This window comes from Dipodomys merriami, unplaced genomic scaffold (assembly GCF_024711535.1).
Source record: "Dipodomys merriami isolate MVZ:Mamm:240054 unplaced genomic scaffold, mDipMer1.0.p SCAF_6, whole genome shotgun sequence".
NCBI lineage: Eukaryota > Metazoa > Chordata > Mammalia > Rodentia > Heteromyidae > Dipodomys > Dipodomys merriami.
Genome location: NW_027206179.1, coordinates 2086751 through 2158839, shown reverse-complemented (window position 1 = coordinate 2158839; position 72089 = coordinate 2086751). Strand labels below are relative to the sequence as shown.

The 72089-nt window shown below is 41.8% G+C and overlaps 2 protein-coding genes across 2 annotated transcripts; both read left to right on the top strand.

The window, feature by feature from the left end:
• Positions 1–16779: 16779 nt before the first annotated feature.
• Positions 16780–29825, top strand: LOC138813614 (vomeronasal type-2 receptor 116-like). Its single transcript, XM_070002014.1, has 9 exons — positions 16780–17020; positions 17485–17555; positions 17694–17860; positions 23302–23590; positions 23967–24795; positions 24878–24885; positions 26172–26378; positions 27404–27527; positions 28909–29825. The coding sequence occupies exons 1-9, from the start codon at positions 16780–16782 to the stop codon at positions 29823–29825; spliced, it is 2853 nt and encodes a 950-aa protein (XP_069858115.1).
• Positions 29826–37892: 8067 nt separating this feature from the next.
• On the top strand, positions 37893–51080 carry LOC138813613 (vomeronasal type-2 receptor 116-like). The gene is made up of 7 exons (XM_070002013.1): positions 37893–38143; positions 38794–39042; positions 44506–44794; positions 45172–45981; positions 47380–47607; positions 48632–48755; positions 50164–51080. The coding sequence occupies exons 1-7, from the start codon at positions 37893–37895 to the stop codon at positions 51078–51080; spliced, it is 2868 nt and encodes a 955-aa protein (XP_069858114.1).
• The last annotated feature ends 21009 nt before the right edge of the window (positions 51081–72089 follow it).

Genomic DNA, 72089 nt, shown 5'->3' with positions numbered 1-72089 from the left:
AAAACACAAGATACAGTTGCCCTGTCATGCTCTCCATGACAAGACTTGAAGAACACAGCATCTGTGATAAGGAAGTGCTATGTCTCCTGTCCTCATCCTCACTTTGTGTGATATAAGCTCTCAACTTTTCAATAGTATAAATCCAAAATATCACTCTGGAGGAAGATGGCTGAGGAGAAGGTGGAGGCTAAATAAGGTCTTTCATAGAAAGCAGTTTTAGTGTTCCAGTGAACAGTCCTTGGCTAGAGAATCACACCAAGTGTGCCATCACAGTACAGAAAGTTTGGTCAGAGAGGAAAAATCCAGGCAGCTTGGTCAAGAAGACAGATCTGAACACTTACCAGTAGCCACAGCGGGGGGGGGGGGGGGGGGGGGGGGCGGTGGCTGTGGCGGTGGCGGTGGCGGCGGCAGTTACCACTGCCATCATATCAACAGAGACGATCCAGGACAAAGGTGCCAGACACGGTGTGTGCGCGGATTCTATTCACCAGCAGCAAGAACTGACAAGTAGCAGAAATGTTCATACTGTTATTTGCAGACCAGGGACAGCCCAGGAACAGTGTCTGGCATGAGTAGAAACAAGATAACCTCAATCCTTCTCATGGAGCAGCAGTGGGAAGTTAGGCCCTCCCCAAACACCAGAGAATATGTCCATCTTTGTTACTGACAAATGCCCTGCCAGAGCAGCTAGCTCCAACTCAGGCCTTGAAAGAAAACCATAGGAGCCATTCAACAGGTCAGAGGAACCTGACCTGACTTACCAGGTTCAGCTCAACTCAGAGAGAGGAAGCTCCACTTCGGGAGGAGCAACTTTCTTCACTGGGTAAACAGAGGCAGAGGCTGCCCCTCTCCACTGCAGCGTAGACAGCAGAAGGGGTAAAACACAAAGAATTGAAACTCAGTAAACATAAACCTTGAGAATGGCTCCAGGCTGGGCTCTATGTGTGTCTTCGGAGCTAGCCCCTCAGGGAAAAGCTACTGATTGCTGACAGGCCTCAACCCTACCCAGAACCTAGCTTCAGCACAGCAACTCCAAGTTAGAGGAAACAGACATCTCTAGCTTTTCTGATACTCAAAGCAGAACTCCCTCCCACTCAACTAGACTGGGAGGAGGATCACAAAGTCCTGGGGGAGGCACACCTTCTTTCTGCTTGCTCTAACAAACTTAAGAAACCAATCAAGCCACAGGAAAACCAAACACCACAAGCAGACCAGAGACTCCACCAAAAGACTGGTTACAGACAGAGGGTTAATAAAAGATCTCCCCCTCCACCAAAAACAATCAAAGAACTCTTTTTTCTACTTAGTTTTTTAATTTTTGAAAAAGTTTGTTTTTTAATAATTTTTTCTTTCATAATTTTTATTTCAGGTGTGTGTGTGTGTGAAATCTCTTGTAACCATTGAGTCCTTTATTCTTTCTTTTATTGAGTGATTAATTGCTATTCTGCTGATCCCCAAATATATACCTGTCATCGATTCTTAGACCTTATCCCTCATTGTGTACATATTTAATCCAGGAATTTATTACTTAATTCACAACTTCTTAGGCTTAACTTCTTTAATACTAGTATTATTTCTATATAATTATATAATTTTTAAGTATTCCTTTTTTAAAATTTTTTTTTCATTTTTCCTTCTTATCTCCCTCCTCCTCCCATCCTATCCCTTTCTTCACCAATATCATTTCTTTATTCTTCCATAATTTTAAGTATTTCAATTTTTAAATTTAAATTTTTGTTTTTCTTATTTCTTTTTTTTTTCTTTTTACCTCTCTTCTTTCATTAAGTCCTATCCATTCCCTCTCTGGGATTAGGATTTGGTTAAATTCCCTCTTTCCTTTTACCTCACCACATTCCTCTAATCCTATTTTTCCTCACAATTCTCCCTAAACCTATTAAGGTCTGGTCATCTGAATCCTTCTTTGATGTCCTTAGCCCATTAATCCATTGTTGTTTGATGATCAATAGATTGTATCTGTTGAACTAGATTGTATCTGCAGCCATTTTAATGTGTAACTACAGGACTCTGGTTGATGCTTGCCTTAAAATAGTGTTCTAGCACAAAATTGGTGTTAATTTCTTACCAAATGGACAGAACAAGCCGGAGAAAGACAAGAAAAATGGCTCATGATAATGAGGTGACAGAACATTTAATGAAAAATCCAGAAGAGAATTCCCAAAAAGCTCTACAAACACTACTGGTAAACATGGTGAATGAAAGGTATGAAAATGTGTAGAGGATTCAGTGTGACCATGATAGGGAGCAAGATGAGGGCAACCAAAGATTAATATGGGAACTTCATGCGCATGATCAGGTTAACCAAAAATTAATACAGGAATCTCATGAGCATGAAGAAGCTAATCAAAGATTAATACAGGAATTGCATGGCAGGCTGAGAACAACCAAAGAAAAAGACAGGAATTGCATGAACAGGCTGAGAACAGTCAAAGAAAAATACACGAATTATATGAGCATGAGGAAGCTAATCAAAGAGTAAGACAGGAATTGTGTGAGCAGGATAAGAATAGACAAAGATCAATAGAGGTATACATGGAATCCATAAACAGACAGCTGAAGGAATCCAGACAGACCACAAAGGGAATGCTAAATGGAGCCCAACAGAAGTCCAAGGAAACCATAACCAATCAACTAAGTGATTTGAGAATAAACACTGAACACTAAGTTAAGGAAATAAAGAAGTTCATACAATATCTAAAACAAACCTCCAACAAGGAATTTGAAGCCATCAAAGCCAAACCATTAGAAGGAAAGGAAATAAAAAACAAAGTAGAAAGTCTTGACAGTAGGTTAGACCATGCAGAAGATGGAATTTCAGAGATTGGAGACAGCCAAGATATTATAGAGAGAGAGCATACAATTATCCAAGACACTTAATATAATTTTTTCCAAACCTTTCCATTTCCTAACAAATGGGGAAATGTCATTCTTTCTGATGGAGGCATAGAATTCCATTGTGTATATATACCACATTTTCTTGATCCATTCATCTGCTGAGCGACATCTGGGTTGGTTCCATATCTTAGCTATGGTAAATAATGCTGTAATAAACATTGTTATGCTGGTAGCTTTAGTGTGGCCTTGTTTGTAAACATTTGGGTAAATTCCCAAAAGTGGTATTGCTGGCTCATAGGGGAGATCTATGTGAAGTCTTTTGAGGAACCTCCATACTGCTTTCCAAAGTGGTTGAACAAGTTTACATTCCCACCAATAATGAAGTAAGGTTCCTTTCTGTCCACATCCCCTCCAGCATCTGTTGTTGTTAGAGTTCTTGATTTTTGCCGTTCTAACTGGGGTGAGGTGATATCTCAATGTTGTTTTGATTTGCATTTCTTTTATGGCTAGGGATGTTGAACATTTCTTCATGTGTCTATTGGCCATCCTTCTTTCTTCTTCAGAGAAGTTTATCTTTAAGTCATTAGCCCACTTATTTATTGGGCAGTTGTTTCTTTGAGGATTTGTTGTTGGGGGGTTTAATTTTTTTGAGTTCCAAGTATATTTTAGATATGAGACCCTTGTCCGTTGTATGGCTAGTAAAGATCTTCTCCCAATCCGTGCGCTTTCTATTGATCTTGCTAGCTATGTCATTTGTCCTGCAAAAGCTCTGCAACTTTATGCAATCCCATTTGTCCAACCTTTCTTTGATTTGTTGTGTTTCCGGGTCTCTATTCAAAAAATTTTGGCCTGAGCCAAGGAGACCTCGGGTTTCTCCTATTCCATCCTGTAATGTTTTCAGAGTGTCTGCTTTGAGTTCAAGGTCTTTGATCCATTTGGAGTTGATTCTGGTGCAGGGTGATATATAAGGATCTAGCTTTAGTTTTCTACATGTAGTTTCCCTTATTTGCAATATCTAGTATAGGTATGAGTCAAGCGGAAAAGGCCAGATAATGTGATGTTAGGAAAATGAACCCTTAAATATGTATTTTAATGTTTTCGTTTCTTTCATGCATGTGTTTCTAATGCATTAATAAGATTATTTCTTTGTTGCTTTGTATGTCCTTCCCCCACAGTGTAACCCCCGCTTTCACTATATTTGATGTCAGTATATCATGTGGAGGAGATGGGGACAAACAAGTCGTTTAAGGATTCAGGTGGACCTGTTGCAACAATGAGAAGTACAAAATGTCATGTCAAAACCAGCTTTACAATTTCGGTGTGGGGGGGGGAGGGGGGTATAATTGGGTGGGGGAGGGGGGTAAAATTGGGTGGGGGGAGGGGGGAGGCAGGGAAGGGAAGTGAAGGGTAAACAAAGGAGGAGGCTGCAATGCTTGGTAAGAAATGTATGCATTATCCTGCCCATGTAATTGTAGCCCCTCTGTACAGTATGTTCTCAAATAAAATAAAATACAATTTAAAAAAAAAAAAGAATACAAGGTACAGAAATCAACTAGCTTTATAGATCTATTTCTCTTTCTATATATTTTTCATTTATTTCAGTTCTAATCATTATTGTCTTCCTTCTACTAGCTTTGGGCTTAGTTTATTTTTTGTTTCTTGCAGTGTGAAATTAATTTGTTCAATATTCTTTTTTTAATGAAGGCATTGATTTCCGTAACCTTCCCTCCTAGTGTCTTTTGCTATATCTTACACATTTTGGAGTATTTCGTTTCCATTTTCTTTTGTCTCAAGGCACTTTAACTTACACTTTTATGTCTTCTATGGCTCACTGGTTGTTCAACACTGTGTTGCCTATTTTCTGGGTATTTGTGAATTATTCCCCAATCTTTCCTGTTGGTAATTTCTAGTTTTGTACCATTGTGAATTATCCCCCAATCTTTCCCGTTGGTAATTTCTAGTTTTGTACCATTGTATACTTGTAACTATTTTAATCTTAAATGTGTTAATACTTTCTTCTTTTGTGGCCCAGCCTACCCAGGAGGAGGATATTTGGGGGGAAGGCATTGGAATGGTGTCTGTCGGGGCCATTTGTCCCACTTCAGTACCCAAGTTCACGGTTTTCTGCCTCCACGATCTCTCCATCCTTGAAAGTGGCTAACTGAACTGATGCTGTGTTATGAACTATTTCTCCTTTAAGATATTTGCCTTACATATTGAGGTGATCCAATATTAGGTGCATATATATCTACAAATGTTATTATCTTCTTGATGAATTGACCCCTTATCCTCATACAGAAATTATCTATCATGACAGGTTTTATTAAGCATTTATTGTCCAAATATAGACACTTCTGCCGCCTTTTTTTTGGCTGTCATTTGTATGGAATATCTTTCTTCCAGCCTTACACTTTTAGCCTATGTGTTTCCTTCAGGCTAATATGAGTCTCTTGTAGACAACGTATCGCTGAGTTTGTTTGCTTGTTAATCTGCTCAATCAGTGCTTCTTTAATTGGATAGTTTAATCCATTTACAAAGTAATCACTAAGAATAAGGACTCACTGTTGTCATTTTGTTCATTATTTTGTTTCAATTTCTTTGGTCTTTTTCCCCCCTCTTGCTGCCTTCTTTGTTGATGCTACTTATTCTTCTCTCCTTTTCCCTTTTCCTATTTTTTTTCTGCCAATAGCAGCTAGGCAAGAGGCTGTCAGCCAAATGTTTAATAAGTGCCATTACATGCCCAACAATGGAATAAGCTATAGAATGATGAATGTAAACAAAAGAAAAGCTCTACATCTACAAACATAAAAGGTGCAAAGAATTACAATAAAGTTTAAAAACTAAAAGTTAAAAAAAAAAAAAACAATTATCCAAGACAAATCCAAGCAATGTGATAGATTGATTCAATATTTGGTAGACACCATCAGAAGTCTGAGAATAATAGATGTAGAGGAGCAACTAGCAACTAGAGCAACATGATCTACTTAATGGTCTATTTTACAGGATCTCATCAGGGAACTTTCCAACATGCAAAAAGATAGGCCTGTTCAGATACAAGAAGCTTTTTTTTTTAATATTATTTTATTTTATTTGAGAACATACTGTACAGAGGGGCTACAATTACATGGGCAGGATAATGCATACATTCAGATACAAGAAGCTTTTAGAACCCCAAATACACCAGACCTGAACAGGACATCCCACCATCACATTATAATCTGCACAGGATCAATTCAGCTTAAGGAAACGATTCTTAAAGCTGTCAAGGTGAAAAGATCAATCACATATAAATGGAAACCTATTAGAAGCACCTCAGATTTCTTAGCAGAGACAATTAAAGCAAGAAGAGGCTAGAATGATGTATACCACACCCTAGAGACAAACAACTATCAACCAAGAATACTGTACCCAGCTAAACTCTCCTTCATAATGAAGGTCAAATGAAAACCTTCCATAGCAAAGAAAAACTCAAACAATAGATCCCCAACAAACCAGCCCTACAAAAGATACTTAAAGATATCCTACACATAGAAAACCAACAAGACCACAATAAAGGAGGGGGGACCAAGGTGATGGGGCAGTAGGGAAACACCACAGCTCTCCCCAACCAAAAAGAGAGTTCGAGTTCCAACGCTTAATTTCCCCAACAGACGGACAACAAAAAGATGAACACTCAGAGAAAAACAGGAGGTAGAAAATAACAAAAAAGAAAGAGGAAAAGAAGAATTTCAGAACAGAGAAGAGCGAAGACCCCTACCCCAGCAGCGCGTCAAGCCGCAGCCTGCCGGCCTGGCAGGGGCTGCCAGAGCCCCAGAGACACAGGGGGCCACCTGCAGATCACCCGCACAGAAGCTGCCTGAGGTATCGGTTTGCAGACCGCTGATCACCACAAATAGAGAAACCTACCAGCCCAGAGTCTCCACGAAGATCCTACCCCCACCTCCACCCCTCACTTTCCATCCAAGCAGAGAGGCTTCATCCCACCAAAGCCAGTGGGCACCTGCAGTGCGACAAAGGGAGCTGTCTGCAGACAACCCGTGCATAAGCCACCTGAGGTACCCGTGTCAGACCCGCCGATAGTGACGACCCGGCGGGGGCCTCCGGGATCCCAGTGGCACAGGGGGCTGCCTGCAAATCACCCGTGCAGAAGCCACCTGAGGTACTGGTGTCAGACCCGCCAATCGCGACAAGGGGCCGCCGGGGTCCCAATGGCACAGGGGGCTGCCTGCAGACCACCCGCGCAGAAGCCGCCTGAGACATCAGACCCACTGATTGCAAAGATCCGGCGGGGGCCGCCGGAGTCCCAGAGGCACAGGGGGCTGCATGCAGATCACCTGCACAGAGGCCACCTCAGCGTGGACACTGTGGACCCAACAGCTTTGATAGAGGCAGAGGCAGAAAAGAATCACACAGAGCCACCACGGCCCAGCCCAGAACCACCCCACCTGAACTCGGATTGCAACAGTAACTGACGGCCTACACCACACAGAAACAACTAGCTCCAGGGTGAGTACCCCACAGGGAACAGTGTATCCCTCAAGGGAGACGAGCTGGAGAGAATACCCAGACCCTGACCCAGATTCCCTATTGCAACACCCGGACCACAGGAACCACTAAAACTGGGAACTGTTTGAGAGCTCCACCAGCCCGTGGAGCACACTCCGCTGGCCAGGCCAGAGCAAGAGTGCCCCTGGAAGGGAGCTTAAATGCCCAATCCAGGAACAGCGCCCCTGGGTCAAGACTACCAACAGTAGAAGAAATTTGAACTGTGTCCCCCAGGCTGCATAACCTAGGTGGTATACACATCAGCACAGGCCTAACGAGCACGCCCCAGTCCTGAGGGGCAAATTTATTGCCCTCAGTGCCCACATCAAGAGAATGGAGACAGACCAAGTAAATAATCTCATGTTGCAATTAAAACAGCTAGAAAAACAAGAAAAAATGGAACCTAAAGTTACTAGATGAAGCCAGATAACCAAATTAAGAGCAGAGATTAACCAATTAGAAATTCAGAAAATTATAGCCAAAATAAACCAAACAAAAAGCTGGTTCTTTGAAAAAATAAACAAAATTGATGGCCTGTTGGCACGATTAATTAAAAAAAGAAGAGAGGATGCGACGGACCAGCTCGGCCGGAGCACTGGGACCGACGGGACAGGGATCTCGGGATAGGTGGGCAAAGGAGTCGGCGAAGTGACAAACAGACACAAACTCAAAAGAGTTGCATCTGAGAGTATCTTTATTGAGGAGAATTAACATTTTTATACAGTGTGTGATTGTGACATAGATTCTTTGTTTATTTAAGCACGTAATCAATTTTTTAAAGGCAAAGCATTGATGAATTACATGAAAATTAATGACTATCCCACCAACTGTTTAAGCTAAGTGGTGCGAAACAAGTCTAGCATATTGTTTAATAAAATACGTCATCTATTCAGCCTTTTTTATGTTTAATAATTAACAAACCTAAGACAGGGCTGTACTTACATTATACTCTTTTTAATTTTATCCAACTAATTTCATCTTTATAAGCTCCTGTATAAGGAAATGGTTCTTGGTTGGTTCAGGAAATATGTTACTAACTTTATATTTTGTGTGAAAACACCATCTATTCCCTATAATATAGGTTGGACTAAACTTAATCATAACTGTTGGGAGAATCTTTCTTTTTCTTTTATAATCAGAGGTCCCTTCTTTTTAGAACTCTCTAAACTACTGAGATAACTCTTTCTAACTTAGTTTAGTTCATTGATTTTGTCTATTAAACATATCTAGAAATTTTAAGTCTTTATATTAATTATTCATGAGCTGTAAAACCGCTTGTGAAGTTGTAGGAATTTCTGGAGGCAACTTCACATCAGATGATAGATTGATTGGGGGATTGCCCACATTTAATCTTTGGCCTTAGTCTTTATTACTTAGAGAAGCCATCTCTATTGTACTGGAAAAATACAACATGCTCTGTTCACGGATCAATGGAAAAATAGCCAAAATGAGAATAAAGACAACGAATGTACAGCCAAGAAGAATATAGTAAGAATAAAGGTAGAGGCTATAAAGGTGCAGCCAAGTGTATGGGAAGCCTTGAACCAACACCCCCTTCCTGGGGACATGCTTCCTTGAAGCTCTTTGTCCAACACAATCTCTCACGCAGACTCCGCAGAAGGTGGGGTGGCACCCACTGGTCACAGAAAGATGTCCACTCAGCTGGAAATACCAGGAACCACTGGAAATGAAGAAACTTAAGTGTTTGACCTTGTTTCTCTGGCCAGAGACTATTCATTGAACTTGCAGTCCCTTATTTTGTTGTCGAGGTCAAATCAGAAGCCATCTGTCCACCACAGGCAGCTTTATGGAAGCGCTCCGCCCACCTGCGCTGGCTTCTCTTTGCTGAACCCAGCTAAGGACTCCTTGCAGACACATATTCATGGCTGCTTTGCCTGCTGTGATCTCTGCTCCTTTCCAAACGCTTGCTTCGGCAGCTTCCTCTCCATTGTGCCTCTCGGACTGGGTTCCCATAGTGGTTGGATACTGAGCTGCTTGTTAGAGGAGGAAACAAGAGTTGTACACAATGGCAGGCCTGAATTGGCCTGGAGGCAGGACAGACGCTCTCCCAGGTGGGACTTGTCAGGGCACAGGGCAGGCATCCTGCCACTGGGCCCTGGGTCACTGTGGTGAGCAGCAGTCACACTGGAACTTCTCTTTCTCAGAGAACAACGGGTTAATTCTGACCAGATTGTCTTTTTTAGGGAATCCAGTTCTCCACCAACTCCTGGGGGATGCCTGGGGCTTGAGTCTATGTCAGGCTCCACTCCTGTCCAGAACCTTTCATTCCAAATGTTTTAACCAAGTGTACGTGGCGTGGCAAGAGGAAACCCATATTAACAGGATTAGGGATGCCACGAGATAAATCACAACTCCTACCCAAAATATCCAAACAATTCTAACGGACTTCTTTCAAAAGTTATACTCTCTAAAGGAAGAAAATCTGACAGAAATGGATGCATTTTTAGAGAAATACAAGTTGCCCAAACTGAGCAAAGAAGAAGTAAACCAATTAAATAAGCCAATATCCTACAACCAGATACAGGAAGTTATCAAAAGTCTTCCAACAAAAAAAAGCCCAGGAAACATTACCAGATGGAATAGGAGAAACCCTAGGTCTCCTTTGCTCAGGCCAAAATTTTCTGAATAAAGATCCGGAAACACAAAAAAATCAAAGAAAGGTTGGACAAATGGGACTGCATAAAGTTGCAGAGCTTCTGCATGGCAAAGGACATAGCTAGCAAGATCAATAGAAAGCCCACGGATTGGGAGAAGATCTTCACTAGCCATATAACAGACAAGGGTCTCATTTCTAAAATATACTTGGAACTCAAAAAATTAAATCCCCCAACAACAAATCCTCAAAGAAACAACTGCCCAATAAATAAGTGGGCTAAGGACTTAAAGAGAAACTTCTCTGAAGAAGAAAGAAGGATGGCCAATAGACATATGAAGAAATGCTCAACATCCCTAGCCATAAAAGAAATGCAAATCAAAACAACATTGAGATACCACCTCACTCCAGTTAGAATGGCAAAAATCAAGAACTCTAACAACAACAGATGCTGGAGGGGATGTGGACAGAAGAGAACCTTACTTCATTGTTGGTGGGAATGTAAACTTGTTCAAACACTTTGGAAAGCAGTATGGAGGTTCCTCAAAAGACTTCACACAGAGCTCCCCTATGACCCAGCAATCCCACTTTTGGGCATTTACCCAAATGTTTACAAACAAGACCACACTAAAGCTACCAGCACAACTATGTTTATTGCAGCATTATTTAACATAGCTAAGATATGGAACCAACCCAGATGCCCCTCAGTAGATGAATGGATCAAGAAAATGTGATATATATACACAATGGAATTCTACGCCTCCATCAGAAAGAATGACATTTCCCCATTTGTTAGGAAATGGAAAGGTTTGGAAAAAATTATATTAAGTGAAGTAAGCCAGGCCCAAAGAAGCATAGGTCCCATGGTTTCCCTTATTTGCAATATCTAGTATAGGTATGAGTCAAGCGGAAAAGGTCAGATAATGTGATGTTAGGAAAATGAACCCTTAAATATGTATTTTAATGTTTTCGTTTCTTTCATGCATGTGTTTCTAACGCATTTATAAGATTATTTCTCTGTTGCTTTGTATGTCCCTCCCCCACAGTGTAACCCCCGCTTTCACTATATTTGATGTCAGTATAACATGTGGAGGAGATGGGGACAAACAAGTCATTTAAGGATTCAGGTGGACCTGTTGCAACAATGAGAAGTACAAAATGTCATGTCAAAACCAGCTTTACAATGTCGGTGTGGGGGGGGAGGGGGGTATAATTGGGTGGGGGGAGGGGGGAGGCTGGAAAGGGAGGTGAAGGGTAAACAAAGGAGGAGGCTGCAATGCTTGGTAAGAAATGTATGAATTATCCTGCCCATGTAATTGTAGCCCCTCTGTACAGTATGTTCTCAAATAAAATTAAATTAAATTAAAAAAAAATAAGTGGGCTGAGGACTTAAAGAGAAACTTCTCTGAAGAAGAAAGAAGAATGGCCAATAGACATATGAAGAAATGCTCAACATCCCTAGCCATAAAAGAAATGCAAATCAAAACAACATTGAGATACCACCTCACTCCAGTTAGAATGGCAAAAATCAAGAACTCTAACAACAACAGATGCTGGAGGGGATGTGGACAGAAGGGAACCTTACTTCATTGTTGGTGGGAATGTAAACTTGTTCAAACACTTTGGAAAGCAGTATGGAGGTTCCTCAAAAGACTTCACACAGAGCTCCCCTATGACCCAGCAATCCCACTTTTGGGCATTTACCCAAATGTTTACAAACAAGACCACACTAAAGCTACCAGCACAACTATGTTTATTGCAGCATTATTTAACATAGCTAAGATATGGAACCAGCCCAGATACCCCTCAGTAGAGGAATGGATCAAGAAAATGTGGTATATATACACAATGGAATTCTATGCCTCCATCAGAAAGAATGGCATTGCCCCATTTGTTAAGAAATGGAAAAACTTGGAAAAAATTATATTAAGTGAAGTAAGCCAGGCCCAAAGAAACATAGGTCCCATGGTTTCCCTTATTTGCAATATCTAGCATATGTATGTCAAGCGGAAAAGGTCAGATAATGTGAATCCTTAGATATGTATTTTAATGCTTTTTTTCTTTCATGCATTTGTTTCTAACGCATTTATAAGATTATCTCTTTGTAGCTTTATATGTCCCTCCCCCACAGTATAACCCCTGCTTTCACTATATTTGATGTCTATAACTTGTAGAGGAGATGGGGAAAAACAAGTCTTTTAAGGATACAGGTAAACCTGTTACAACAATGAGAAGTACAAGTTGTCATGTCGAAAACAAGCTTTACAATGTTGGTGTGGGGGAGGGCAAGGGGGGGAAAATCGGGGAGGATTGGGTGGGAGGGTGAGGGGAGGCTGGGAAGGAATGTCAAGGGTAAACAAAGGAGGAGGCTGCAATGCTTGCTTAGGTATGTACGCATTAACCTGCCCATGTAATTGTAACCCCTCTGTACAGTGTGTTCACAAAAAATTAAAATTAAAATTAAAATTAAAAAAGCCCTGGACCAGATGGATTCACAGCAGAATTCTATAAGACCTTTAAAGAAGAACTAATACCCATACTCCTCAAGCTCTTCAGAGAAACAGAGAAGGAGGGAACTATCCCAGACTCATTCTACGAAGCCAATATCACACTCATCCCCAAACCAGGCAAAGACCCAACCAAAAAGGAGAAGTACAGGCCAATTTCCTTCATGAACACAGATGCAAAGATTATTAACAAGATTCTAGCTAACAGAATCCAGAAACACATAAAAAAAAATCATACACTATGACCAGAGATGCAGGGATGGTTTAACATACGAAAGTCAATAAATGTAATCCAACACATCAAGGTTGGATTACAAGGTCAAGGATCGCATGATTATCGCCACAGATGCAGAAAAAGCCTTTGATAAAATTCAACATTCATTCATGCTAAAAGCTCTGGAGAAAATAGGAATAGAAGGAACATTTCTTAAAACAATAAAAGTCATTTATGACAGACCAATAGCCAATATTATACTTAATGGGGAAAACCTACAACCAATTCTCCTAAAATCAGGAACAAGGCAAGGATGCCCACTGTCTCCACTCCTCTTCAATATAGTCCTGGAACCCTTAGCCAGGGCAATAAGGCAAGAAAAAGACATTAAACGGATCCGCATAGGGAAAAAGAAGTTAAAATATCCCTTTTTGCAGACGACATGATACTATACCTTCACGATCCAAAAACTCCATCCCCAAACTCTTAGAAATCATAAATCACATTGGCAAAGTATCAGGATACAAAATAAACCCACAAAAATCAGTTGCCTTCCTGTACACTGACAATGAACAAGAAGAGAGGGAATTAAAGGGAGCAACCCCATTCGCAATAACCTCCCAAAAAATAAAATATTTAGGAATTAACCTAACCAAAGATGTAAAAGAACTATTTAATGAAAACTGTAAAAAGTTAAAGAAATTGCAGAAGACACTAGGAAATGGAAAGACCTCCCATGCTCTTGGATAGGCTGACTTAATATAGTAAAGATGAAAATACTTCCAAAATTAATATACAAATTCAATGCAATTCCTATTAAAATCCCAATGACGTACATCACTGAAATACAGAAAACAGTCCAAAAATTCATATGGAACAACAAAAGACCTAGAATAGCCAAAACAATTCTAGGGGATAAAGACAATATGGGAGGGCTATCCATGCCAAACTTCAAACTCTACTACAGAGCTATAATAACAAAGACAGCATGGTACTGGCACAAAAACAGACCTGAAGACCAATGGAACAGAATAGAAGATCCAGAAATAAATCCACAGGCCTACAGCCAGCTGATATTCGACAAAGGAGCCAAAGACATACAATGGAAGAAACACAGCCTCTTCAACCGCTGGTGCTGGGAAAACTGGGCAGCCACATGCAGAAAACTAAAAGTGGACCCTAGCCTATCACCATGCACCAAAATCAACTCAAAATGGAATAAAGACCTTAACATTAAACATGAATCTGTGAAACTACTGCAGGACAGAGTAGGAGAGACCCTTGAACTAATAGGCACAGGAAGGAACTTCCTGAACAGAGTCCCAGGATCTCAACAAATTGGAAAGAGACTCAACAAATGGGACTACCTTAAAATAAAAAGCTTCTGCACAGCTAAATCTATCACAACCAAGCTTAAAAGACAACCAACTAATTGGGAAAAATATTTACCAGCAATATATCAGACAAGGGGTTAACATCCTGTATATACAGGGAACTCAAGAAACTAATCCCTCCCAAACCTAACAAACCAATTACTAAATGGGCAAGGGAACTAAAGAGGGACTTCTCAAATGAAGAAATAAAAATGGCAAAGAAACACATGAGGAAATGTTTATCATCCCTGGTGGTGAAGGAAATGCAAATAAAGACAACCCTGAGATACAACCTTACCCCAGTCAGAATGTCCCACATCCACAAATCAGCCAACAACAAATGCTGGAGGGGATGTGGAGAAAGAGGAACCCTATTACACTGCTGGTGGGGATGTACACTTATACAACCACTTTGGAAAGCAGTCTGGAGGTCCATAGAAAGCTAAAGATTTACCTCCCTTACGACCCAGTCATACCACTTCTAGGCATCTACCCTGAACAACAGGAACCAATATACAAGGACACGGGCATGTCCATGTTTATTGCAGCACTGTTCACAATAGCTAGGATATGGAAACAACTCAGATGCCCCACCACAGATGAATGGATCCAAAAATTGTGATATCTATACACAATGGAATATTATGCAGCCATTAGAAATGACAAAATAATGTCATTTGCAGGGAAATGGATGGAGCTAGAAGGAATCATGTTGAGCGAGGTAAGCCGAGAGCAAAGAGACAAACGGTACATGGTCTCCCTGATAAGTGGATGCGAAATCCAAAATGTTAGGTGATATGACAAAACTAACAGGACTTAAGAAACAAAGAACTCCCACTCATCTGGTCGAACCACTACTAAATATCCCCATGCTGCTGATCACATGTATGGTGTATAATATGTGAACACCGTTATATGTTATAGACTATGATAGACAATTTGCTCCAGGAAAGTTAGAATGAACTTGTGATTTTAAATGAGCATCATTATTCCACAATACTGTGAAATTTGGGAAATTATGTAATCACTTAATCACAATCAAAAAAAAAAAGAACCTCGGGGAAGGTAGGGAGGGAAGGGATTGTAGGGGGAAAAGAATGGAGGGGGTAACAATGTTCAATAGGAAGTGTACGCATTACCTCACTCATGTAACTGTAACCCTCTGTATAGTATCTTTACAATTAAAAAAAAAAACAGAAAAATGAGATAAAATATAAAAAGAAAAGAAATTTAATAATAACAGACGCTATTGGAGATGTTGCCAAAATGAATGTTATAACACCATTGGTAACATAATATGACAAAAGGTATAATATTACATGCACATTACACACACACAAATATTGGTGTTTGTTATGTCTATGTTTACATATGATGAGTGTTTATCATAACACTACTTAGAAGCTGAGTTGTAGAACCAGGCTCCATTCCAATCAACACATGAATGGAAAAAGTGAATTGAGTAATACAGACATAAAGGAGTCTTGAGCATGCAATTATATGTTTGAGCCAGAAATACGGGAGAAAGTGGAGATCATCGTGCTCAGGTAATCACCCTGACAAATGCAGCAGTAGTATGTACTGGACACCATGTGAAAAATGAAGCATACAGTATGTGGATGGGGCAGGGAGGGAAAAATTGGGTAACATTATCAAAACATAAATGTACTCATTACCTGACTTACATAATGGTAACTCGTCTGTACAACACATTTACAATACAGACAGACAGATAGACAGACAGACAGAGAGACAGACAGATAGAGAGAGATGCATTAACACCCAACAAAGATCCCTAAGTTTTCTCTCATTTTTGAAATGTAGGGAGAAGAAGGCTTAGAGTACTACACTAGATATGAATGACAATGAAGTAGAAATTGTTAGCTTCGCCAACAAGAAAACCTCATACATGGTTCAGGCAGAAAAGGCAAACTGCCTACCCACAGAAGATGGAAGAGCATGGAAAAGACAGAGGAAAAGGAAAAAGAGGAAAAGAGAAAGAGAGAGAAGGGGACTTGTGCTGAGCCAGGACCACAAGGGATGTGGAAATGACCACAGAGTCTGGGGAACTTCTCACTGTCCTATGGAGGTGTGACAAGGGTGGTTCAGGAAGTGACCTCCGTGGATGAGAAGTGACCACAGAGTGTGGGGTCCTTTACTGAATTACAGTCAGGTGATTGACAGGTGACTACTGGTTTCAGGAAGGGGAAGGGGAAGTAGGGAGGGCCTGTTCTCTTGGGCATATTCAACAGAAATAGAGTAATAGATGAAGAGAACAGGATAAATGTTTCTCGTGTAAGCCAGCCACAAGTGGCTCATACTGGTAATCCTGGGTATAGAAGCAACAAAGATTTTTAACTCAGATCCCAAGTCAGGCTAGGCCCCAGCACTGATGCTCTTACAAGGTCTTCCTGACTACCATCACCAAATAGCATTTGCATCCTTACTTTTCCAACTTACATTTGCCAAGCCCTTCCTCATAAATATATGCAGCCAGATCACCAAACCAGCCACCATGGTGAACTCTGTGCAGAGCAGGACCCTATGCTGTGACCTTGATTTCACTTCTATTATGAGGAACTAATAGAGAAGACAGATAGGGAGACATGGACAGAGCTGGCACCACACAGTTGTACAAGTGGTAACAAGAATTCCCAGAGCACTCTGGACATGATGGGAACACAGCAGAGCAAGACCCATCCATACACCCACAGCTACCAGGATCCTCAGTGGGCAAGCCTGCTATGTTCCCAGAAAGTCACAGATCATAGAACATCTCTGTCTAACAGTGGAACACCACAATATATTGATAGGTGCAGTCTGATGATCAACGACATGCAAGCACTGAAGAAGTTCAAGGTTCAGAGTGCAAATGTCCAATTGGATATGTGCATTGACATTGCAGTATCGATCTGTAATGGTTCAATTCAGGGAGACTATTGGTAACTCCAGCAGTAAATAAATGCATTAACCACTTCTGGATATTTATGCATGTGCAGTTGGTATGGAAAGCTGAATGGTTCATTTCAGCAAACTTCTGTGGCTCACTTGGCCCTGGATTTTGAGGCTGCCCATCCTTGTTTGAAGGTGCTCCAATAACTCTGATTGGGCCTTTTCTGGCCATGGCACTCTATGACCATTTGACCTTCACATGGCATCTTCTGGTGTCATCCATTCCCATCATCCCTAGTGACCCTTGATTGGTTGTGCTTTTTTCTGTTCAACTTTTTGCTTTCAAACTAATTTGTGAACAACTCAACAAGAAAGGAATCTATTCCTGGAGTTTCATTATCTACAGTCTTGGAGGAAATCACAGTCCTGAGGGAGTGGAGAGGAAGATTGTACACATGTTTTCTAACTTCTGTTTTGACCTTGAAGCCAGACCCCAGATGCAGAGCCAGAGGGCAGAACGGGCTCTGTATTCCTCTAGGACAGTGGAGGCCTTCCAGGTAACAAGAAGCCACAAAAACTGAAGATCCATTTAGACACCTTCCTGACACAGAAATCAGAGTCTGCATCCAGAATCACAGCTCCAGGTCAAAGCAGCAGAAATGTTCCTTGTGGCTCTGACACTGCTTCTCCTCCAGCATCCACACCTGGTCTGTTCCTCTGAAGATGGCCGACAGATTTGCACAGAGAAATGTGTGTTACGCAGCAGCGGAGATGTGGTCATTGCTGGATTTTACCCCCTCTATTCTTGGGAATTCTTCGTTCAAAGCTTGAATGACCCTACCCTGCAGCAACAGAACATTCAGTAAGTGATTTCTTGAGTTTCCTTAAATTGTGAATTTTCTCTTTGGGTAACAGTCAGAGGTGGGGGAAGTTGGGACACAATGTGCTCTGCATCTTCTACACTGCCCTCACTACAACAGCTCTACTTCATTTCAGATTTTCCTGATGAATATTTTTCTTTCATCCAAGGGTACAGAGTTTTCTGTCTGTCTTCCATTCCACTCCCCTTTCCAGAGATATCCGACCACCCCACCATCACTGTGACTCCTCCACTCATCACTGTTACTCAGGGTCACTGGGGTGACCAAGAGTCCATACAAAGACACTAAAGAGCAATGTCCCCATCCATAGTGCAAAGGCCAGGGAATCTTCCATCCATTCTGTACTTTACACTTTGCAAAATAGGACCAATGTTTGGACCTCCTTCATAGCAACCTTTGTTAAGATACACATGCAGTGTCTGCTTCTGGGGCTATTTCATGTCACCAAAGCTCTGGGAATGGGGAGCTGCTGGTCAGATCAGTAATAAGAGATTGAAGATATGTTTGATTTTTTCCTGTAAACTAATGTAAGTAAACATCTGCCCTGATGTCCATGTCTTGGCCTGTGTCCCATGTCATTCCCAGAAGCTCTGCTTCCATTCCTTGTTCTCCAACATCTTCCAGGCTTCTTTATTTTTCCCTGATCATAACTTCCTAAACTAGATTTGAATGTTTTTTTCATATATATTGTCAGTAATGGGGCTTCAACTCTGGGCTTCGATGCTGCCCCTGTGCTATTCAACTTAAGACAAGTGTTCTACTGCTTGCACCACAGTGCCACTTCCAATTTTTTAGTGGTTTATTAGAGATAAGAGTCTCATGAACTCTCCTGCCCTGGCTGGCTCTGAACCCTAATCCTCAGATCTCAGCCTCCTGAGTAACTAGAATGACAGGCGTGAGCAAAGGTGCCTGGCTGTTTCATATGTTTTATACACACTTTCATTCAGGCATTTGACCCAGGTGAGCTCACTACTTTCAGATCTATAGAATTCTCTGTAAACTAGGGAAGTCATGGATGAATCTTCTCAGACAAGTTGTGTGGAAACACCCTGTATAGGGTTGTTTTAGGAAAGGAATACTTTATTGAATGAGAGGTATGTGACAGATATTGAAGCCAACTTAACCTGGTGAGGATTTGAGTGAGAAAGATGGGGCTCATGTGTAAACCCAGCATTAGAAACATACCCCATGGGAGGTAGAAAATGTCAGAGCTATCCTCTTCTCTGTCCATTCTCTAATTGAGCTGTGTGTGTGTGTGTGTGTGTGTGTGTGTGTGTGTGTGTGTGTTCACACATACTCTGATACTCAGGCGTCATCTCAAGTCCTGATGACTGTCCCTTAGCATTTTTTCTGTCCTGGTTGGCACTCTACCGCTTGACCTACAGCTCTGCACCAATTTCTGTTGAGTTGCTTGCACATAAGACTGTCACAGACATTCCTGCCCAAAGTGACTACAAAACATAATTCTCCTATATCAGCCTCCTTAGTAATTATAATTACAGGCCTTAGCCACCAGTTCCCAATTCATATTTAGTATTACTGACATTCTAGCTGTCAAGCATCAGAGTTAAATTGTACACAAGGACATCAGCAAACATCCATGAGAGTTGAGATTCTATGAGAATTTCCCCAAAATGATTACAATGAATGCTAGAAGAACTCATTGTTCTGGAACATTCTTGATTCATATTGGCATGTGATACCATCTGCCCTTTGAAATGTCTCAGATTTACACCAGTGGTCTGGCTTTGTGCCTGTCTTTCCAGGCAGGCTTCAGTGTTCCTGAGTCTGTGGTGACTTCCACAATGGCACCACTAGAGGGAGGCCAGGCCTTGTGAGAAGTCAGCTGTGAGGTGATAAACCACTTCAGTACCAGAGAAAACCAAAGGCAATTTTGGTGACAAATACTCTGTGGTTCTAAAAACTGCAAGAGAACTGTAATGAATCATGGGTCCAAGTATGCCTCCTCCTGGGTGCACAGGGGGAACATATGCCTCGTCCACAGGGAATGGCCTTGTGAGTGGATTCTGCCTAGCAGTGGCAAGATCTGTGTGCTAGACCAGGTCTTAGTCACAGCTGTGGCCACCAGAACTCTATTACACCTGGAATACCAACCAGCAGGGTCACCAAAACAGATGAAGGTTATTGAAGTTTCCTTCTAAAAGTTGGGACTCTTCACTTGGAATCCTGGACTTTGATCTCAGAAGAAGAAATTTTACACAAATAACAACCATAAGAAAATGTGGCAGAGCTTTACTGAGTAAGGAAGCAAACAAACAAGCAGGTAGACAAACAGGAAACAGAAGGCAAAGACACACTCTAACTGAGGAGAGACACACAGCTCTTGGGCTGCCATGGGTATTCAGATGGTAAAGGCAGAAGGTCTGACTTCAAAGTTAGACAAACATAGGTCTGTCATCTTTGCACTAATCATTCCTGGTGTTACATTTTCTGATTTTCTGATTGTTTTGACCATCCTTTCCAGATGATTATCCTTGAGGGAAAAAAGGTGTGCTGTTGTCTGTAGGGTAGGACATTGCTTAAGTTTGGGGAAAGCATTTTGGGGGGAAGGCATACACAGTACAAGACAACTGTTAATTCATATGATGAGAAATGCATCTTTCAGGAAGCAATGCAACCTGTCATCTCTCTTTGAAGTAAAGATAGTAGCCCTGTGTTTCTAAATCACATGTTTCTGAGTTGCCTCCTCTAGGAGTCTTTTTTTTTTCAATTTATCCAGCTTCTCTTTGTGCTCAATGACTTTTTTCCCTTAATCTTAAGATATGTAGATGGATGAATAGCTCTCTATTTGCTGTGAGCCTCCAAAACCTCATTTTTTACTAATCTATTCTACTCCACTTTCCCTTAAATGACTTCATTCCCTTAACATTAAGGGAAGTAGATGGACAAGCTTTAAGCTCGAGTTTTTGAGTTCCTGGCATGCATTAACCTTTTAATCATCTTCCTTAGTCTATCCTGCCTGAGTACAGCATCCTCTGTCCACTGCAATCAAGAGCAATACAGTGCTAGGTGAGCACTAAGATCGACTCAGGTTGAATGTGGTAGAGGTGCTTTCAGGCGCCTAGATGGCCACAACCATACACAATTAGTCATAGCAAGAACAGAATACAGATTGTCTGGTGGTAGATGACTTTCCCAGGTACTGAGGTGCTTACAGAGGACTGCCAGAGGCTGCCCTGGCTATAGAGTCATGGCACAGTTCTACTGCTATCACTTGACCCACACTAAGCTATGGGACAATATCACCATCTTACTTCCCTGTCTTATCCATGCCAAGTAGGATGGAGATCTATGCTGTGTCACAGCAGCTTGGTAAGGTTTGTAAAGGAAGCCATAAGCCAGGCATGGGTGGCGGATGCCTATAATCATAGCTACTTAGGAGGTTGAGGTCTGAGGACCAGGGTTCAAAGCCAACCCAGGCAGAAAAGTCTGTGAGACTTTTATCTCCAATAAAACATCAGAAAGCCAGAAGTGGTGCTGTGCCGCAAGTGCTAGAGAGCTAATCTTGAGTTGAAGACTTTAGGGTCAGATCCCAGGCCTAGAGTTCAAGCCCCACAACTGGCAAAAGAAAAAAGGAAGCCACAGGGACATCTTGGTGAACACCACCATGCACTCAGGCTATGGAGCATCCAGAAAGCCCAAACTGACATGTGGATACACTTAAGCCACACTCTAGCTTATGCTGCTGTAGACCATTGCACACTGGATTCCTATAGCGACGTCAGTTTCTGCCTGGTGCCATCTTGAGCACTGTCTTTCTAGGGCAGTGGTCCCTGAGATGATTCACTGAGCAACAAGACTGGGACTGACCAGATGACAACAGAGTCACATAGCCACAGTGCCTTCACCAGGTTAAGTAGGAAGACAGATGTCAGCCTACTCCACCCATGGTGGAAACTGATGCAAATGGCATTTGGCTCTGCCTCAGGGACCTTCCAACACCTCCTGAAAGATTCTAATGGAAGCTGAGATGCCAGAACCAAACAGTGCCTCTAGTTTATTCTGGATTATTAGTCTAACCGTGACATGCCTGACAAAGGGTTCTAAGAAAAACCCTGACCCACTCTTATGCCATGCTTACTAGAAGATTGTATCCCATACCTGCTGCCGTTCACAAGATTGGAGGAGGGAGATTGTAGCAGTGTCTTTCTTCTCTGCCTAAAATAGTTCTAGCGGCACAATCTAAAGGTCTGGACCCAAGAGCATTGATTATAAGCACTTCCCCAGCACTGGTCTCAGTGTAGGAGATGATGCTGAGATTTAAGTTTAATTCTTTCTATCCCTGCAATGTCAGAGGGTTTCTGCCCATACTGAGCTACTAATGCTCATGAAGGGGAGGAACATGGAAATGGCTTCTTCCAACATTTCTCACACATCCTTTTCTGTTGTTTGTTTGACTAGAGAAGTATCCTCCAGTCCACACCCCCTGACTCTCGTCTGTTCTTTGTTGGGTGAGGTAATCTTCATGTTCTAATTTCCTGGGCTGCCATCTTGCTCTGATTCTAGGAATCCCCTTGAATGATGACATACTCTGAGTCACCTTAGTGTGTCTCTACCACATCAAATGAATTGTATTTCTCTGTTTTCTTTTTCTTTTTTTCGTTCTTTTTTTTTTTTTTTTTTGCCGGTCATGAGGGCAGAATTCTGGGTCTGGGCGCTGTCCCTCACTTCTTCAGCTCAAGGCTTGTGCTCTACCACTTGAGCCGCAGCACCACTTCTGGCCTTTTCTGCTTAGATGGTGCGGGGGAATATAACCCAGAGCCTTATACATACAAGGAAAGCACTCTACCACTGAGCCACCTTCCCAGCCCTTCTTTGTATTCTTTACTTTCCTCACAAGGCAAGATTCACTTCTTTGCAGAAGGATGCCTCATTGGCAAAAGTGTGGCAAGCAAGTACAGAGACAAGGCAGCCTGTTTTCCTATTTACTCCTAACACAGCAGGCCCTGCCTCTCTGCTGATATTGGTTGAACTCAGGTGGACAATCTGCTCCCAATTTGAGTTGTATTTCTTAGGAATTTCTTCATATGCACAGCTAATTCAAGGTACTCAATGGCTTAGTATGTGAGGTGGGCATGCACCTATGTCCCAACAGGCAGCAGCGTTTTCACATATCTACAGGTGACAGAGAGGAAAAGCCACCTTGCTCATCCCTCCTCCTCTCTCTGCAATCTCAGAAGAATAGTCATCTCATACATGCTAATCAAGGTCTGTTCAGGAGCACTTCCAATTCCAAGAACTTGTCCAACACTCCAAATAATAATGCCCTCCTGTTGGAAGATAGGATCTACATCTACTAGTGTGTGTAGAGTTACGCATTTGATTAAACAAAGTCAAGAGATTTGCAGTTAATCATTTGTAATGCTCCTATACCTACCCAAATGTTGTGTCCTCTGTGCAGGATCATTTTAAAGAAATACCAATTGCTTCTCACCCTGCTGCTGGCTGTGGAGGAGATCAACAAGAATCCCCATCTGCTGCCCAACATGACTCTGGGATTTGAGATCTATAGTGCACACTACTCAGGTACTGATCTGTTAGAGGATCCACTCACCTGGCTGTCTGGGAAGAATAAAAACAACCCTAATTACACCTGCAGAAGAGACAGCAAGGCTATAGCGGCACTCACAGGAACCTCAAGCACATCTGTCCCAATCGGGACTCTGCTGGACATCTACAAACTTCCACAGGTGAGGCGGGGAGGGGTGGGCAGATGTGAAGCCATGTCCAAATGGCCTCTGTCCTCGACAGGCTGAAGAAGAGGTGTTAGCACAAACCCTTCCAAATGCATGATCTCACAGGGAAATGACTCCAAAAGCGGGTGGGACATACACATTTTCATTGCTGCAAATAAAAGGACAGGTTTTAAGAGAGAAAAGGATGACCCAAAGCTCTGAACCTTATCCGTACATGTCTACAAAGTGCTTGGAACACGGGAGATGACTGTGCAAGTGGGATAAGCGAACTTTGCTTCCACCTCTGCCAGTTGTTGTGTAGTTCTCATCAAGACTAAGACTTGCCTATGACTATTCTCTTCCTGGTGTTGTGTTCATTGTTTCCCTGTAGTTCATCTTTGGGACTTTTGATCCTCTCCTGAGTGACCATGAAAAGTTCAGTACTGTCTATCAGATGGCTGCCAAGGACACGGGCCTAGCCCTGGCCATGGTCTCCTTGATGCTTCATTTTAGCTGGACCTGGGTGGGACTGTTCATCACTGAAGACAACTATGGTGTGTGGTTCCTCTCAGATTTGAGAGAAGAGATGGGCAAGATAGGAGTCTGTTTTGCCTTTGAGAACATGATCACTTACAATACCTTCACAGATTACTCAGATGATCTTTCCATGTATCGCCAGATAATGGACTTATCAACCAATGTGATTATCATTTATGGGGACAGTAAATTTCTTCTAAGCTTTATAGTTAAATTTGGGCATATTTTAATTACAGGGAAAGTCTGGATCATGAACTCACCCTATGATGATGTCACCATTGGTAAAAGATATTTTCTGATCCACTCCTTCCACGCATCTCTCACCTTCTATCATCATCATAGAAACACTGCTGGGTTCACCAATTTTATTCTGACAGATACCTTGTCCAAGAACTCAGGAGATAATTCCCTTCCTAGGTCATGGATTCAGTCTGTTTATTGCATTCTGATTAAGTCTGACTGCAGAGACTTGGGGCACTGTTCATACAATGCCACACTGCATTGGTTGCTGAGGCATATTTTTGACATGACCATGTCAGACGAGAGTTACAACATCTACAATGCTGTGTATACTGTGGCCTATGCCCTCCACCAGATGTTACTTTATCACATGGAAGAGCTACAAGTACACAATGGGCAACCAGGAGCATTTCTCTCTTTACAGGTAATGGCTTTGCTTTTGGGTGACCTACCCTAGGAATACAGACTTTCATAGAAGTTTTCATAGCAAATGGAACCATCTGGCTCCATTTTGGAAAATACAAGAAACAAGGGCTGAGAAGGTGCCTCAGAGATAGAGTGCTTGCCTTGCATGCATGAGGCCTTGGGTTTGGTTCCTCAGTACCACCTAAGCAGAAAAAGTCAGAAGTGGCACTGTGGCTCAGGTGGTAGAGAGCTAGCCTTGAGCTGAAGAGCTGAGGGACAGCACCAGTTCAGGGCGCACACATGACAAAAAAAAAAGTCTTTTCATAATCCTGGTGCTGGTGGCTCATGTCTGTAATCCTAGCTATTGAGGATGTTGAGATCTGAGGATCACAGTTCAAAGCCAGCCCAGGCAGAAAAGTCCATGAGACTCTTACCTCCAATTAACCACTAGAAAATTGGAAGTGACACTGTTGCTCAAGTGGTAGAGCACTGGCCTTGAGCTGAAGAGCACAGGTACAGAGCCCAGACCCAGAGTTCAAGCCCCACAATCAACAAACAAAAAGAAAATAAAATACAATAGACAGTGGGCCTGTTGTGCTCTCCATGAAATGACTGTAGAGCTATGAAGACAAGCTCTTGAAGAACGCTGCATCCATGACAAGGAAGTGCTGTGGAAAAACCATCCCCATTTCAATAGCATATATCCACATTGTCCTTGTACCTTTTTAAAATAACAGACCAAGGGTGACTAGTTCTTGAAAACCTAATATTGTCTGGACACAAGTGGTTCACACTTGTGGCTCTCTCCTGACTAAAATTAACCACCAAAGAGCCACAGGTGGATCTGTAGTTCAATTGATCAAATGTTTATTATGAAAAGGAAAAAGAATCAAGTTGAGTGTCTAGGCCCTGAGGTGGAGCCACACGACAGGATACACACACACACACACACACACACACACACACACACACACACACACACACACACATTGAACTAAGTCTTGCTTAAGGTAATATTTCATAGCTCTCATAAACCTTCTATGATTCTACTTAGTTTATTATTTACCTTGATTTCAGACTGACTGTCTGATCAGAATCATAAAATAATGCACTTCAGAAAGGCAGTTGAGATATGTCATATTGTAATTCATTATTTGGTTGGATGTGGCTGGAGATTCATTCCCTTGAAATTGAGTTTCTGCATCCCATCTTGGATTACCAGGCTTTAGAAACTTCTTAACATGTTAGTCTGCTGTGGGCCTGCATTTGATACAGTTGGTTGGATTCCTGTGGTGTGCCTGTATCAGGTGGTAGGAATGAGGAGTAATCCATTGTTCTGGGGTTCTGTGATAACACTGGGAAGCACTTCACCATACTATAATGTCCCTTTTAGCTGCATCCCTTTTTGAAGAAGATCCAATTTACCAATCCTGTTGGAGACCAAGTGGTTTTGAATGAGGAAAGAAAACTGGAGGCAGAGTATGACATTAAGAGCTTTTGGAATTTTCCAGAAGGTCTGGGACAAAGGGTGAAAGTTGGCGAGTTTTCTCCATTTAGGCCACATGGTCAACAACTGATTTTGTTTGAAAATCTGATAGAGTGGCCCATAGGAATTACCAAGGTGGGTCATTTCTGCATTTTTCCCTCTCTCTTTTTTTAAAAAAAAGTATTGTTATTAGGAAGTAGTTGTAGAAAGAGCTTACAATTCCCTAAGTGAAGTTATGAGTACAATGCTTGTAGACAATGCCACCACATCCTTATTTCCCCCCCCAAGGTTAGTCATTTCTAGCCATAATGTCATGATCTATGCATAAATATGCAATAAGCTTATTCTGTTTTTGACCATGTCCAATAAAAGTGAGACTCAGGCTCAGTGGTGTACATTTCACAAGGTCTGTTTCTGGAAATTACTTACTAACAGATTCATGAAGGGATTAGGAGAACATATCATTACAATATGTTGTTCTATGTTTGCATATTGAATATCATAAAAGGTGAATGACACCTGTGAAGCATCATTCCAGCACTGTGACAAAATATCTGAGGTAATCAAATGAGAAGGCAAAAGGACTTGCTTTGCTTCTGCCTGGAGATTTCACACCATGGTTGGGTAAATGCTGCTTTTGAGTCTGCGTGTTGAGACAGGATGTAATGAAAGGAGCATCTGCCAGTGAAGTTCACCCACCTCATGGCAGCTGGGAAGCCAAGAGAGATGTGAATCGCCCTGGGTACAGCAGCACCTCCAAAGTAATTAGCCAGGATTTAGAGTGTGGGTTTGAAATTTCTCTGAGTGATTTTCCTCTCATGCTCTTGTTCATCTGCTCACAGATGAATAAAAGAGAACATACATCATCACCTGAAATCAAGAATGGGATGCAGGATTAACTTTCATTTCCTATTTTCCTAGAATTAACATCCAGCTCTTAAAGGCTGCATGACTTCCCGATAGCATGAGGGGCTGGGTGTCAAGGCCCCATATGTTCTTCAGGTCATGTTAGATGAAACTCTAAGAAGGCTCAATCAATAATTGGCTCTGTGTATATAAAGATTATGGGTTTTGATTATCTTTTCCCCGAAAGCACTGGAGTGTCTGGGATGTCAGGTCAAAGGATGAAGAGTCATTAACCTTCATCTGTCTGTTCTCAGACTCCTCAGTCTGTCTGCACTGAGAGCTGTGGTCCTGGATTCAGGAAGGCCTCTCTGGAGGGAAATGCTACCTGTTGCTTTGACTGCATTCTTTGCCCAGAGAATGAGATTTCTAATGTGACAGGTGAGTCTGTCACTTATGGAGAAATTCCCATCTCCTTTCCTAACCTTAAGTCCATCCAAGCCAGTGGAACGATCGACATTCGCACGGCAGAAACACACATGCACCTTCATGCAGAATTCCATGGCTACCATAAACCATACTTCTTAGAAGAAACAACCCACTGTCCCTCCATTACAAGTCTGATTGTATTTTCTAATCTATTACAGGCTTCATCTTGAGAATACCCCTGTACCCCTCTCCTCGGTCACAAGTTTTGTATTTAAAGAAAACAGACAAAAACAAAAGAAACAAAATATCAAGGACCAGTTGTTGCTCTTTGAAATGATGTGGAATTGTGGGTCTAACACAGCCTTTCATTACTGAGTGCCCATTGCTGCTCTTTCTAGTTAAATTTTACTTTCTATTTAGCATAACTAATAATACAAGGGACTTTGTTATGATTACTCCATATCTGACACTGGCACTACATTGACTAGCAATTACTCAAAAGTAATTGATTCAGAAGTAGTTTACCATCTCCATTTCATTTCCCTTCTCCCTCCTCCAGCTGATCTTCCCAGACCCTCTCATATCAGTGGAGGAGCATTGTTTTTGACACAGATCAAATACTCAGGAAGTTTGTGTAAGGAGTGTAAGGAGTAGGTTGAGGTTTGGATTAGACCCTCTTGTTAAATTGAAGTGGTTGGGGCTGATTCTATATTTTCCATTATTTCTGGAATGAGTAGCAGAGAGCCAGAGTGGTATGCCATGTCAAGAATGCAGCACATAATGCTAGGTAATTATATATTACACCTGCAATCCAAGGTAATCAGGAAGTTGAGATTTGAAGATAGAGCTTCGATGCAATAATGGGCAGGAACCTCAATACAAAACTTTTCCACAATTAAGCACTCAATAAGCTGGAATTTGAGCTGTGGCTCAAGTGGTAGGGTAGTAGTTTTGAGCATGAACACTCTGGAAAAATACCCAGGACCAGAGTTCCTGCACTGTAGGAAAGACAGAAATAAAGAAAGATAGAAAGACAGAAAGACAGGAAGGAGGGAAGGAGGGAAGGAAGGCAATAAGGAAGGAAGGAAGGAAGGAAGGAAGGAAGGAAGGAAGAAAGGAAGGAAGGAAGGAAGGAAGGAAGGAAGGAAAAGAGGGAGGGAAGGAAGGAAGGATATAAACAGAAAAAAGAAAAAGGGAGGAAGGAAAGAAAAAACATGAGAGAGAAACAGATTTCACCTGAAGGTATTTTGATATAGAGAGTCACAGTACTTCTTACTGAAAGCAATACAGGTCACCTCGAGAATCAGGGAAAATGAGCTGCTTGAGTGGAGGTGGATGAGAGGAAAGAGAAATTACTGATCGCAGACTAATAATGATTCTCACTCCTCACCAGACATGGAGCAGTGTGTCAAGTGTGCAGATCACCAGTTTGCCAACACCCAGAAAAACCACTGCCTAATGAAAACTGAGAGCTTCCTGGCTTATGAAGACCCCTTGGGCCTGGCTCTGATCTGCACAGCTCTCTGCTGCTCTGCACTAACAGCTGCTGTCCTTGGGGTGTTTATCAAGCACCAAGACACCCCCATTGTCAAGGCCAATAACCGGACCCTCAGCTACATCCTGCTCATCTCCCTCACCTTCTGCTTCCTCTGCTCCTTGCTCTTCCTTGGCCGTCCCCACACAGCCTCCTGCATCCTCCAGCACACCACATTTGCAGTGGTCTTCACTGTGGCTGTCTCCACAGTCCTGGCCAAAACCATCACTGTGGTTCTGGCCTTCACTCTTACTGCTCCAGGGAGAAGCATGAGGCAGTTACTGGTGTCCCGGGCTCCTAACCTCATCATCCCCATCTGCACTCTCATCCAGGTGACTCTCTGTAGCCTCTGGCTGGGAATCTCTCCTCCCTTCATTGACACAGATGCACACTCTGAATATGGCCACGTCATCATCCTGTGCAACAAGGGTTCCCTCACCGCCTTCTACTGTGTCCTGGGATACCTGGGTGCCCTGGCCATGGCCAGCTTCACGGTGGCTTTTCTGGTCAGGAACCTGCCTGACACCTTCAATGAGGCCAAGTTCCTGACCTTCAGCATGCTGGTGTTCTGCAGTGTGTGGCTCACCTTCCTGCCTGTCTACCACAGTGCCAAGGGGAAGGTCATGGTGGCTGTGGAGGTCTTCTCCATCTTGGCCTCCAGTGGAGGTCTCCTGGGCTGCATCTTTGCTCCCAAGTGCTACATCATCTTGATAAGACCTGAGAGAAATTCCCTGCACAGGCTTAGGGAGCGACCACCTGGAGGAAATAAATCTTAAGACGAACATAAATGTTGTCTAGAATGCTTACAGGTTCTGAGACAAATCTATACAATTTTGTCAGTCAAAATTAGTTTGACCTGAGGGATTCCTTCAACAAATAAGTTACCCTTACTCATGTTTCTGGTTATGTTAGAGTCAGCGCAAGGTTTCATTTAGACCTCCTAAATTTCCATTTGATCCTGGATGTCCTTTGCTTCCTTCAAAGTAATCTGCCTTTCATGCTATCCGTCATCCATTTGAGTACATTGTCTACTGTGATTCTTCCATTCCCTTTATGTGGGCTATATCATTGCTTGAATATCCATATATTGCTAAATTCACTGATATATGAACATTCATCTTGGTTAAATTTTCCATGCTTTGGTTACAATTTCTTGAGTATATTTTCTGAGATTGTTGTACATTTCTGTTCACATCTTTCCTGTTTTGCAATATTCAGTAGAATGTGTTTTCCTAAGAAACTTCTCTCCTCTCTCCCTCTCTGTCTCTTTCCTCTCTCTCTCTCTCTCCTCCCCCTCACCCACCCCTCTGTCTTTCCTCTCTTACTCTCTACCTTTAGAAATTTAGATCAGGATATTAATCAGCACCAATTTCCTATGGGAATCTGTATGTGTTCTTTTTCCTGGAAAATGGGACAGGGCATCAACGTGACTTATGCAGAACCACTAGAGGAATAGTTTGATTATTGGTCCTTATTTCTCACTGGAAGATGAAGGTAGAGAGTGCATGACTGTCTGAGCTGAGCCTTGTCATCTTAGCCCTAAGTATCCTCAATAGTAATAGATAGAAAAAGAGCAAAGGATCCCAAAACAGGGGGAAATACCATAGATCATGCTCAGACTCAATATCTGTGAATGTTCTTTATATAGTAAGAGAGAAGGAACAATTCAACCATTCAGAAGACTCCCTGAAGAAATCAGAATCTGTTGCCTGTTTGTTTGGAGTGGTAATTGAGGCTCCTTGACGTGCCATTTTTCTTGTGATTCTATGGCTTGTTCTGCTCACTTGGAAATGGCAACAGAGCAGTCAATGAAAAACCTAGAGAATAGTTCTCAAAATGCTCTAGAAACACTACTGGTAAGCATGCTGAATGGAAAGGGCCCCTTTAGTGGCAGAGTACAAGGGAAAAGCTATAAGGGAAAAATTGGGAATCCAGATGTGAAAGAAGTTAATGAGGCAAAGAAGGGCCAGATGCTCTTAGTTGGACAGAGCTAGGGGGTACTTGAGGAGTTTCTGAAATCTGCAGGGAGGTATAGAGCGTCCCTGATGAGAAATAATGACCCCCAGGTGTGACTAACATCTGGCATAACTGGGCCTTGTCTTTCAAGGCCCTGTAGCCCTAAGAAGCAAGAGGGTTAAGAAGTAGAGCGGAGGGCTGGGAAGGTGGCTCAGTTGTAGAGCGTTGCCTTGCATGCCTGAGGGCCTGGGTTCGATTCCTCTGTACCAAATAAGCAAAAAGAAAAAAAAAATAGAGTGGATTGCTGGGTTGTTTTTTTTTTACTAAGTCCTAAAAGATATTTATAAATTTTTGTCAACTTAAAAATGTTTATTGTTATTTTAAAGGTGATATACAGGGGGGTTACTGTTATACAAGTCAGGGAAAGAATATGTTTGTCTTTGGACAATGTCTCCACTTTCCCTGCTCTTTCCCAGTTTGTCCCTCCATTTCCACCCACAACTTGTATAGTTCCTTTGCCACATAGTGTCTAGTGAGTACAACTGCTGTATTGGTTCACTCTTTGTCCCTCCATTTCCTAATCAAATTGAAAAGGTCTCACCTCTTAATAGTGTCATATTGGAGAAGACACAAACCACAGCAAGGACAAAGCTGAAGGAAGAGCTGTGGATCTGAAAAAAAGAGAAGTTTAGGTGGTAGAAAATCATTGCCTTTTTAAAATCAGGTGGTAAGAAAAATCAAAGCAATGCTTTAGAAAGAATGATTTAACACTGTAATGCTGGAGGGGATAATGAAATGAGAACAAACTGAAGAATAAGTAAATCGAAGTAGAGATTTTGTATCTTTACATTATTTATTGCAAAGAATATGTGTTCAATATGTAACAGTATGGCAGATTTTACTAGATTAAGTTAAGTCTAAACTACAAACATACAAATAATTGACTAAAAATGGTACACTTAGGAGAGGATTCTGAGGATATAGATCCTTTGAACAACTAATGAGCAGGATGCTTGATATTGGCTCAGCTGAAAGGCTGAAGCAAAGGAGGTCATATTGAAGAAAAACTAGGAGATAGGTTGAGATTGGTCAAGACCTTTTGTAGGATTTGGCCAAAATAATGGGGGTGGTCTCTAAAGCCTTGAGGCAATACTGTCTGAGTTTAGTTGCTGAGCCTGGAGAGTATCTGGTTCTTTCCTAGGTGAAGGCAAAGATGGGTCTGGAGGTGAGTTGTAAAGGGATAATAAAGAAGATGTCCTTTAAATCAAACACTGAAAAGACTGGGGAGTTAGAAATATGGGAGAGGAAGTTTGGATAAATGGGAACAGATGAGATGACTCTCTAATTAATTTTTCAGGGTCCTGAAGCAAGCAGTAGGAGCCATTAGGGTTTTTTAATTCCTAAAATGGGGGTTTGTGGCAAGAGTGAATGGGAATCAGGAGAGAGGCAGAAAGAAGCTGAAGGATAATGGGCTTTAGCTCTCAGCGGGTAGCAGGAAACAGGGGATATTCGTTTGGGGTTGAAAAAGAAAAAAGATGTGAGAGCTTTAAGAGTAATAAGAACTGGGTCATGGTGGGAGGCAATGGCAGGAGGGGGGTGTGGTGAAGTGTCCCAAACTAAGGGGATTTACTCTTGCAAGGGGAGTTGAGGGAGCAGAAGATTAGGTTTTGGGTGGGGGCTTGTTCGAGTCTGGTTGATCTGGAGGAGAAAATAGTGGTGGATTTTAAGGGTGGATATATAAGGAAATGCTTAATTTATAAAGCAGGTCCCTTCCTAACAGAAGCAGAGCATCCTGAGGCATAATGAGGAAGAACGGCTGAGAGTATGTTTCCAAACCGGCAAGGTACAGCAAGAGTGCGGAGCTGCTTAAAAGGAGTCCCTGTAGCACTCCCCTCCCCAGTAACTGTTAAATTGGAGAGGGTGGAAGAACCTCTCCAGGAGGACAGAAGGGACATCAATGCCCCAATGACCAGAAGAAAATCAATATAGCTCGGCAGCGTGGCTCACACCTATAAACCTCTGGTCTTCCAAGACCCTGAGTGCAAATCTCAGGACAGGCACAAAACAAAAAATAATAATAATAATAATAAGTAAAGATAAAAATATGACGACCTCAGTATTTTCACAATAAAAAAATAAAAAATATGATGATCTCTCAGGAGGATGAAGCAATACCGGGATTCAGGTAGCTAACTGAAATGCCTCAATAGTCCAATAGATAATGATGATGATGATGATGATGATGATAATCAAGATCATATATTGAGGAGCAGTAGGAGGGGAGGAGGGGGAAGAAGAGGACCATACTTGTATTTACTAAATTCCTATACTACATAGATATTATCTCTTCTGTTATTTGTCTCAACAGCAAAGTACCATTAAAAATGAGGGATTTGGGGTTGGCTAAGTGGTAGAGTGCTCGCCTAACATGTATGAGGCCCTGGGTTCAATACCTTAACTCCACATAAGGACAAAAAGCCAAAAGTGGCACTGTGGCTCAAGTGGTACAACGATAGTCTTGAGCTGAAGAATTGAAGGACAGCACCCAGGCCTAGACATCAGGCCCCATGACCAATAAACAAAAAGAAGGATTTATCCCAATCTGCTCAGTTATCATTTTCAGCTAATGTTGAAAAACAGCTTTGAACTACAAGCCTGTATTTAGAGTTGTCCATGAATTATATATATATATATATATATATATATATATATATATATATATATATATATATATATATATATATATACACACACATATATTTTTTTACCTGTCCTGGGGCTTGAATTCAGGGCATGGGCACTGTCCCTGAGCTTCTTTTATTCAATGCTAGTAAGTTACTACTTGAACCACAACTCCACTTTCAGCTATGTTGGTAATACATTGGAGATAAGAGTCTCATGGACTTTCTTGCTAGGACTGACTTTAAACCTAGATTCTCAGATCTCACCCTCTTGAGTAGCTAGGATTACAGATGTGAGCCACAGGCTTACAGTGATCATTTTTTAATAATGACAGTTGCCCTACTATACATTACTAAGGACTAAATTCTGATTTGGGACATTTGGCTCCATGTTGTGGTACAGGGTTTCAATTAAATACTCTGATATTCACAAAACTCTGAGAAGCAAGCTAAGTACAGCAGTAGCATATCGAAGATCACAGGTTCTTTCATATCAGATGAGTTTTGAATTCTAGGAACTGATTTTTTGTGTGCCTGTTCTAGAGCTTGAACTTAGGGCTTTGTGCTCTCACTTGGCTTTCTTACTTAAGTTGAAATCTCCACCACTTGAGTCATAGCTTCACTTCTGGCTTTTTGCTAGTTAATTAGAGATCAAAGTCTTATGGACTTTTCTGCCCAGGCTGGCTTGAAGCTGAGATACTCAAATCTCACCCTTCTGAGTAGCTAGTATTACAGGTGTGAGCCATCAGCACCATGGGCATAGTTTAAGACATTTCAAATGGCAGAGAGGTCATAAGGTGAGTCTTTCTCATGTGGTGTGATTTATTACTCAGGATTCTGTCAAGAAATAAAATCCCAACTGGTAACTTTAATGGAGAGAGTGGAATGTGGACAATTGGTTGGATGGATGGTGACATCAGGGTAAATGCAAGATCAGGACAATGCATTCATAAACATATTCGTTGAAAGGAACTTCTGACCACCACAGGTGGCTTACATAGTTCTGCTCTGCAATTTCCACAGGGCACTTTGAATCTTCCTGTTCCTCAGGCTGTAGATAAAGAGGTTCAGCACAGGGGTGACCAAGCTGTACATCACTGAGGCCATTGCACATTTCCTTGGAGAATAGGACACTGTTGACTCTAGGTACATACAAATGGCAGTTCCTCCCTGCTAATGTGATTCTCAGAATAGAAGAAATTATTGTTTAGTAAGACAAAAATAATCCCAGAGATGTGTAGGGAGCCAGGGCAAATGCCATTACAAGATGGCGCCCACTCCCTTGCAGCTTTGAGGTAACCACTCCATTTCAGGCGGTGCTTGGCGGGACGGTGGGTCCTGGGCTCTGCGCATGCGCGAGCCACGTAGAGTCCCCAGCCAATCCCGTGGCACCTGGTGACGGTGAAAGGCAGACGACCAATGATAGAAAGACCCGTGTTCCTATTCCCTATATAAGTGGCCATGTTTCGGGTGCACGCTCTCTCGCGCCCAAGCTCTCCTACAACTAAAAGGCTCTCCAATAAAGCGTGATCTGAGAAGACTCCTGGTGTGGTGGTCGTTTTTCCTCGCTGGTCGAGTAGGCGGTCGCTACAGAGATGGGAAAGAAACACAATAGGGAACCCACAAAATATATGATTAGGTTCTTGATGAACATTTCAGAGCAGTCAAAGCTAAACACTTGAGAGGGGTCACAATAACAATGAGGAATATCCACATCCTTGAAGCTGCTAAATGCAGAGTGTGCACCTGTGACTCCAAAACACTAATGAGGAAAGACACCAGAATCAAGAGTGCACAGCCATGAGGGTTCATGATGACTGTGTATTTTAAGGGGTAACAAATGACCCAAACCTGTCACAGGCCATCACGGTTAGAAGCATGCCATCCACATTTCCAAAAATGATAGCAAGAGATATCTGTATGAGGCAGCCCACATAGGAGAAGGCTCTGCTGTGACTCTGTAAGTCCACCTGCATCTTAGGGCAATAGTGTTGATGAGACCAATGCCACTGATGGACAGGACGGAGAGAAGTACATGGGGATGTGGAGGTGGCAGTCAGAGCTGATGACCAGGATGATGAGCAGATTTCCAAGCACAGTGATCAGGGACATGGACAGGAACAGCCCAATAGGATGGATTGTAATTTTGGATCTGCTGAGAGACTCAGGAAAGGAATTCTATGACATATTGCTAGGTTTTGTGCTTCTACATTGCTTGGACACCTGATTTTTTTAAGAAAAAGAATATTCATTGGAGAAAAAAATAGAAGACACAACTAAGTACACACTACTCTGTATGTTTTTTTTTTCATTCAAGTCATCACAAGTAAAATGTTCTCACTTGAAGTCCACACAACTTCAGCAACATTTCTGAGATTCTCATCAGGTAGTTGAGTTGAGGCTGAGATCTGAGGATCAGGGTTCAAAGCCAGCCCAGGCAGGAAATTCCATAGGACTCTTACCTCCAATTAACCACCTAAAACCGAAAGTGGCACTGTGGCTCAAGTAGTAGAGCACTCTCTTTGAGCTGAAGACTGAGGGACAGCACCCAGGCCCAGAGTTCAAGTCCCATGACCGAGGGAAGTTAGTAAATGAAAGCCTTGAGAAAGAGAATTGATGAAACAAATTGGTTTCATTTGGATAAAATATTATTTAAGAAGCAGAAATTGTCTTCAATTTTTATACCCACAAAATGTTCAACTAAGTGGCAGATTGTATGAGTACATCTTGAGTTTCATAAACTGGAGCTAATTATAACATAATTGGCAATAAGGAAGTTGATTAATTATCAAGAAAATCAATAATAACAGATGCTAGTGGGGATGTGGCCAAAAGGAATGTTAGAACATCATTGGTCACATAATATGACAAAAGATATAATATTACATGCACATTACACACACACTAGCATTGGTGCTTGTTATGTCTATGTTTACATATGATGAGCGTGTATCATGACACTATATGAAGCTGAGTTGCAGAACCAGACTCCGTTCCAATCAACACATGAATGGAAAAAGTATTGGAGTTTTTTTATTGTGAAAATACTGTACAGAGGGGTCACAATTACATGGGCAAGGTAATGAGTACATTTCTTATCAAGCATTGTTGTGCAATTATATGTTTGAGTCAGGAATATGGGAGGAAGTGGAGATCATCATATTCAGTAAATCTCCCTGACAAAAGAAGCAGTGGTAGATACTGGACACCATGTGAAAAATGAAGCATACAACCTATGGGTGGGGAAGAGAAGGGAAAACTGTAGAAACAGAAATGTACTCATTACCTGACTTACATAATGATAACTCCTCTGTACAACACATTTACAATACAGACAGACAGACAGACAGAAGGACAGACAAATAGAGAGATGCATTAACACCCAACACAGATCCCCAAGTTTTCTCTCATATTTGAAATGTAGGGAGAAGAAGGCTTAGAGTACCACAGTAGATATCAATGACAATGAAGTAGAAATTGTTAGCTTCGTCAGCAAGAAAACATGACACATGGTTCAGGCAGAAAAGGCAAACTGCCTGCCCACAGTAGATGGAAGAGCTTGGAGAGAACAGAGGAAAAGAAAAAGAGGAAAAGAGAAAGAGAGAGAAGGGGACTTGTGCTGAGCCAGGACCACAGCGGATGTGGAAGTGACCTCAGAGTCTGGGGAACTTCTCACTGTCCTAGGGAGGTGTGACCAGGATGGTCCAGGAAGTGACCTCCGTGGATGAGGAAGTGACCTCAGAGTGTGGGGTCCTTTGCTGACTCACAGTCAAGGTGATTGACAGGTGACTACTTGTTCAGGCTGGTGAAGAGGAAGTGGGGAGGGCCTGTTCTCTTGGGCAGACATAACAGAAATAGAGTAATAGATGAGGAGAATGGGATAAAAGTTTGTCCTCTGAGCCAGCCACAGGTGACTCATACCTGTAATCCTGGGTATAGAAGCAACAAAGATTTTTACCTCAGAACCCAAGTCAGGCTAGGCCCCAGCACTGATGCTCTTGCAAGGTCTTGCTGGCTACCATCACCAAATAGCATTTGCATCCTTACTTTTCCAACTTACATTTGCCAAGCCCTTCCTCATAAATATATGCAGCCAGTTCACAGAACCAGCCACCATGGTGAACTCTGTGCAGAGCAGGACCCTATGCTGTGACCTTGGTTTCACTTCTAGTATGAGGAACTAATAGAGAAGACAGGTAGGGAGACATGGACAGAGCTGGCACCACCCGGCTGTCCAAGTGGGAAAAGAATTCCCGGAGCCCTCAGGACATGATGGGGACACAGCAGAGCAAGAACCATCCATACACCCACAGCAACCAGGATCCTCAGTGTGCAGGCCTGCTATGTTCCCAGAAAGTCACAGATCATAGAACATCTCTGTCTAACAGTGGACCACCACAATATATTGATAGGTGCATTCTGCTGGTCAATGACATGCAAGCACGAAGAAGTTCAAGGTTCAGAGTGCAAATATCCAATTGCATATGTGCATTGACCTTAAAGTATTCATCTTTAATGGTTGAATTCAGGGAGACTGTTGGTAAGACCTGGAGCACTAAATGAATGCATTGACCACTTCTGGATACTTATGCATGTGCAGTTGGTATGGAAACCTGCTGTGGTTTCCTTGGCCCTGGGTTGTGAGTCTGCCCATCTTTATCTTTGACTGTGCTCCAATAACTCTCATTGGGCCATTTCTGGCCATGGCACTCTATGGTCATTTGACCTTCACATGGCATCCTCTGGTGTCATCCATTCCCATCATCCCTAGTGACCCTTGATTGTGTGTACTTGTTTTCTTTTCAACTTTTTGCTTTCACACAAGTTTGTGAACAACTCAACAAGAAAGGAATCCATCCCTGGAGTTTCATTATCTACAGTCTTGGATGAAATCATGGTCCTGAGGGTGTGGAGGAAGATAGTACACATGTTTTCTAAGTTGTGTTTTCACCTTGAAGCTGGACCCCAGATGCAGAGCCGGAGGGAAGAATGGCCTTGTTTTCCTGTAGGAGAGTGTAGGAGGCTGGTGGTACATCCCAATGGCCATCTAGGAAACAAAAAGCCACAGAAACTGAAGATCCATTTAGACACCCACCTGACACTGCAGGCTCAGTGGACAGCTGGAATTGCAGCGCCAGGCCAAAGGAGCAGCAATGTTCCTTGTGGCTCTGACACTGCTTCTCCTCCAGCATCCACACCTGGTCAGTTCCTCTGAAGACGGCAGACACATTTGCACAGAGAAATCTGTTGCCCACAGCAGGGGAGATGTGGTCATTGCTGGATTTTACCCCCTCTATTCCTGGGAATTCTTCGTTCAAAACATGAATAACCCTACCCTGCAGCAACAGAACATTCAGTAAGTGATTTCTTGGGTTTCCTTAAAATGTGAATTTTTTTCTTTGTGTTACAGTCAGAGGTGGGGGGAAGTTTGGACACAATCACTGATGTCCTCTGCATCTTCTACACTGCCCTCACTACAACAGCTCTACTTCATTTCAGGTTTTCCTGATGAATATTTTTTCTTTCTTCCAAGGGTACAGAGTTTTCTGTCTGTCTTCCATTCCACTCCCCTTTCCAGAGATATCCGACCACCCCACCATCACTGTGACTCCTCCACTCATCACTGTTACTCAGGGTCACTGGGGTGACTAAGAGTCCATACAAAGACACTAAAGAGCAATGTCCCCATCCAGAGGGCAAAGGCCAGGGAATCTTCAATCCATTCTGTTCTTTATACTTTTCAAAACAGGACCAATGTTTGGACCTCCTTCAGGGCAATGTATCTTAGGATAGACATGCAGTGTCTGCTTGGCAATCTATCTTAGGATAGACATGCAGTGTCTGCTTCTGGGGTTATTTCATGTCAGCAAAGCTCTGGGAATGGGGAGCTGCTGGACAGATCAGTAATAAGAGATCCATGACTAGTTTGATTTTTTCCATGTCTTGGCCTGTCTCCTATGTCATTCCCAGAAACTCTGTTTCCAATCCTTGTTCTCCAACATCTTTCCAAGCTTCTTTATTTTTCCCTGCTCATAACTTCCTAAACTAGATTTGAATGATTTTTTTCATATATATTGTCAGTAATGGGGCTTGAACTCTGGGCTTGGATGCTGCCCCTGTGCTCTTCAGCTTAAGACAAGCGCTCCACAGTGCCACTTCCAATTTTCTAGTGGCTTATTGGAGATAAGAATCTCATGGACTCTTCTGCCATAACTGGCTTTGAACCATGATCATCAGATCTCAGGCTCCTGAGTAGCTAGGATGACAGGCATGAGCGAAGGTACCTGGCTTTTTCATATGTTTTATACATACTTTGATTCATTCATTTGACCCAGCTGAGCTCACTACATTCAGATCTACAGAATTCTCTATAAACTAGGGAAGTCACGGATGAATCTTCTCAGACAAGTTGTGTGGAAACACCCTGTATGGGCTTTGTTCAGAAGAGGAATACTAAATTCCATGAGAGGTATGTGAAGGATATTGAAGCCAGCTGAACATGGTGAGGAAGTGAGTGAGAAAGATGGGGCTCATGTGTAAACCCAGCCTTAGAAACGTACCCCCATAGAAGGTGAGAGATGTCAGAGCTATCTTCTTCTCTGTCCATTCTCTAATTGAGCTCTGTGTGTGTGTGTGTGTGTGTGTGTGTGTGTGTGTGTGTGTGTGTGTGTGTGCATGTTCACATACACTCTGGTACTCAGGCATCATCTCAAGTCCGGATGGCTGTCCCTTATCATTTTCCCTTATGGCTGGCACTCTACCACTTGACCCACAGCTCTGCTACCAGTTTCTGTGGGGTTTCTTGCACATAAAGAGTGTCACAGCATTCCTGCCCAAAGTGACTACAAAACATAATTCCCGATCTCAGCTTCCTCAGTAGTTATAATTACAGGCCTGAGCCACCAGTTCATAATTCTTATTTAGTATTACTGACATTCTAGCTGTCAAGCATCAGAGTTATATTGTATACAAGGACATCAGCAAATAACCAGGAAAACTGAGATTCTCTTTATGAGAATTTCCCAAAGATGATTATATGGAATGCTAGGAGAACTCACCGTTCTGGAACAGTCTTGATTCATATTGGCATGTGATACCATCAGGCCTTTGAAATATCTCCAAATTACACCAGTGGACCTGGTCTGGCTTTGTGCCTGTCTTTCCAGAAAATCCAGGCAGGCTTCAATGTTACTGAGTCTGTGGTGACTTCCACAATGGCACCACTAGAGGGAGGCCAGGCATTGTGAGAAGTCAGCTGTGAGGTGATAAACCACTTCAGTACCAGAGAAAACCAAAGGCAATTTTGGTGACAAATACTCTGTGGTTCTAAAAACTGCACGAGAACTCTAATGAATCATGGGTCCAAATATGCCTCCTCCTGGGTGCACAGGGGGAACATATGCCTCGTCCACAGGGAATGGCCTTGTGAGTGGATTCTGCCTAGCAGTGGCAAGATCTGTGTGCTAGACCAGGCCTTAGTCACAGCTGTGGCCACCAGAACTCTATTACACCTGGAATACCAAAGAGCAGGTTCACCAAAACAGATGAAGGTTAATGAAGTTTCCCTCTAAAAGTAGGGACTTGGGATCCTGGACTTTGATCACAGAAGAAGAAATTCTAGACAAGTCACAACAGTAAGAAAATGTGGCAGAGCTTTCCTGAGTAAGGAAGCAAACAAACAAGCAGGCAGACAAACAGGAAACAGAAAGGCAAAGACACACTCTAACTGAGGAGAGACACACAGCTCTTGGGCTGCCAGGGGTATTCAGATGGTAAAGGCAGAAGGTCTGACTTCAAAGTTACACAAACATAGGTTTGTCATCCTTTGCTCTAATCACTCCTGGTGTTACATTTTCTGATTTTCTGTATGTTTTGACCATTCTTTCCAGATGATTATCCTTGAGGGAAAAAAGGTGTGCTGTTGTCTATGTTTGGGGTAGGACGTTGCTTAAGTTTGGGCAAAGCATTTTGGGGGGAACGCGTACACAGTACAAGAAAATTGTAAATTCATATGATGAGAAATGCATCTTTCAGGAAGCAATGCAACCTGTCATCTCTCTTTGAAGTAAAGATAGTAGCCCTGTGTTTCAAAATAACATGTTTCTGAGTTGCCTCCTCTAGGACTCTTTTTTTTTTCAATTTATCCAGCTTCTCTTTGTGCTCAATGACTTTTTTCCCTTAATCTTAAGATATGTAGATGGATCAATAGCTCTCTATTTGCTGTGAGCCTCCAAAACCTCATTTTTTACTAATCTATTCTACTCCACTTTCCCTTACATGACTTCATTCCCTTAACATTAAGGGAAGTAGATGGACAAGCTTTAAGCTTGAGTTTTTTTAGTTCCTGGCATGCATTATTAATCATTTTCCTTAGTCTATCCTGCCTGAGAACAGCATCCTCGGTCCACTGCAATCAAGACCAATACAGTGCTGGATGAGCACTAAGATCGACTCAGGCTGAAGGTGGTAGAGGTGCTTTCATGCGCCAAGATGCCCACAACCATACACAATTAGTGATAGCTAGATTAGAATTCAGACTATCTGGTGGTAGATGACTTTCCCAGGTACTGAGGTGATTACAGATTCTGCCAGAGGCTGCCCTGGCTAGGAAGTCATGGCACAGTTCTAGTGCTATCACTTGGCCCACACTAAGCTATGGGACAATATCACCATCTTACTTCCCTGTCTTATCCATGCCAAGTAGGATGGAGATCTATGCTGTGTCACAGCAGCTTGGTAAGGTTTGTAAAGAAAGTCACAAGCCGGGCATGGGTGGCTGACGCCTATAATCCTAGCTACTTAGGAGGTTGAGGTCTGAGGACCAGGGTTCAAAGCCAACCCAGGCAGAAAAGTCTGTGAGACTTTTATCTCCAATAAAACATCAAAAAGCCAGAAGTGGCGCTCTGCCGCAAGTGCTAGAGAGCTAATCTTGAGCTGAAGACTTTAGGGTCAGATCCAAGACCTAGAGTTCAAGCCCCACAACTGGCAAAAGAAAAAGGAAGCCACAGGGACATCTTGGTGAACACCAACATGCACTCAGGCTATGGAGCATCCAGAAAGCCCAAACTGACATGTGGATACACTTAAGCCACACTCTAGCTTATGCTGCTGTAGACCAATGCACACTGGATTCCTATAGCGACGTCAGTTTCTGCCTGGTGCCATCTTGAGCACTGTCCGTCTAGGGCAGTGGTCCCTGAGATGATTCACTGAGCAACAAGACTGGGACTGACCAGATGACAACAGAGTCACATAGCCACAGTGCCTTCACCAGGTTAAGTAGGAAGACAGGTGTCATCCTACTCTACCCATGGTGGAAACTGATGGAAACGGCATTTGGTTGTGCCTCAGGGACCTTCCAACACCTCCTGAAAGAATCTAATGGAAGCTGGGGTGCCAGAACCAAACAGTGCCTCTAGTTTATGCTGGATTATTGGTCCAACCATGACATGCCTGACAAAGGGTTCTAAGAAAAACCCTGACCCACTCTTATGCCCTGCTCACGAGGAGGTTGTATCTCATACCTGCTCTCGTTCACAAGATTGGAGCAGGGAGGTTGTGGCAGTGTCTTCCTTCTCTGTTCTAAAACAGTTCTAGAGGCACAATCTAAAGGTCTTGACCCAAAGGTAGAGACTATAAGCACTTCACCAGCACTAGTCTCAGTGTATGTGAATGGTTCTGAGATTTAACTTTAATTCTCTCCCTCCCTGCAATGTCAGAGGGTTTCTGCCCACACTGAGCTACTAATGCTGGTAATGGGGAGGAACATGGAGATGGCTTCTTCCCCCTTTTCTCACACATCTTTTTCTGTTGTTTGTTCTACTAGAGAAGTACCCTCCAGCCCACACCCCCTGACTCTCATCTGTTCTTTGTTGGGTGAGGTAATCTTCATGTTCAAGCTTCCTGGCCTACCATCTTGCTCTGCTTCTAGGGAATCCCCTTGAATGATGACATACTCTGAGTCACCTTAGTGTTCCTCTACCACATCAAATGAATTGTATTTCTCTGTTTTTCTTTTTTTTTTTTTCGTTCTTTTTTTTGGCCGGTCATGGAGGCAGAACTCTGGGTCTGGGTGCTGTCCCTCACTTCTTCAGCTCAAGGCTTGTGCTCTACCACTTGAGCCACAGCACCACTTCTGGCCTTTTCTGCTTAGATGGTGCGGGGGAATATAACCCAGAGCCTTATACATACAAGGCAAGCACTCTACCACTGAGCCACTTTCCCAGCCCTTCTTTGTTTTCTTTACTTTCCTCACAAGGCAAGATTCACTTCTATGCAGAAGGATGCCTCATTGGCAAAAGTGTGGCAAGCAAGTACAGAGACAAGGCAGCCTGTTTTCCTATTTATTCCTAACACTGCAGGCCCTGCCTCTCTGCTGATATTGGTTGAACTCAGGTGGACAATCTGCTCCCAATTTGAGTTGTATTTCTTAGGAATTTCTTCATATGCACAGCTAATTCAAGGTACTCAATGGCTTAGTATGTGAGCTGGGCATGCACCTATGTCCCAACAGGCAGCAGCGTTTTCACATATCTACAGGTGACAGAGAGGAAAAGCCACCTTTCTCATCCCTCCTCCTCTCTCTGCAATCTCAGAAGAATAGTCATCTCATACATGCTAATCAAGGTCTGTTCAGGAGCACTCCCAATTCCAAAAACTTGTCCAACACTCCAAATTATAATGCCCTCCTATTAGAAGACAGGATCTACACCTATTAGTGTGTGTAGAGTTACGCATTTGATTAAACAAAGTCAAGAGATTTGCAGTTAATCATTTGTAATGCTCCTATACCTACCCAAATGTTGTGTCCTCTGTACAGGATCATTTTAAAGAAATACCAATTGCTTCTCACCCTGCTGCTGGCTGTGGAGGAGATCAACAAGAATCCCCATCTGCTACCCAACATGACTCTGGGATTTGAGATCTATAGTGCACACTATTCAGGTACTGATCTGTTAGAGGATCCACTCACCTGGCTGTCTGGGAAGAATAAAAACAACCCTAATTACACCTGCAGAAGAGACAGCAAGGCTATAGCGGCACTCACAGGAACCTCAAGCACATCTGTCCCAATCGGGACTCTGCTGGACATCTACAACCTTCCACAGGTGAGGCTGGGAGGGGTGGGCAGATGTGAAGCCATGTCCACATGGCCTCTGTCCTTGACAGACTGAAGAAGAGGTGTTAGCACAAGCCTTTCGAAATGCATGATTTCACAGGGAAAAGACTCCAAAAGCAGGTGGGACATACACATATTCATTGCTGCAAATAAAAGGAGGGGTGTAATGAGAGGAAAGGATGACCCAAAGCTCTGAGCCTTATCCGTACATGTCTACAATGTGCTTGGAACATGGGAGATGACTTTGCAAGTGGGATAAGCAAACTTTTGCTTCCACCTCTGCCAGTTGTTGTGTAGTTCACATCAAGACTGAGACTTTCCAATGACTATCCTCTTCCTGGTGTTGTGTTCATTGTTTCCCTGTAGTTCACCTTTGGGACTTTTGATCCTCTCCTGAGTGACCAAGGAAATCTCGGTACTGTCTATCAGATGGCTGCCAAGGACACGGGTCTAGCCTTGGCCATGGTCTCCTTGATGCTTCATTTTAGCTGGACCTGGGTGGGACTGTTCATCACCGAAGACAACTATGGTGTGTGGTTCCTCTCAGATTTGAGAGAAGAGATGGGCAAGAATGGGGTCTGTTTTGCCTTTGAGAACATGATCACTTACAATACCTTCACAGATTACTCAGATGATCTTTCCATGTATCGCCAGCTAATGGACTTATCAACCAATGTGATCATCATTTATGGGGACAGTAAATTTCTTCTAAGCTTTATTGTTAAATTTGGGCATATTTTAATTACAGGGAAAGTCTGGATCATGAACTCACCCTATGATGATGTCACCATTGGTAAAAGATATTTTCTGATCCACTCCTTCCACGCATCCCTCACCTTCTATCATCATCATAGAAACACTGCTGGGTTCACCAATTTTATTCTGAAAGATACCTTGTCCAAGAACTCAGGAGATAATTCCCTTCCCACGTCATGGATTCAGTCTGTTTATTGCATCCTGATTAAGTCTGACTGCAGAGACTTGGGGCACTGTTCATACAATGCCACACTGCATTGGTTGCTGAGGCATATTTTTGACATGACCATGTCAGACGAGAGTTACAACATCTACAATGCTGTGTATGCTGTGGCCTACGCCCTCCACCAGATGCTCCTTTATCACATGGAAGAGCCACGAGTACACAATGCGCAACCAAGAGCATTTCTCTCTTTACAGGTAATGGCTTTGCTTTTGGGTGACCTACCCTAGACATACAGACTTTCATAGAAGCTTTCATAGCAAATGGAAACATCTGGCTACATTTTGGAAAATACAAGAAACAAGGGCTGGGAAGGTTGCTCAGAGATAGAGTGCTTGCCTTGCATGCATGAGTCTTGGGTTTGGTTCCTCAGTACCACCTAAGCAGAAAAAGTCAGAAGTGAAGTGGCACTGTGGCTCAGGTGGTAGAGAGCTAGCCTTCAGCTGAAGAGCTGAGGGGCAGCGCCACTTCAGGGCCCACACATGACAAAAAAAATGTATTTTCACAAGCCGGGTGCCAGTGGCTCACACCTGTAATCCTAGCTACTGAGAAGGCTGAGATCTGAGGATCACAGTTCAAAGCCAGACCAGGCAGAAAAGTCCATGAGACTATTATCTCCAATTAACCACCAGAAAATTGGAAGTGGCACTGTGGCTCAAGTGGTAGAGCGCTGGCCTTGAGCTGAAGAGCACAGGGACAGAGCCCAGACCCAAGGTTCAAGCCCCACAACCAACAAACAAAAAGAAAAGAAGATACAAGAGACAGTGGGCCTGTTCTGCTCTCCATGAAATCACTGTAGAGCTATGAAGACAAGCTCTTGAAGAACGCTGCATCCATGACAAGGAAGTGCTGTGTCTTCTGTCCCCATCCTCATTCTGTGGGGAAAAACCATCCCCATTTCAATAGCATATATCCACATTGTCCTTGTACCTTTTTAAAATAACAGATCAAGGGTGACTAGTTCTTGAAAACCTAAGATTGTCTGGACACAAGTGGTTCACACCTGTGGCTCTCTCCTGACTAAATTAACCACCAAAAAGCCACAGGCAGATCTGTAGTTCAATTGATCGAATGTTTATTATGAAAAGGAAAAAAAATCACCTCAAGTTGAGTGTCTAGGCCCTGAGGTAGAGCCACAGGACAGAATACACACACACACACACACACACACACACACACACACACACACACACACACACACACACACATTGAACTAAGTCTTGCTTAAGGTAATCTTTCATAGCTCTCATAAACCTTCTATGATTCTACTTAGTTTATTATTTACCTTTATTTCAGACTGTCTGATCACAATTATAAAATAATGCACTTCAGAAAGGCATTGAGATATGTCATATTGTAATTCATTATTTGGTTGGATGTGGCTGGAGTTTCATTCCCTTGAAATTGAGTTTCTGCATCCCATCTTGGATAACCAGGCTTTAGAAACTTCTTAACATGTTAGTCCTCTGTTGTCCTGCATTTGATACAGTTGGTTGGATTCCTGTGGTGTGTGTGAATCAGGGGTAATCCATTGTTCTAGGGTTCTGTGATAACACTGGGAAGCATTTCACCATACTGTAATGTGTCCCTTTTAGCTGCATCCCTTTTTGAAGAAGATCCAATTTACCAATCCTGTTGGAGACCAAGTGGTTTTGAATGAGCAAAGGAAATTGGAGGCAGAGTATGACATTAAGAGCTTTTGGAATTTTCCAGAAGGTCTGGGACAAAGGGTGAAAGTTGGCGAGTTTTCTCCATTTAGGCCACATGGTCAACAACTGATTTTGTTTGAAAATCTGATAGAGTGGCCCATAGGAATTACCAAGGTGGGTCATTTCTGCATTTTTCCCTCTCTCTTTTTTTAAAAAAAAGTATTGTTATTAGGAAGTAGTTGTAGAAAGAGCTTACAATTCCCTAAGTGAAGTTATGAGTACAATGCTTGTAGACAATGCCACCACATCCTTATTTCCCCCCCCAAGGTTAGTCATTTCTAGCCATAATGTCATGATCTATGCATAAATATGCAATAAGCTTATTCTGTTTTTGACCATGTCCAATAAAAGTGAGACTCAGGCTCAGTGGTGTACATTTCACAAGGTCTGTTTCTGGAAATTACTTACTAACAGATTCATGAAGGGAATAGAAGAACATATCATTACAATATGTTGTTCTATGTTTGCATATTGAATATCATAAAAGGTGAATGACACCTGTGAAGCATCATTCCAGCACTGTGACAAAATATCTGAGGTAATCAAATGAGAAGGCAAAAGGGCTTGCTTTGCTTCTGCCTGGAGATTTCACACCATGGTTGGGTAGATGCTGCTTTTGAGTCTGTGTGTTGAGACAGGATGTAATGAAAGGAGCATCTGCCAGTGAAGTTCACCCACCTCATGGCAGCTGGGAAGCCAAGAGAGATGTGAATCGCCCTGGGTACATCAGCACCTCCAAAGTAATTAGCCAGGATTATAGTGTGGGTTTGAAATTTCTCTGAGTGATTTTCCTCTCATGCTCTTGTTCATCTGCTCACAGATGAATAAAAGAGAACACATATCATCACCAGAAATCAAGAATGGGATGCAGGATTAACTTTCATTTCCTATTTTCCTAGAATTAACATCCAGCTCTTAAAGGCTGCATGACTTCCCGATAGCATGAGGGGCTGGGCGACAAGGCCCCATATGTTCTTCAGGTCATGTTAGATGAAACTCTAAGAAGGCTCAATCAATAATTGGCTCTGTGTATATAAAGATTATGGGTTTTGATGATCTTTTCCCCGAAAGCACTGGAGTGTCTGGGATGTCAGGTCAAAGGATGAAGAGTCACTAACCTTCATCTGTCTGTTCTCAGACTCCTCAGTCTGTCTGCACTGAGAGCTGTGGTCCTGGATTCAGGAAGGCCTCTCTGGAGGGAAATGCTACCTGTTGCTTTGACTGCATTCTTTGCCCAGAGAATGAGATTTCTAATGTGACAGGTGAGTCTGTCACTTATGGAGAAATTCCCATCTCCTTTCCTAACCTTAAGTCCATCCAAGCCAGTGGAACGATCGACATTCGCACGGCAGAAACACACATGCACCTTCATGCAGAATTCCATGGCTACCATAAACCATATTTCTTAGAAGAAACAACCCACTGTCCCTCCATTACAAATCTGATTGTATTTTCTAATCTATTACAGGCTTCATCTTGAGAATACCCCTGTACCCCTCTCCTCGGTCACATGTTTTGTATTTAAAGAAAACAGACAAAAACAAAAGAAACAAAATATCAAGGACCAGTTGTTGCTCTTTGAAATGATGTGGAATTGTGGGTCTAACACAGCCTTTCATTACTGAGTGCCCATTGCTGCTCTTTCTAGTTAAATTTTACTTTCTATTTAGCATAACTAATAATACAAGGGGCTTTGTTATGATCACTCCATATCTGACACTACACTACATTGACTAGCAATTACTCAAAAGTAATTGATTCAGAAGTAGTTTACCATGTCCATTTCATTTCCCTTCTCCCTCCTCCAGCTGATCTTCCCAGACCCTCTCATATCAGTGGAGGAGCATTGTTTTTGACACAGATCAAATACTCAGGAAGTTTGTGTAAGGAGAGTAAGGAGTAGGTTGCGGTTGGATTAGACCCTCTTGTTAAATTGAAGTGGTTGGGGCTGATTCTATATTTTCCATTATTTCTGGAATGAGTAGCAGAGAGCCAGAGTGGTATGCCATGTCAAGAATGCAGCACATAAGGCTAGGTAATTATATATTACACCTGCAATCCAAGGTAATCAGGAATTTGAGATTTGAGGATAGAGCTTCTATGCAATAATGGGCAGGAAACTCAATACAAATCTTTTCCACAATTAAGCACTCAATAAGCTGGAATTTGAGCTGTGGCTCAAGTGGTAGAGTAGTAGTTTTGAGCATGAATACTCTGGACAAATACACAGGACCAGAGTTCCTGCACTGTAGGAAAGACAGAAATAAAGAAAGATAGAAAGACAGAAAGACAGGAAGGAGGGAAGGAGGGAAGGAAGGCAATAAGGAAGGAAGGAAGGAAGGAAGGAAGGAAGGAAGGAAGGAAGGAAGGAAGGAAGGAAGGAAGGAAGGAAGGAAGGAAGGAAAGGAAGGAAGGAAGGAACGAAAAGAGGGAGGGAAGGAAGAAAGGATATAAACAGAAAAAAGAAAAAGGGAGGAAGGAAAGAAAAAACATGAGAGAGAAACAGATTTCACCTGAAGGTATTTTGATATAGAGAGACACAGTACTTCTTACTGAAAGCAATACAGGTCACCTCGAGAATCAGGGAAAATGAGCTGCTTGAGTGGAGGTGGATGAGAGGAAAGAGAAATTACTGATCGCAGACTAATAGTGATTCTCACTCCTCACCAGACATGGAGCAGTGTGTCAAGTGTGCAGATCACCAGTTTGCCAACACCCAGAAAAACCACTGCCTCATGAAAACTGAGAGCTTCCTGGCTTATGAAGACCCCTTGGGCCTGGCTCTGATCTGCACAGCTCTCTGCTGCTCTGCACTAACAGCTGCTGTCCTTGGGGTGTTTATCAAGCACCAAGACACCCCCATTGTCAAGGCCAATAACCGGACCCTCAGCTACATCCTGCTCATCTCCCTCACCTTCTGCTTCCTCTGCTCCTTGCTCTTCCTTGGCCGTCCCCACACAGCCTCCTGCATCCTCCAGCACACCACATTTGCAGTGGTCTTCACTGTGGCTGTCTCCACGGTCCTGGCCAAGACCATCACTGTGGTTCTGGCCTTCACTCTTACTGCTCCAGGGAGAAGCATGAGGCAGTTACTGGTGTCCCGGGCTCCTAACCTCATCATCCCCATCTGCACCCTCATCCAGGTGACTCTCTGTAGCCTCTGGCTGGGAATCTCTCCTCCCTTCATTGACACAGATGCACACTCTGAATATGGCCACGTCATCATCCTGTGCAACAAGGGTTCTCTCACCGCCTTCTACTGTGTCCTGGGATACCTGGGTGCCCTGGCCATGGCCAGCTTCACGGTGGCTTTTCTGGTCAGGAACCTGCCTGACACCTTCAATGAGGCCAAGTTCCTGACCTTCAGCATGCTGGTGTTCTGCAGTGTGTGGCTCACCTTCCTGCCTGTCTACCACAGTGCCAAGGGGAAGGTCATGGTGGCTGTGGAGGTCTTCTCCATCTTGGCCTCCAGTGGAGGTCTCCTGGGCTGCATCTTTGCTCCCAAATGTTACATCATCTTGATAAGACCTGAGAGAAATTCACTACACAGGTTTAGGGAGCGACCTCCTGGAGGAAATAAATCTTAAGAGGAACATAAATGTTCTCTAGAATGCTTAGAGGTTCTGAGACAAATCTATACAATTTTGTCAGTCAAAATTAGTTTGACCTGAGGGATTCCTTCAACAAATAAGTTACCCTTACTCATGTTTCTGATTATGTTAGAGTCAGCGCAAGGTTCCATTTAGACCTCCTAAATTTCCATTTGATCCTGGATGTCCTTTGCTTCCTTCAAAGTAATCTGCCTTTTATGCTATCAGTCGTCCATTTGAGTACATTGTCTACTGTGATTCTTCCATTCCCTTTATGTGGGCTATATCATTGCTTGAATATCCATATATTGCTAAATTCACTGATATATGAACATTCATCTTGGTTAAATTTTCCATGCTTTGGTTACAATTTCTTGAGTATATTTTCTAAGATTGTTGTACATTTCTGTTCACATCTTTGCTGTTTTGCAATATTACTGAATGTGTTTTCCTAAGAAACTTCTCTCCTCTCTCCCTCTCTGTCTCTTTCCTCTCGATCTCTCTCTCCTCCCCCTCACCCACCCCTCTGTCTTTCCTTTCTTACTCTCTACCTTTAGAAATTTAGATCAGGATATTAATCAGCACCAATTTCCTATGGGAATCTGTATGTGTTCTTTTTCCTGGAAAATGGGACAGGGCATCAACGTGACTTATGCAGAACCACTAGAGGAATAGTTTGATTATTGGTCCTTATTTCTCACTGGAAGATGAAGGTAGAGAGTGCATGACTGTCTGAGCTGAGCCTTGTCATCTTAGCCCTAAGTATCCTCAATAGTAATAGATAGAAAAAGAGCAAAGGATCCCAAGAGAGGGGGAAATACCGTAGATCATGCTCAGACTAAATATCTGTCAATGTTCTTTATATAGTACGAGAGAAGGAACAATTCAACCATTCAGAACATTCCCTGAAGAAATAAGAATCTGTTGCCGGTTTGTTTGGAGTGGTAAGTGAGGCTTCTTGACTTGCCATTTTTCTTGTGTTTCTATGGCTTGTTCTGCTCACTGGGAAATGGCAACAGAGCAGTCAATGAAAAAACTAGAGAATAGTTCTCAAAATGCTCTAGAAACGCTACTGATAAGCATGCTGACTGAAAAGGGCCCCGTTAGTGGCAGAGTACAAGGTAAAGGCTGTAAGGGAAACATTGGGAATCCAGATGTGAAAGAAGTTAATGAAGCCAAGAAGGGCCAGATGCTCTTAGTTGGACAGAGATAGGGGGTACTTGAGGAGTTTCTGAAATCTGCAGGGAGGTATAGAGCGTCCCTGATGAGAAATAATGTCCCCCAGGTGTGACTAACATCTGGCATAACTGGGCCTTGTCTTTCAAGGCCCTGTAGCCCCAAGAAGCAAGAGGGTTAAGAAGGAGAGTGGAGGGCTGGGAAGGTGGCTCAGTGGTAGAGCGTTGCCTTGCATGCCTGAGGCACTGGGTTCGATTCCGCAGTACCAAATAAGCAAAAAGAAATAAAAAAAAGAAATAGAGTGGATTGCTGGGTTGGTGTTTTTTTTACTAATTTCTAAAAGATATTTATAAATTTTTGTCAACTAAAAAATGTTTATTTGTATTACAAAGGTGATATACAGGGGGGTTACTGTTATACAAGTCAGGAAAAGAATATATTTCTCTTTGGAAAATGTCTCCTCTTTCCCTGCTCTTTCCCAGTTTGTCCCTCCATTTCCACCCACAACTTGTATAGTTCCTTTGCCACATAGTGTCTAGTGAGTACAACTGCTGTATTGGTTCACTCTTTGTCCCTCCATTTCCTAATCAAATTGAAAAGGTCTCACCTCTTAATACTGTCATATTGGAGAAGACACAAACCACAGCAAGGACAAAGCTGAAGGAAGAGCTGTGGATCTGAAAAAAAGAGAAGTTTAGGTGGTAGAAAATCATTGCCTTTTTAAAATCAGGTGGTAAGAAAAATCAAAGCAATGCTTTAGAAAGAATGATTTAACACTGTAATGCTGGAGGGGATAATGAAATGAGAACAAACTGAAGAATAAGTAAATCGAAGTAGAGATTTTGTATCTTTACATTATTTATTGCAAAGAATATGTGTTCTATATGTAACAGTATGGCAGATTTTGCTTGATTCAGTTAAGTCTAAACTACAAACATACAAATAATTGACTAAAAATGGTACACTTAGGAGAGGATTCTGAGGATATAGATCCTTTGAACAACTAATGAGCAGGATGCTTGATATTGGCTCAGCTGAAAGGCTGAAGAAAAGGAGGTTATATTGAAGAAAAAATAGGAGATAGGTTGAGATTAGTCAAGACCTTTTGTAGGGTTTGGCCAAAATAATCGGGGTGGTCTCTAAAGCCTTGAGGCAAAACAATCTGGGTTTAGCTGCTGAGCCTGGAGAGTATCTGGGTCTTTCTAGGTGAAGGCAAAGATGGGTCTGGAGGTGAGTTGTAAAGGGATAATAAAGAAGATGTCCTTTAAATCAAACACTGAAAAGAAAAGACTGAGGAGTTAGAAATGTGGGAGAGGAAGGTTGGATAAATGGGAACTGATGAAATGACTAATTAATTTTTCAGGGTCCTGAAGCAAGCAGTAGGAGCCATTAGGGTTTTTTAATTCCTAAAATGGGGGTTTGTGGGGAGAGTGAATGGGAATCAGGAGAGAGGCAGAAAGAAGCTGAAGGATAATGGGCTTTAGCCCTCAGCGGGTAGCAGGAAACCGGATATTCGTTTGGGGTTGAAAAAAAAAAGGATGTGAGAGCTTTAAGAGTAATAAGAACTGGGTCATGGTGAGGCAATGGCGGGAGGGGATGTGGTGAAGTGTCCCAAACTAAGGGGATTTACTCTTGCAAGGGGAGTTGAGGGAGCAGAAGATTAGGTTTTGGGTGGGGGCTTGTTCAAGTCTGGTTGATCTGGAGGAGAAAATAGTGGTGGATTTTAAGGGTGGATATATAAGGAAATGCTTAATTTATAAAACAGGTCCCTTCCTAACAGAAGCAGAGCATCCTGAGGCATAATGAGAAAGGAATGGCTGAGAATATGTTTCCAAACTGGCAAGGCCCAGCAGGAGTGCAGAGCTGCTTAAAAGGAGTCCCTGTAGCATTCCCCTCCCCAGTAACTGTTAAATTGGAGAGGGTGGAAGAACCTCTCCAGGAGGACAGAAGGGACATCAATGCCCCAGTGTCCAGAAGAAAATCAATATAGCTCGGCAGCGTGGCTCACACCTCTAAACCTCTGGTCTTCCAAGGCCCTGAGTGCAAATCTCAGGACAGGCACAAAACAAAAATAATAATAATAATAAGTAAAGATAAAAATATGATGATCTCAGTATTTTCACAATAAAAAAATAAAAAATATGATGATCTATCAGGAGGATGAAGCAATACCGGGATTCAGGTAGATAACTGAAATGCCTCAATAGTCCAATAGATGATGATGATGATGATGATGATGATGATGATGACGACGATGATGATGATGATGATCAATATTATATATTGAGGAGCAGGAGGAGGGGAGGAGGAGGAAGAAGAGTACCATAATTGTATTTACTAAATTCCTATACTACATAGATATTATCTCTTCTGTTATTTGTCTCAACAGCAAAGTACCATTGAAAATGAGGGATCTGGGTTGACTCAGTGGTAGAGTGCTTGCCTACCATGCATGAGGCCTAGGTCCAATACCTTAGCACCATATAAGCACAAAAAGCCAACAGTGGCACTGTGGCTCAAGTGGTACAATGATAGTCTTGAGCTGTAGAATTGAGGGACAGCACCCAGTCCTAGACATCATGCCCCATGACCAACAAACAAAAAGAGGGATTTGAGCCCCTGCTCAAAAACACATCCCAATCTGCTCAGTTATCATTTTCAGCTAATGTTGAAAAACAGCTTTGAACTACAAGCCTGTATTTACAGTTATCCATGAATTATATATATATATTTTTTTTTTTTTGCCTGTCCTGGGGCTTGAATTCAGGGCATGGGCACTGTCCCTGAGCTTCTTTTATTCAATGCTAGTAAGTTATCACTTGAACCACAACTCCATTTCCAGCTATGTTGGTAATACATTGGAGATAAGAGTCTCATGGACTTTCTTCCTTGGACTGACTTTGAACCTAGATTCTCAGATCTCACCCTCCTGATTAGCTAGGATTACAGATGTGAGCCACAGGCTTACAGTGATCATTTTGTAATAATGACAGTTGCCCTACTATACATTACTAAGGACTAAATTCTGATTTGGGACATTTGGCTCCATGTTGTGGTACAGGGTTTCAATTAATTGCTCTGGTCATCACAACACTCTGAGAAGCAAGCTAAGTACAGCAATAGCATATTGAAGATCACAGGTTCTTTAATATCAGATTAGTTTTGAATTGTAGGAACTGATTTTTTGTGAACCTGTCCTAGAGCTTGAACTTAGGGCTTTGTGCTCTCACATGGCTTTCTTTCTTAAGTTGAAAACTCCACCACTTGAGTCAAAGCTTCACTTCTGGATTTTTGATAGTTAATTAGAGATCAAAGTCTTATGAACTTTTCTGCTCAGGCTGGCTTTAAGCTGAAATGCTCAGATCTCACCCTTCTGAGTAGCTAGTATTACAGGTGTGAGCCATCAGCACCATGGGCATATTTTAAGACATTTCAAATGGCAGAGAGGTCATAAGGTGTCTTTCTCATGTGGTGTGATTTATTACTCAGGATTCTGTCAAGAAATAAAAACCCAACTGGTAACTTTAATGGAGAAAGTGGAACAGGGACAATTGGTTGGATGGATGGTGAAGTCAGGGCAAATGCAAGATCAGGACAATGCATTCATAAACATATTCGTTGAAAGGAACTTCTGACCACCACAGGTGGCTTAGATAGTTCTGCTCTGCAATTTCCACAGGGCACTTTGAATCTTCCTGTTCCTCAGGCTGTAGATAAAGAGGTTCAGCACAGGGGTGACCAAGGTGTACATCACTGAGGCCATTGCACATTTCCTTGGAGAATAGGACACTGTTGATTCTAGGTACATACCAATGGCAGTTCCCCACTGCTAATGTGATTTTCAGAATAGAACAAATTATTGTATACTAAGACAAAATGATCCCAGAGATGGGAAAGAAACACAATAGGGAACCCACAAAATATATGATTAGGTTCTTGATGATCATTTCAGAGCATTCAAAGCTAAACACTTGAGAAGGGTCACAATAACAATGAGGAATATCCACATCCTTGAAGCTGCTAAATGCAGAGTGTGCACCTGTGATTCCAAAATGCTAATGAGGAAAGACACCAGAATCAAGAGTGCACAGCCATGAGGGTTCATGATGACTGTGTATTTTAAGGGGTAACAAATGACCCAAACCTGTCACAGGCCATCACGGTTAGAAGCATGTCATCCACATTTCCAAACATGATAGCAAGAGACATCTGTATGAGGCAGCCCACATAGGAAAAGGCTCTACTGTGACTCTGTAAGTCCACCTGCATCTTAGGGCAATAGTGTTGATGAGACCAATGCCACTGATGGACAGGATGGAGAGAAGTACATGGGGGTGTGGAGGTGGCAGTCAGAGCTGATGACCAGGATGATGAGCAGATTTCCAAGCACAGTGATCAGGGTCATTGTCAGGAACAGCCCAAGAGGATGGATTGTAATTTTGGATCTGCTGAGAGACTCAGGAAAGGAATTCTATGACATGTTGCTAGGTTTTGTGCTTCTACATTGCTTGGACACCTGATTTTTTTAAGAAAAAGAATATTCATTGGAGAAAAAAATAGAAGACACAACTAAGTACCCACTACTCTGTATGTTTTTTTTTCATTCAAGTCATCACAAGTAAAATGTTCTCACTTAAAGTCCACACAACTTCAGCAACATTTTTGGATTCTCATCAGGTAGTTGTAAAAAGGACTTTAAATTCAGCATGTCATTTATGATACAATGCATCATTTTCAGTGTTGCCCCTTCCATTTTTCTCTCCATCTCTCCAAATCCATCTGTCCTCTTCACAATTGTCCTAGTTTCATACCAGATGCATTCAATTCTATGACTGCATTCTCCCTCCTTTCACACTTCATTTATCGACCACCACCCCTTGACCTTACCCCATTCCTTGCAAGTGCTAATTTCCGGTGTCCATCTTATTGGACTGCGAGCTTGTTTTGCTAAGGAATGACACCACATGAATTCTCCTCTGCTTATATCATACTGTGGTAATTATCTCTGTGTACAAACCTCTTACATGTTTACTTTTATATTTATAAATTAAATCTAACTTCCACAGGTAAGAGAAAATGTGTGCTTTTTCTCTCTGGGCCTGACTTAATTCACATAACTTTTTCCAGGTCAATCAATTTGTTTGCAAATTTGGTAATATCATTCTTCTTAGTGGATGAATAAAAATCTATGGTGTGTGTGTGTCTGTGTGTGTGTTTGAGTGCGTGCGCGCGGGCGCACGAAGGTGTGTGATATTTTCTTCATCTATTTGTCCACTGAAGGGCATCAGCACTCTTTCTTGAATTTTTTTTAAATTCTTTTTTTTGGGTTGGGTGATCCGGTCGTGTGGCCTAAACTCAGGGCCCAGACGCTACCCCTCAGCTCTTCAGCTCAAGGCTAGTGCTCTACCACCTGAGCCACAACGCCACTTCTGGCTTTTTCCTTTTTGCTTATGTGGTGCTGAGGAATGGAACCCAGGGCCTCAGGCATGCAAGGCAAGTGCTCTACCACTGAGCCACCTTCCCAGCCCCTTGAATTTTTCTTTTTAATGCCAGTCCTGGATGCTGTCGCTGAGCTTTTTTGCTGAAGGCTCTCACTCTGCCATTTCAGCCACAGCTCCACTTCCAGCTTTTTAAAATTGTTTTGGTAGTTAATTGGAGATCAGTCTCTCACAGACCTTCCTGTCCTGGTTGCCTTTGAATGGTAATCCTCTGAATTAACCCACCTGAATAGCTAGTCTTACAGGTGTAAACCATCAGCAGCACCTGGCTTCTACATGTCCTTTATTACCATTTTTCCTGGTAATAAAAGTATACCTGACAGCTCACTATTTTCAGCATTTTTGTAGGCCCTAGTTAGTGGCATTATATTCATTTATCTTGTTTTACAACGATAGCTGACATTCATTTCCAGAAATATTTACTCTTCTCAAATTGGAACTATGTACCCATTCTAAAGCTATAAATTTCTCAGTTTACCACATTTAGCAAAGACAATTATACTAGAAGAAAAGATAAGGAACTAAAGACTACAAAATTTACAATAATAATAATGATGATAATGTGAAAATGGGGTATATTTAACAGGTTCAGATGTTTATTTTGGCTAACTTTGTTTGAAAACTGCATTGTAAATGAAGAGCACAGCTCCTGAGTTTGGGATTGCTCTCTTAGGTGGACTCCACAAGGCCTTTGTTCTATGTGTGTGGGTCCTGGGGCTTGAATTTCGGGCCTGGGCTCTATACTCGTGTTTGTTTGTTTGTTTACTTTACCATTTGAGCCACAGCACCACTTGGGCTTTTTTTGGTGGTAAGCAGCCTGAGGCCTAGGTGACTCTATCATGAGCTAGTAACCATCTTGTGAGGTATGAGTTATGCAGCTGACCATGAGCCCGACCTCAGAATGAACAGAAAAAAAACAATTCCCGGGCGACTAGGGACATAAACAATCCTTGGGAAAACCGCAGGCAGGTGCAAGAGGGCATGGTGACTCAGTAGTCAGACCACAGATGGTGTTTGTTTGAGAAAGCAACCCTGCAGTTCATCACGTATCTCCTTGAGACTCCCCTCTTGTGCGAACCAACCATTTTAAAGTACATCAGCCCTTTGATCTAACCAACAACCTGTTTCTGGTCCTTTCCCACTTTGTAGTGCACCAATTATACTACAAAATTGTTTTATGGCTTTCCCATGATGTACAGTGATATGTTACAAGATATTATGATGTATACAAAGTCCCTGCCCTCCCTAAAAAGTGTATAAAAAGTGCTGGAACCCTGGGCTCAGGGCCTCTTAGTGTTACCAGTTACCTGGTGAGTGGAAGACCAAGATCGAGCTTGCAATAAATGACTCTTTTGCTGTTTACATTGAGCTTGGTCTCTGGTGGTCTTCAGGGGGTCTCGTGTCAAGTACAACATATGGGGGCTCGTCCGGGATCCTCCTCATAAGCCCACCCAGACGCCTGATCAGAGAGTCACAAGAAATGGCAGGTAAATTGAGGCATTGCCGCTCTGTAATTATCTTCTATCTGAGTTGCCTGCAGGTTCTGTATTGGGGTTGGCAAGAGGTCTTGGCGGACGTGCTATAAGACAGTCAACAGATCCAATGGGAGATGTCTACCTCAGGATAAACTATCCACTACTGTGGACATTTGAGTCCGGCACTTTCACACTGATAGTTTACAGGGTAGGCTATCCACTAGTGTGGATGTTTGAGTCCGGCACTTTCTGACTGATAGCTTACAGGGTAGACTGTCCACTAGTGCAGACATTTGGGCCCGTCTGTAATCCAGCTCTTTCTGACTGACAATCTACCATGGGCATGCTGTGAACATGTCTTATCTCTGTATTCAGTGTTGTGTGTGTGTGTGTGTGTGTGTGTGTGTGTGTGTGTGTGTGTGTGAGTGTGTGTGTGTGTGTGTGTGTGTGTACTGGAATTCTTGGAACGTTTTTCCTCCCAGATTCATCCTGATGTGAGGGCTTGGAGGAGACTGGCTAACACCCCCTTAAAATCAGTTTCTAGCTCCTTCTTTTTTATTTGCACTTTAAACTGACCTCCCTCCCTTCCCTTCACTGCCACCTCCTCCACCCTCTCTGGATCCAGAAGGGAGTGGGGGGGGGGGGGACACGGAGGATCTAAATATAACTTGAAATGGCTGGCAGGGAAAGCTCACAGCCAGATGAAACTGCCACTGACCACCTGCAAGTGGCACTAGCAAGATCTTAGCCTTGGGTCTTGGCCCAGGGGGTCTGAGTATGGGGGGAAACCTGTCAGTCTAAGGGGATGTCCACTAGGGATTTCTTTTCCTTGACCCAAGATGACTGGGAATTCTCCTCCGCCTTGGAAGGCGCCGGGGTCAACGTTTGCAGGAATCTAAAAGAAAAGTCCTCCTGAGGTGAGTAGAAGGGGTTTGAGTCCCCTGGTAAGTGGATTTGAGTCCCACTTGTGAATGGTGGTGAGGTGTCGCCCCATTCGCTGAGACCTGATTTTGTCTTTGTGGCCGCTTTTACTTTTGTGTGTTTTCTGTTCTATGTTTTCTGAGGTAAGGAAGTTCTGAGTGAGAGTGGCAGGCTCACTCAGCAAACTCTGAATTCAGCTTGAGAATGGCACAGAGTTCTGGGGGCCCATTAGTCCCCAACTCAGTCTTTGGTTGTTGTCTTGTCTAGTTCTGTTTTAGAATTCATACCAGTTTAAAATATATGTACAACTGATTTTGATTTTGCACACTTTAGTATCTGTGTGTGTTTTGTATGTGTTTGTGAACATATTCAAGATAAAAATGTATGCTGTAACAATTGGGTGAGGTTAAGTTTAAAATTCAGAGGGTTAGGAGGTTTGGACATTACCAAAAATTTTTTAAGAATTTTCACATTGTTTTAAATGACTTTTTAAGGATTCTTTAACTTAAAAAATAGAAAATCTGGTATTTTAAGTTGCATAAGGCTGTTTACACTGTAATCATGATATCTGGCATAACAAAAATGCATTGGCAGTTTGGGATTTAGCTCCCTTGGCTAAAACATGGGGATAAATATTAGACATTTAAATGTAAAGGTTAATTTCACACTGTCAAAGACTTTACCTGTTTTGTCTGTCTAAAACTGTGTATTTCATTCAAGAACCAAGAGATTAAAAAAGGAAAACTTGGAAGCCAACAAAAGACCTATCTTTAGGGGTGAGAGGTGAAAAGCAGAAGTGCAGTTCAGCTGGTCATGCATGGTGGGACAGGCCCTGAGGAGGGCCACAGATGGTGGGACGGGCTCTGGGAGGAGTCCATGCATGATGAAAGAGGGAAAGCTGGCACAAACACAGTTCAGCTAACCCTGAAGAGTCAGATTGGGTGTGTGCCCATTCCATAGGAGAGGCGGAATGGCCCATCTTTGTTCTGTCCCTTTTCCCTGCAGATAGACATTGGAAACATAATGGTTAAAATGAGTGATGTGATTATCTGATTAGTATTGCTAAAATGCCCCTTGAATGTGTTAAAATCAAAATTAAAAGGTCCTCAAAAAGAGGTTTAAAATGTTTACTTCTATAATGTGACTTGCTTTCAATGGTGTTCTACAATTAAGATATGATTTTAAAAGTCATAAAGGTGTTAAGTCTAGCTTCTTGTACAGTGAGGGTGATTATAATTCTTGCATTAAAAATTGTCATTTGAGTTTACAAGTTTTAATGTATATCTGTTTTAAAACAAACAGCCAAGAGACAATGAGTGACACTTATCCTCAAGATTTCAAGGGATCTGTTCAAAATGCTAATGAAAACTGAAGTATAAAATATTTTTTAAACCTGTTGCAACAATGAAAAGTACAAAATGTCATGTCAAAACCAGCTTTACAATGTCAGTGTGGGGGGGGGAAGGGGGGTATAATTGGGTGGGGGGAGGCGGGTAAAATTGGGTGGGGGGAGGGGGGAGGCGGGGAAGGGAAGTGAAGGGTAAACAAAGGAGGAGGCTGCAATGCTTGGTAAGAAATGTATGCATTATCCTGCCCATGTAATTGTAGCCCCTCTGTACAGTATGTTCTCAAATAAATTAAAATACAATTAAAAATAAATAAATAAAATAAAATAAAAATAAAAAAATAAAATAAAAAATAAAATATTTTTTAAAACTTAATGAGGTTTAAAATATTAGGAATGGATTTCTGGGTATTAAGCTAAAAAAATTGTTATTAACACTGGCCTCAAAGTGCACAATGGAAAAAATTAGAATTACCAAAATAATTGCTATTCCAGTTTGCTCTTATAGCTTTTTTTTTTTTTATCAGTTTTCAACAAGCCTGGGCTGGTATAAACTGTGGTCCTCAGATCTCAGCCTTCTGAGTAACTGGGATTAAGGGTGTGAGTCACCAACTTCTGGCTGTTCTTCAGGCTTTAAAAGAAAGGAAGCAGACTGGGGGTAACCACAGTGCCATCCGTGAAGATAAGAGAGCTAAAGGAAGGTGCATCCAAGGCCTGTTGTAGTCACAAAGCAAACCCCCACTACAGTCATGAAGCACAGTTAAGAGAAGTCTTGATGCTTCCCACATCACCAAGAGACTCTAAAGTGGAAATTGACAAGAAAACACAAAGGTGCTGCTGGTGACATGATAATGCAAAGGAGTATGGCTCACTATGAACATCAACATGGATATTCCAAGAAAGTACAAGTGGAACTCCCATATGTTTCTGCCACACCACTCTTGGGCCTATATTTATGAGTGCCTATATTCGTTATGATTATTTATATTTGTTATGCTAGCTGAATCTGACAAGCATCATTCACTGAGCAATTTGAAGGACTTTTATTAAAGCCAGAGTCCCAGAATGGCTATCACCCAAGAAAAATGTCTCGGCCCTGAGAGGAAGTTAAGTGTTTTCAATTTATCATTAATTTACTTCTGCTGTTCAGAAGGATTACAATTACATGAGTCAGGTAATGAGTACACAATCCTTTCCTACAGTGTCTTCAGTTCCCTCACATTCTCCCAGTGCCTCCCTCCTGTCTCTATCCACAAGTTGTATAGTTCACTGTCATCAGTGTCTAGTGAGCTCTGCTGCTGCACTTGTTCACCCTTTTTTCCTGAGTTCTCTACCCCCAACTCTCCTAAACATATACACTTGACTATACCATACATAGGAAAAAAGACAGAATCCTCCAAAAGACAGAATACTCAAAAATAAAAAAAATACAAGTTAAAATTTTTCAAAGAAGAAGAGAGGTCTCTTGTTTCCATATCTTGGAGTCTGGATAGATAGATAGATAGACAGACAGACAGACAGACAGACAGACAGACAGACAGACAGACAGACAGACAGACAGACAGACAGACAGACAGACAGACAGATAGATAGATAGATAGATAGATAGATAGATAGATAGATAGATAGATAGATAGATAGATAGATAGATAGATTGATTGATTGACTGATTCATGTAAATAGAAGAGGCAAATAGGCTTGTGCCTTTGTGTTTCTCTCCTAAGTTTCCTCTTTTGGTGTCATTGTAGAATCCTGTATAATTTATCATATCCCTGTGCATTTTAGATCTAATTCCACATATCAGAGAGAACATGCACTACTTGTCTCTCTGAGTTTGAATTACCTCACTTAACATGATCTGTTCTACTTCATTTCCCTGCAAATGACATTATTTTATTCTGTCTAATGGCTGTGTAAATTCTATTGTGTATATATATATACAACATTCTTTTTGGATCTACTCATCTAGTGTAGGGAATCTGGGCTCTTTCCATAGGGTTTTTAAAGGCAAAAATGATGAATTTTACATACATTTAGCTACATACATTCTCATCTCAAATACGGAGATGAGAACTACAAGGCTGCAAGGAGATGGCAGTGTATATCTCCTAACTTAAACAAAAGTGACTGCTAAGGAGTTCATGACCTAGGTAGGTTGTAAAACAGGATTTATAGTTTAACAATTTGCTCAGGAAGTATATTTACCTTTAATTCAGATTTACCCTTATCAGAAAAATCTGCATGGTCTGTTGCTATAAAAATGGGGTCAGGGGTAAGCTAGGTATTGCATATTCATTAATAAGTAATTCTCAATAATAGACATGATCAAAGAGTTTAACAAAAGGAATAGCAGAAAGCTGAAACATGGTTTGTCAGGGTGACAGAGGTCAAGGGGAGGCATGGCAGAAGAATAAAGAAAGGGTGGGAGAACACAAGCATAATATTCAAGGTACATGTGTGAAAATGGAACCAGATAACTTGAGGGGTGAGGTTTGGAGACATGGAGGAGAAAAATGGAAGGAGTGACTTGGGTGGAGATGCTTTGTACTCATACACTGACTTCTTTTTTTTTTCTTTTTCTCGGTTTTGGGTCTTGAACGCTGGATCTGGGCACTGTCCCTCAGCTAGTCAGCTCAAGACGAGCACTCTACCACTTGAACCACAGTGCCACTTCTGGTTTTCTGGAGGTTCATTGGAGATAAGATTCTCACAGACTTTCTTGCCGGGGCTGTCTTTGAACTGCGATCCTCACATCTCAGCCTCCTGAGTAGCTGGGATTATGGACCTGTGCCACCAGTGCCCAGCTACACTGACTTCTTGAATTGAAGTCCCTGTACATTTACTTAAAGATAATACATATACAATACATGATATGAAACTTTACATATTAACAGATGATTGTACATTTTTATTATTAACATATGCAATATACTTGATTGCATTTATTTTAATAAATGCAGAGTATCTGTACTCTGAAAAATATTGCTCCTATTTCTCTATGCTTTTCTCCTGTCTGTCTACCACCTCTATGGTTCCCAATGCTCTTCCTCTCTTTCTTTCCTTACATTATACTCTTTCCTGTTTTTCTTTTCTTTTTTATTTTTGAGCTGGCGATGGGGCTTGAACTGGGGGCTTGGGTTCTGTCCCTGAGCTTTTCTGCTCAAGGCTAGCATTCTAACACTTGATCCATAGCTCTACTTTCTTTCCTGTGTGTATTGATTGTTCAAATTCATGGGGAGAAAAGTGTTGGTGCTTCTAATCTGCCATCTTCTCCTGACTCCTCCTTTAAAAGACAATATCCTGAGTATCAATGGCTCACATTTGTATTCACACCTACGATTTAATAATTAATACATAGTACTTTATATGTAGAATATAATGTAAAATACTGTATAAAATATATGAAATATAATATGTAGTGTGTAGTGTATATGTATGATATATAAAAGGTATTATATAGTAATACATAGTCTATACAATATGATATATGATGTTCTATATATTATATTTGAATTAGAAATTAATATAATTATAATAGCAAAGCAAGTAATAGAAATTACTTTTATCATATAAAATGACTGTTTTATTTTATAAGTTATCATATGATTTATATAACTTATAAACATAATAAAGTATATGATATAATTATAATATGTTATATGCTCTATATCTTATATAGAGATCTACATTATATACAATATAGTGTTTCAAAATATTAAAATAAATATAAAAATAAATAAAAGTTAGTGAAACTGAGTTGAATGGTAAGGCTGTCTTATATTGTTAAAAACAAATATAAGAAAAAAATCACCAGCCAAGGCAGGAAGGTCCATGAGATTCTTATTTCCACTTAACCACCAGAAAACCAGAAGTGGCACTGTGGCTCAAAGTTGTAGAGTGCTAGCCTTGAGAGAAAAAAGCTCAAGGGCAGCATCCAAGCCCTGAGTTCATGTCCAATGACCAACAAAAAATCAATAATTTTTCTCCCAGGAATTTAAATGTGATCACTCTTAGGACATAAACATGCATTCATTTCTCATGTAAATATACCTACCTCACTCAATTAGAAATCAAAATGCATGTGTATAATTTTTAATGCCACCTGCAATTGCCAATGTGAATGCAGAAATGGAAGATTCATGCACACTCTCAAATGAGAAACACCAAGATGCTTTTTTTAAGTGATAAATAATTGGATTTTCACATTGGGGATAACCTTCTACCAGACATAGAAGCCTTAAGAAATGGCAGCTGATAAATACGCAAAGCATTGTTCCCAAAAGCCATTTACATACATTCAGACTGTTTTTAAATGAATTCCAAAATGAACACATCATTATTTCTTTAGATGGGCCCATGAGCATTTGGAGGGAGGCAGAGAGCCCTGAAACCTGACAGAGGCAGCCCTTTGTGGGTCCCTCATCACTCATTATAACAAACCCCTTAGTGTCAGATGTTTCCAAACTTCAATCCTGTATAAATGGCTTTCCTGAAGAGCTCATTAAATATGAAAGTCTGAGTCTGACCCCAGGAGTTTCAGTCTCAATAGATCTGAGGAAAGAGCCAAGGAGTCTCCTGTTTAATAAGCCCCCAGATGAGGCTCGTCCTGCTAATCTGGGTACAATACTTAGGGAACCTGAGTCCCTGAGTGGACTCAGGTTAATTTTTATTTGTTTCTAACTAAATTCTTGCAGTTAAAAGACATCACTCTCAGAGAGCAGCATGGAACCCTATCTGACCCATCTCATTCTCCCAGCGTGACTTTTCACAAAAAAGAAAAAAAAAAAACTCAGGGAACTATTTCACATAGAAAATCCCTAACCTCTAAGAGGTCCAGTGTTTTTCCTCTGGGATAATGGGAACTTACCTAAAATTTTCAAGACATTCAGAAATTAACTCTCAGAGGTCCTCATTCAATTAATTATTCTTTTCTTGAAGTATAGAGGAGAAAGAAAAATGTCCTGCCAGCCACCTCTCCCTAAAGACACATATCTTTGTTTTCTCTAATTATTTTTTTATCTGCTATGTTTGACCATTTGTAGCTAAGATGATCAGTGCCCTGGAGATTTTTAAGTTCCTGACTCATTCTAAAAACACTTTCCTGTATCTGTTTATCAAACAATACAGTCTCCCATTTTCATTTCAGGCTGGGTGCCAGTGGCACACACCTGTAATCCTAGCTACTCAGGAGGCTAAGATCTGAGGATCACAGTGCAAAGCTAGCCCGGGTAGGAAAATCCATGAGACTCTTATCTCCAATTAGGCACCAGAAATTTAAAAAGCTGGAAGTGTAACTGCTACTCCAATGGTAGAGCAGTACCATTGAGCAGAAAAGCTCAGGGACAGTGCTCAATCCCTGAGTTCAAGCCTCAGGACTGGCACCACAAAAATTCAATTTCAAAGTAGATGCTTCTGCCTGCATGACATATTTTAATGCCACAAGACTCCCAACAACCTTGACTTTCAGGATCCCATTTGTACCCAAAATGAAATGCATGAGAAATAATCCATCACCGCATCAAGAAGAGCAGCTACAGTTCTTTGTGGCTCTACTAATGAGCCATCATGCATATTGAAGAAAAGAAGTGTCCTTAGTGACTTTGGCAATGCAAATATTACTGCAGCCCTTGGAGTATGCTAGTGTCTTGAAAGTAGGAAGATCAAACGTGAGAGAATTTGAGGAGAGAGACCATTGTAGAAAATAGAATATCAAGTAAAAGCAAAATACCCCAAAATGTGAGGAAATACCCCCAAAGAAACCATGGGGCCATGCATGGGTTTCATTTTATGCGCAGTAGGGGGGAATGCAGTGATGTGTGTGTGTGTGTGTGTGTGTGTGTGTGTGTGTGTGTGTGTGTGTGTGTGTGTGTGTGTGTGTGTGTGTGTGTGTGTGTTCTGGTCCTGCGGCTTGACCTCAGGGCCTGAGTTCTGACCCTATGAGCTTTTTGGGCTCAAAGCTATGTTCTATCACAGCTCTACTTCTGGCTGTTTGGTGTTCATTGGTGATGAGTCCCATGGAATGCTGGGTGCTAGTGGCTCACACCTGAAATTTTAGCTACTCAGGAGGCTGAGATCTGAGGATTGTGGTTCAAAGCCAGCCCAGGCAGAAAAGTTTGTGAGACTCTTTTATCCAATAAACCACAAGAAAACCAGAAGTGGCACTGTGGATCAAGTGGTAGAATACTCGCCTTGAGCTGAAGAGCTGAGGGACAGTGCCCAGGCCCAGAGTTCAAGCCCCTTGACTAACAAAAATGGGTGGGGGGAGAGGCTTATGGACTTTCTTGTCCCAGGCTAGCTTCCAACTGTGATCCTCAGATCTCAGCATCTCTGCATAAGTAGAATTACAGACACAGATCAATGGTGTCCAGATAAGGGAATACAATTTTATTGTTTGTTTATGGATATAATTTTACTAGTTATAATATCATACTGGATATAAGCTAATGATATACCTTAACATGTGAGAGAAACAGACATAAGCACAGCCCTATCCTTAAATCAGGAAGTAGATGGAAGTAGATGGAAGAAATTAAAGTTCAGAGTAGAAATTAATAAAAAGGAAGCAAAAAAATAATTCAGAGAATGACATCAAGATTTGGCTGTTTGGAAAGACACAAAAGATTGATAAAACTATTGTCAAACTAATAAAAAACAAATAGATGAAATTAATAAAATTAGATATGAAAAAAAGACATTATCAAAATGCCAATGACATCCAGCCAATAATGAGGGAACATATTGACAATATATTTTTCTAAATTAGAATGAAGGAATTTTTTATTTTTCTTAAAGTGTATACCCTTCAGTTTAGAAAACAGAAAAGCTTCTGGAGATACAGTGTGCTGGTAGTAATTAATCTAGGGGGTGTGTGTACTGGATATAGTTGATACGATCGGTTTTTCTTGCATATAGTTGTTGAAGTGGAAATGGGTAAAAAAGGAAGATGGATCATTAAACTAAATATGGAAATGAAAGATAGGCTTTACTTACAGAAGAGCTCAAATGCTCTTGTGGACATTCATTTTCCCCTTCTTCTCCTCTCCCTTTTTGTATTGGTCCTAGGGTTTGAACTCAGGGCCTGTGACCTATCCTTGAGCTTTTTCATTCAAGGATGGCACTCTACAACGTGAGCTACATCTCTACTTCTGCTTTTTGGTGGTTGATTGAAGATAAGAGTCCCACAGACTTTCCTGCCTGGCCTGGCTTCAAATGGTGATTCTCAAATCTCAGCATAGTAAATAGCTTGAATTATGAGCTATCCATCCCTGGCCCATTTTTTCTTTTCTTATTGCTCTATTCATGTGAAGAAGTCCTTTAGAGATTGGGATAACTTGGACCAATTTTGCTAATTCCCAGTAATGTATATTGAGCTTCCAATGGCATATAAAATTCAGTAATCAGCTGTCCTTCCCCTTGTTTATTTGGGTGTCTCCAGTCCACTTGGCTTCATGTTAATCTCCAAACTTCTTTTTTTAGTTTCTGGATATGCTAAATGACATCAATCTGCTCATATCAATCTTGAGGATAGAACTGGAGCATCCACTGGACCTCAGACCTGGGAGAGTCTTTAGATCTCTTTGTTATGTAGCAGCAGAAGAGTAGCTCCTCACAGTAAGTACTGAGTGAGATCAAGACTATCAGAGACTCTTAGAGACTTTTAGAAATATCATTTCCTCATAAGGAGCAACAATATAAAAGTCTGGATGGACAAATAGAGCTTATGGATATAAAACTATGAGGATGGTCAAGAATATGTTCTTGGTGCTGGTGAGGATTAGAGAAATATATATATATATATATATGTACACACACACACACACACACACATATATATATATATATATATATATATATATATATATAGAGAGAGAGAGAGAGAGAGAGAGAGAGAGAGAGAGAGAGAGAGAGAGTGCTAGGATTACAGGTGTGAGCCGCCAATGCCTGGATTTAATTCTTTTTAAGAAAAAATTATTGCTATTGTAAAGGTGATGTACAGAGGGGTGAAAGTTACGTAAGTCAGATAAAGAGTGCATTTCTTTGTGAACCATGCCACTCCTTCCCTGGGTCTCACCCAGATTTTTCCTCCTGTTTCCACCTACCAGTTCTTTTTCAACCTAGTGTCTCGTGAGTATCACTGCTGCATTTGTTCAACTTTCGTCCCATCATTTCTCTGTCTCTCCCCTATGCCCTCCCAAAGACAGATAAATAAACAATATGACAAAGGAAAGATAACAAAAACAGCAACAAAGAAGAAAAACACTTGTTTCTATTTCCTGGAGTTCATTTTGAAAAATATTATTTTATGGTCAGATGCACATATTGCATCTTTGTGATCCTCTCCTAAGAATACCTTCCTCTGATCTCACTGCATGAATGCCTAGACACCTGTATAATTTATTATTCCCAGTGTGTTTACTTGTAGGTTTATTCTAGTTACCACAAATGAGGGAAACCATGCAGCCTATGTTACTTTGGGCCTGGCTTCTTTTAATATAATTATTTCCCCATCTTTCTATTTCTATTTCTGATGTATGAGTAGAATTTAATTGTGTGTGAGTGTGTGTGTGTGTGTGTGTGTGTTTGTGTGTGTATCACATTTTCTTGATGGATTCATGCACTGCAGGGCATCTGGATTCATTCCATATCTTGGCTATGGTAAACAATGTTGCAATAAACATGGTTGTGTTGGTGGCTTTAGTGTGGCTTTGTTTTTGTTCTTTTTCAACCCCTCTGGAATGCAGTATGAGGTTCCTCAAAAGAATATTCATAGAGATTCAGGAGTTAACTGTTTAGTGTAGTGTTCAGAAAATACAGTCTGGTTCTTACAGAGTGTTTATAAACACTCTCCATTTGGGGGAATTGTATGAATATATTCTAATAAGATCAGGTGTATTTGAAGGTTTATTACATTATTTAAATAGAATGACTGCTTTTCCCTCAGAAAGGAAAGACTGCACTTTATTTTTTAAATATATATTTTATTGTAAAGATATTGTACAGAGGGGTTACAATAACATGAGTAAGGTGATGAGTACATTTCCTATCAAGCATTGTTACCGCCTCCTTTGTTTTTACCCTACCATCTCTTCCCTCCCCACTTCCTCAACTCCTCCCCCACCCGAAGTTGTAAAGTTCATTTTCAACATAGTGTTTTGTACATCTATTGCTACAGTAGGTGAACCTGTATCCTTATTTCAGCATTTTGTTATTTCCCTTCCCCTCCCCGTTAGAAAAAATGTGTATACAAGATGCAGGTGTTCTTTATTTTATAAGAGTATATGGTGTCTGGCACCAGTGGCTCATGCCTCTAATCTTAGCTACTCAGGGGACTGAGATCCGAGGATATTGGTTTGAAGACATCCTGGACAAGACAGTCCATGAAACTCATCTCCAATGAAACACAAAACAGCCAGAAGTAGAGCTGGGGGTCAAGTTGTAGAACACAGCCCTGAGCACAAAAAGCTCATGGAGATAGAACCCAGGCCCTGAGCTCAGGCTGGAGGAACAGAACATGCACACATGTGCCGGCACAAACACACACACACACACACACACACACACACACACACACACACACACACACATCCCTGCATTCCCCTACTGCGCATAAAATGAAACCCATGCATGGCCCCATGGTTTTTTGGGGGGTATTCCCTCACATTTTGGGGTATTTTGTTTTTACTTGATATTCTATTTTCTACACTGGACCCTCTCCTCAAATTCACTCACATTTGGTCTTCCTACTTTCAAGACACTAGCATCCTCCAAGGGCTGCAGTAATATTTGCATTGCCAAAGTCACCAAAGACACTTCTTCAATATGCTTGATGGCTCATTAGTAGAGCCACAAAGAACTGTAGCTGCTCTTCTTGATGTGGTGATGGATTATTTCTCATGCATTTCATTTTGGGTACAAATGGGATCCTGAAAGTCAAGGTTGTTGGGAGTCCTGTGGCATTAAAATATGTCATGCAGGCAGTAGCATCTACTTTGAAATTGAATTTTTGTCGTGCCAGTCCTGAGGCTTTGCAACGGATCAGCTCGGCGGAAGCACTGGGACCGACAGGACAGGGATCACCAGATAGGTGGGCAAGGAGTCAGCAAAGTAACAAACAGACACAGACTCAAAAGAGTTGCATCTGAGTGTATCTTTATTGAGAAGAATTAACATTTTTTGGCCAGGCATCTGTGCCTCATGCCTATAATCCTAGCTATACAGGAAGCTGAAATCTGAGGATCACATTTGAAGCCAGCCTGGGCAGAAAAGTCTGTAAGACTCTTATCTTCAATTAACCACCTAAAAATTGGAAGTGGAGCTATAGTTCAAGTGGTAGAGCACTAGCTTTGAGCACAATGTTCAGAGACAGTACTGAAGCCCAGAATTTAAGCCTCAGGCCTAGAGTGCGTGCATGCATGTGCACCCCCACACACTCAGACACACATCTTCTCTGGTCTGGCTACAGCTAAGATGAACATGAGCATGCCTATTTTGTGTGTTGCACCAAGTGTAGCTCCCACACTTGCACAGGATTCATAGGACAGCTGCTTGTGTGCTTTGACAAACTCTAGATGAATACTGAAGATGATCAGAA

What these genes read in the sequence shown, in the direction of transcription:
- LOC138813613 (XM_070002013.1), top strand. Translation starts at nt 37,893, where the DNA reads ATGGACAGAGCTGGCACCACCCGGCTGTCCAAGTGGGAAAAGAATTCC. An exon ending in CAAGCACGAAGAAGTTCAAG is followed by an intron (nt 38,144 to 38,793) that starts GTTCAGAGTGCA and finishes CTGACACTGCAG; the next exon opens with GCTCAGTGGACAGCTGGAAT. An exon ending in GAGCATTTCTCTCTTTACAG is followed by an intron (nt 45,982 to 47,379) that starts GTAATGGCTTTG and finishes TGTCCCTTTTAG; the next exon opens with CTGCATCCCTTTTTGAAGAA.
- LOC138813614 (XM_070002014.1), top strand. Translation starts at nt 16,780, where the DNA reads ATGGGAACACAGCAGAGCAAGACCCATCCATACACCCACAGCTACCAG. An exon ending in TGACATTGCAGTATCGATCT is followed by an intron (nt 17,021 to 17,484) that starts GTAATGGTTCAA and finishes TTGACCTTGAAG; the next exon opens with CCAGACCCCAGATGCAGAGC. An exon ending in CTGCAGCAACAGAACATTCA is followed by an intron (nt 17,861 to 23,301) that starts GTAAGTGATTTC and finishes TCCTCTGTGCAG; the next exon opens with GATCATTTTAAAGAAATACC.